A 72,089-nucleotide genomic window follows, 5' to 3' on the forward strand; every position below is an offset into this window, starting at 1 on the left:
ACAGCCTTAACACAATAAAGTGACCAGATTTATTATATGGCTATGAACAACTTTTAGATTCGATTGAAATACATGTCTCCTATGTATGACTATTCATAAAAATGTATTTTAATATCTCAACAGAATCATGGTACCTTAATAGCTAGATAATGAATGCTTACTTAAAACAAACTCTTCGTCTTATTATCAAAATGCACTTTCATTACAAATAAGTTAAATGAAATTAAACATGAAAATATACTTGTTTTTTAAGGTACCATATTCTCAAAATTGTTAGCGATCTCCCACTTGCCCTAAAGCAAGTATAACATATTCTTCATTCCAAGACCTTCAAAGTGATCATCAAAACTCTTTTGTGTTAGAGTCTTTATGTGATACCCCGTACCCCCGTATAGTAGTCAACATAACCGTATTGATAAGACGAAAGGCTAATTGACTTGGATTTAAGTGTCAAAGAACGATGGCGGGTGAAAGGAATATTCTAGTGTAAAATATTTCGCACAAGAGAAAATAATAATTAAATAATAATTTTTTTATTGAAGATGAATTAGCAAGATAAAAAGTGATTCGGAAGTTAATTAGGGCGTAATAAGACATTTTGGTTCCAACGAGATAAATGGAAAATCTTAGAACAAAATAATATTTTATTTGATATCAAAATTAGTCATGAAGGAGGAGTATATGGTCAATCTAAGTGGGGGAGAAGAAATAAGGAAGAATTTCGAAGAAAAATGATGATAGTTGTGCCCGGTGTCTTTATTAAATAAAGCTAGCATGGGTAAGTACATATTTAAATATTATGGTGATACCGTATTGAAGTGAAAACTTTAAGTTTGTTTACAAACATGTAAAGGAAGTAAAATAGAACGAAATTGGAGTTAAAAGATTGTTGGGAGGGCTAAATTTAAAAAGGGAGAAACTTGGAGAGCAAAATGTTAATTTTTCCATGAGCTTGGTCAAAGCTTCCAAAGGAAGCTTTGACTCTTTTCTTCCTTATCCATGGCTGATCCTTATCTTCTCCAAAAGGCATTTTCTTCTCCATCTTCTTCCTCCCAAACCATTTTCCTTTCTTCACCATAAAAATCAAGTTTTTTCTTCTCATTTCTCTTCTTTTCTTACTTTTCCATTTTCTTACCCCTTTATTCACCCAACACAACTCTCAACCTCATTTTTCATCCCAACTAAACCTTAGGAGAGAGAAAAAAAAAGAAGAAAGGAAAAAAAAAAGAAAAAAGGAAGAGAAAAGCTCAGAGGAGGCTCGACCTTAGAAGAGAAAAGAGAAAACTAAGAGGTTTTCCTTGCCACCTGCACACACCATTGTTGAGGTTTGAAAAGATTTTAGTGGTTTGCCTTGTGGATTTCAAGGTAAGGAAGGTAGAAATTGATGTTTTGTTTGAAAGCATGTAGTTTGAACCAATTATGATGTGAGGTTTTGTTTATGGTAGCAAGGATCAATAAAGATCCAAGGAACCTGAGGCATGCATGTGGAAGAATCTTGAAGTGCGTGGGGATTTTAAGCTAGATTAAGTGGTAGGTAAGCGTTCTAACCTCTAAATCATAAGTAGAAAGAAAAAATGAGATATGTATTGATTGTTTGTGCTTGTGGCAGCATGTAAAAGTAAATTGTGGTGCATGTGAACTTAAAAAATGCCTGATGGAAGTAAATTTATAGTTGCTTCCATATGCTAGGTTATTCATATGGAAATGATGGTTGAACTTGATAAAAATTCTTAGAAAAGATTAATATATGTGCTAGAGTCATAAATAAGTTGTTGGTATTTATAATCTTAAGAATTAAGCAAGAAAAGGATAAAGGCAATGTCACAACCTAATTTCCAAGCCATGACCGACACAAGGGCCCAATGGGCACACCCAACTAAGCCCAAGCAAGCCTATTTATGAAATTATATTTCATCATTCCCACCATCATTTCTAACCACAAATCTTTATTCTCAACTATACGTATTTCGATAATAAACAAGGCAACCAAATATTTATATTTATACTAATCCAAAATACTATCATTCATTGCCATCTCATAATGGCATCATCATATCACATATACATCTATTGTTTGTAGCCTAAATCTTAGCAATTTACATCGAGTGTATATCCACATGCAAAATTCTTGATGACCAGAGGAGTGACTTGGGTGAGTGCACAACTACCGAATGCCATATACTTACCAAGGGTGAATACGAGTGGTCTCCTTAATCTCGGTCCCAACTAGCTATGGATTTGAAAACATACAGTTTAAAAGAGTGAGTTTAAACTCAGTGAGTGAACATAAGAAGGGAACAAGCAACGATAAGGAATGTTTTAGAAAATATGATGCACTTACGATAAAACCATGCAATTTAGTCTAAGTTTTGGTTAAAACCCCTCATTCCAAACTTTGAATGTTTAATCCATTAATGTTAGAAGATCCATGATAAAACTTGAAGTTGAATAGTATGAAAATTTCAGCAATGACCAAGCAAGAGAAACAAACAGAGGGTTTTCTCGCTACAGCAAAAAGGCATTCTTAGTTTGCATATGCTTCAATTTTCCAAGCATATCTCCCACTGCAGAAGTCTAATTGACATGATTTTTAAGTCATTAAAAAGCTAAGAGGCTGGGCTACAACTGTGACGTTTACCACTTTTGCCTAGTTATAATCAGAAGGTGGTCAAAATCTTTGTCAAAGTGAAAGCACTACACTAGAATTTTGGAACCACCCGAGAGTTTATGGCTGCAACGAGATTCATTTTCGCTGTAGCAAGAATCCATTCTCGCTGCAACAAAATTCAGAGCATGGATTAAGGATGCCTACCCGAGAGTTTCTCACTGCAACAAAAATGAATCTCACTGTAGTGAGAAACATAGTAATTTAGTTGAAGGGGTCTTGTTACATTGAAAAGCCATTTTCTTGCTGAAATGGAAAACAATTGATGAGCAATTAACAATGCCAACATACAACACAATCACAAATATTTTCATAAACTTTCTATAACATATATACATGTATAGACACACACATCATCATGCATACCATCCTGCCACACTCAGCTCATGTGCGCTCCCAACACGCACAATGCAATATCATCATCATGTGCACTCCCTACTCACGCATAGACAGGTCATCATCAGCTCATGTGCACTCCTTACTAGCAAATAGTCGGGTCATCATCAACTCATGCGCACTCCCATACCGCACATAGCTGGGTCATCATTATTACAGAAAAAGATCATCCAAAGCATAATATACACATCAATGTAATGTGATAATGCATGAACTATTCATGTTGCACATTTCACAAGATAAAAACATTTCACCAAGGGCTTGTTCCCCCAGTATAATTTCAAAGCAAAAACAAATGAAACTTTCAAATGATTTATTTAAACATGTAGGCACTTCCTAAAACATTTTGAAATGGAAGTTCACTCACCGGTATTTGTTAAATCTTTACCCAGTTCTAACTTCCTCTAATGGTCCAAATGGGGCAGTGGGGCTTCGTTGGAACCTATCATCACAATAACATCACAATTAACTCAATTCACATAAATATAAATTCTAAAAGTTATCTCCTAACTAGCTTCCAATTGCCATTAAGTGGCTATCTATTTTCACTATCCTAATCACTCTAAAATAAATAAACAACCTCAACTACAAAACACTCACAAGTCTAATCACTAGCCATTCTCAACACTTAAAAACCAACTCTACTTCATTACTCACCTTGGTAGCTTTGCAAGTAAATTCCTTTCCAAGAATTTTTAAGCTATGACAGAAGCTCTCTCCCTCTCTCTCTAGAACACCTAGTGTCATGACTCGGTACTCTCTACGAGCCCGTGACAACCATCGCGATGTCCCGATAGACATATCTTATCCGGATGTAACCGAAATCTCGTAAGGCTTTAGCATCAGTTCTCTACCTTCCCTATGAGTAGCAGTTACTAAATATCATATTTTAAAGGATTATAGATTATTTTCAAATCAAAGACAATCAAAAAGTAATTTCTATCACATAGGGGTATTTTGGTCATTTTACCAAAAAATTTCGAAACCTGCTAAAAATGTAATAAATAATTGAAAAATATACATTTCATATCTAAAAATAAATTTAAGTATCTAAATCATCCATTTAAAGCGAAATTTTAGCTAATCAAACTAAATAAAAATAGTAAATAAAATATTCCATTTTCAGATAAAATAATATTTATAAATTTCTCCGTAAATAGTTAATGAAAAGTAATAACAAAATAAATTCGTATATAATAGCACATTGCGCCAAGGTATACAAAAATATTCTACAATGACATGTGAGCCCAAAAATAACAAAAATAAACACGACTGTAAACCCACGATTTCTAAGGGTGCGAATCCAAAAGCAAACCCTCAACAAAATCGGTGGTCTACAGACTGCCCTAAGCCTGAAATGGGTGAAAGAAGAGTGGTGAGTTTTCATAAACCCAGTGAGTAAGCAAAGATCATCTATAACATCTAAAGCCGAGTAAATGGAGACAATTAAAACATGTCATCATAATATGATTCATAACATTAAAACTCATTTCAACCCATATAAAACAGTTACATTTCATAAAAAAAAAATCAACAAGGCTTATGACTCTCTTAAAAACTTGGCTCGTGCCAAAACTTGTACTTGGTGACACCTTGCGCAAGGCATCCAACTGAGTCTACCAAGGCTGTTAAAATAACATATACACATAAAACATGTTTTTACATTTAAAAACATAGTCGTTCCTTGGCGTTGGTTGAGTTTCACCCTCACGTGGTGGTTCGACATGAAGTGAACTCTAAACTACTTTAGGAGATACCCTCCACGCCTCTAATACTAAGGCAAAATATGACGGGGTTTACCGTGCCCCTCTAATAGGCCAGTCCACGGAAACCCGCCCACTATTGTAAGTTAATCAATTACCCCACCAAATTAATAAAAATTTCGGTAGTATGACGTGGCTAATATGATATTACCCTGCCTGTCAAGGTAAAACAAAACAGTTCATATATTCCACACAAACACAAATATAGCCATTCATGCCATCACATTGTCATAAGCCATCAATTCAAACCATATGTCAATTACAAATCCTGTTATGCCGATACATTTATTACAAAGCAAGGTCGGCATAACTAACAATAGTCAAAACATATATATAACACAAGTATATAGTCTCCACTTACTCAATTTCCAAAACCAAGATTCAATTTCAAACCGAACTATGAATTTCATTTCATTTAACCAACACTTCAGTTATAAAACATAGTAGTTTACAATTTAAGTTAATTTTTCTTTGAAATCATAAAAATGAGTATAAATTACTTTAGATAGTTCAGATGATACTTTGATTACTCACAATAATGGGAGTACTCCTACTCCTGGTCCTTAAATACAATATCCTTGCCCTTACCAGAAGGCTCACCACCTATACCTAATACACAACAAGTAATTCAATACATTTGTGCCAAACTGTTATAAAACTATTCCAGGCTCTATATGAATGCATGAAATTGAATGAGAAATGTTCAAATAATCACTTAAAGATGGTGTTCTACGTAGGTTCAATTGTTATTGGACTGAAATGGTATTCGAACTAACTCGCACTATACACTGTTTAATTAGCCAAAACATCTGATTCAACTCCAAATAGATTCATTGCACTTTCGGTACTCTAAATACACCTAAAGTACCTCAATAAACTTGATTGTCACTTAAATTATCACATCCGAAACTCATTTCGATTCTGAACTAACGTGCTAATTAGTGTCAACACTGTCCAATAAGTCCATATATATCAATAGAAATCAAATCCAAGTCCATTTACCATGATTTTCTCATTGTCGGTCAAGTCGTTTACTAAAGGAACTATACTTTTCGATAACCATTATCGATATCCGACACCATAAATCATCAAATGCGAGCTAAATAATATGAAATATAACAAAATTTATCATCAATATTTCCCTTATTAAATTCGGCCAATGAGGGTTTAGTGAAGAGCATGTGGTTTTCTTGCTTGTTTTTCATATCGAATATCACAAAACAACTTAAAACACCTAGATAGCTTGAAATCTAACAAAACCCATCATCAAAACTCCCCCCCCCCCCCCTTAATTCGGCCAACATGACTTCCTTCATGAAATTTTGGGTTTCAACCATAGAAAATGAAAAAAAAAGCATGGGAGAGGTGAATCTTAAGCTAAAATCACGAAATCTTACCTTAGATCGCTTCGTTTTTCGATAATCGATGAATTTCTTTTGAGTTTTGTTCCTCAAGGATTGTTTCTATTCTTTCCCCCCATTTCTTTGGCTTGCACGGCAATGAAAGAAGAATTGGGAGAGGTTTATGTTAGTTTATAAAGAAAATTATAAAAGAATTAAAGCTTGACACGTGTCAACGTGTGAATGGTCCATGGTTAAACTTAACTATTAATCATTTTCTTACCACAACATATAATACCTTAATTATCCAAAGTATAAAAATGATAATAGGTGAAACTCATGGGCTTGACAAGTGTCACGATGGTGTAAAATTTTCAAAATTCCAATTACATCCTCATGGGCACAAGGAATGACCAGTTTGCCCTTATGCTCGAAAAAATGTCGAAATTGAAAATTTTCACTTCTCAAATTCAAATTATGCTCCAATTAGTCAAACTTGATCAAAAATCTCGTCCAACATTCCAATTTTTGCTCTCGAGTGGCAAAATGACCATTTTTCCCCTATGTTATAAAAATTTTCGATTGGATTTCAAATTAATCCTCGAACTCCGAATCACCATTTTAAGATATTCTAAGGTTCAATAAATCTCAAATAGATCCTAAAGTCTCTATTTGGACTAGTTCGAGGTTGTAATCGACTTAATTGTACCATTAGATATGATACCGACTTTTAACGATTTTTCAAGGCATCCAAGTATGCAGACATGCTATCAAGTACATGAATGATATGGCAAGTATATAATAGAGCTGGGCTTGACACCTAGCTGTGAGAGAAAGTATGGGAGTAAGACTTTTTAAGGGTTTTAAGGTGAAAGAGTGATAGAGCATGAAAAACACTATAACAAGGTGTGTAAAAGCATGAAATTTAAGGTTAGTTTCAGAGAGTGATGGAAGCTTTGAGAGAAGCTTTCATGGAGGATGAAAGAAACGTGAGATGGGAGGAAGAAGAAGAAGAAGCTAATAGAAAAATGAAGAAGCTTATGGAGAAATGAGATATTTACGCTTAAAGTTTATCCAAGTTTCATGCAATTTACCAAAATGCCTTCAACAAGGTGACTTTGTCTTCCTTCTATCCTTTATGCAATCTTTTTACTTCTTTGACATTAAGACAAAGTCTATAATAGTCTAGAAATACTCAGGTTCACGAAAACATAAAATTTTTTACCTGAAATGTAAAATGACCATTTTACCCCTATTGTAAAAATTATATGTATTTCTATTTTCTTCATTTATTTATCATGATATACGTCATCATTTATTCCTTAGGCTTACTTAGGCCTTAATAATATTAGGAAATCTAGTTTTAGGAGCTCACCAAGAAAATGATGAAATTACCCCTGGTCTGTGTTATCGCATCTATTTCTAGTTACGGGTCTATGGAGGTCAAGGTTTCACAATACGAGGCTACTGAGTGTCATAGTCTCCCTCACTTCAATAGAATTCATCCTCAAATTCCTATCGATGTCTAGTTATTAATCTCACTCTATGATCTTATTTCGTTCTTTCCTTTATAAGGAGTTTTGATTTATGCACTTCGTTACCTTTCGTTTGACTAAAACATTTTACAAGATCAAGGCACGTAACTTATATACATTATCATCTTCCAATCAGAACCACGGTATTTTCAACTAATGTTCTCTTTTTTATCATTAAGCGGTTGAGCATGCCTTTGTCTTCCATCATTAACCCCGAATCATAACTCCAGCTCAATCATAGCGATTTCAATCATATATTATACTTGCTTATTTATACCTAATCATCATCTTATTACCTCATTCCCTATCAACTCCCCAACATTCATTCCTTATTTTATCCCCATACACTATTGCATAACTTATGACATTATAAACATGTCTTACTCATTCCTATACATATTTTCAACATCAGAAGGAATTGACTCTTTCAACCATTCCCTCACTCTTCATGTTTATTTCGTATTTATGCAACTTAAATCTTCTTAATCATATTAGTCCTTCTTGCATGTCTTAAGCATGCTATAGATTACATTCCCTTGATATCCTTTCTTTGACTGTTTCTCCAAATTTCTTATATCAACATAGCTTAACTTCTGATGACATCTCTTTTTTGTTGTACTATCCATCCAACTCATCAAATATATCATGCTCAAATTTTGAATCACTAAGAATAATTTGTTACTTTAGTTGGTTACATCATCAATTCCACACATACGTATGTACACGCACTTCTAAATGTCAACATTCCTCATTATGTGTGGGGATCCTTGTGTTCAAGCACCTTTGAGCTAAATTTCACTTCTATTCATTCCTATCCATAACCAAAATTCAATATAACAAGTCTCATAGTACATGTCAACATTCTCATATTTGATCTACGAACATTGGGGGATAATCAATTTTTGATTGCCCTTTTTAGGTATTTAAATTACCATTCAACTTGCGTCTTACCATAAGTTATCTCTTACGTAATCCATACGAATTCTCATCATGCCTACACATAACTTCACATCATTTGCATGCTTATACTCCCTTCTTATCATTTCCAATTATATACTTAATTTTGATTGTACTATATATATCCTTGCACCACAATCTCAGTAGTCACATTTCACTTACTAAATATCATTTTCATTATCTTGCAATCTAGTATGCATATATGCTTTATAACCTCATTGATCTTTCAAAGGTTCATCTTTTCTTGATCATTGCATCTTATGCAATACCACAATCCCTAAAAGTCATCCTTATATATCCCTTTTGCAATTCAATATTAACCAGTCACTTAAGACTTAAACTCATTCGAATCATGCGTGCCTCATGCATTTTCGAATTCCAATTTCCATAATACGTTAGAAGGTTTCCATAATCCAACTTCATTATCAAGGTTACCTTCAATCATTATTTACATTATTCTTTTATACCAATATAACATCAGTCTCCCTTAGCCAATTTACAATTTGTACTTGAAATTACAAGATTGAGAACAAGGTTCTTCTTAAGTACCCTTCCATGTCAATGTGAGTATCACTCTCGACTTATAGCTTCCCTTTTTTGTAACAACCCAACTTAATGCTTGTTTTCACAAGATTCATAGCAGGATTCCTCTTGACTATTTCTTTGTAAATACTCACCTTAAACTTATATCTCATCGCAGATAATTATTTAGCCCGTGGTCTAGCCGTTAGGCTCTTTAGCAAGTTTCCAATTTCCAGATGTTATACTTGCCACGTATGATTGGTAATTCCTTCTCAAGGATGTTCGTGCATTCTTGAAACACTTAATCACTTATTGGCTCCTTAACTTCCGAGCATATCATTCCAAAAAGGCATGCACTTATTCACCAAGATATTTAAATGCCTGCTCATCTATTCATACTTCAATTTATCTTCGTGGGTTTCTAGCATACCATGTAATTGGCCTTGTGTTGTTACTAACCCTCTTCATTCAACTAAGTCAAGATGAGATTTGTGAATCTTCATAGCAATACTGTATATTAACTCATTTGCTATGCTACCCTTGTAATCCTTGATTCACAATTTCATCACCTAGTATTGACATCCCTTGTCGATGTCCCATGCCTTCATATAACCTTTCACTCATTTTTTTTCTTAGCCCTTAACAAGGCTTAACCTCTTATTTTCTTTATTTTTTAGGATTTGACTTTAGTCAACATGTTATTCGTTTTAATACTTCACGTGGTAGTTTATCCCAATGTAGTTGTCTCAAGAACTCTTTAACTTCTCTTTCTTTTACTTACATGCCCATATATAAGGCATTAAAGAAACCTTTCAATTCATTCATATAAACACTCTTCCAATGTGCTTAAAACTCTAAATAACAAAGCTCAACATCAATACCAATAACCATAATTCAACTTGTGAGTTTCGTCTTTATGCCACTCACAGTTTGCTCGTGCTTTTTAGCCATAACGGGTTTTTAAAGCGGCAGCATTGGGTAGTCAGTGCTGTGACATTGCAGCTACTGAAATTTACTTTATCGAAGCAATTCTTTTTTTTTAAGGCTACTACACTAATCATTCTCAATCTCATGGCTTTCCTTTAAGCCTATACCATAATTTCCATAAGTGTGTGTATCTTCTCTTTGCTTATCATATGCATTAGACCAAATTAATACTTTTAACTCATATCATCTTTTGACTTTTATCATCAATCATGAAATCCCACATTAAGGCATCTTTTCCATATGGTGTAATGAATTCACAATACATATATCACCCTACACATAATTACTCACTAATTATGGCATTCCACAAATTTGTTATAATCCATAACTAATTATCTTTCTTGTTTCATAACTCAAATAGTTTATTGACATTTCAGTACAAACAACCATAAAAATAGTTCATCTTTCTCCACATTCTACATTCACCATTTTTCATTAAATCAAGAATTCATCTTTCCCAAGTTCCATAATTTACCTCCAATGGGCTATATTTGTGTTAGATTATCATTTTATAATGTTAGGGCACCATATGCCTCCATTCTTACTGCCAATCGTACTTTATAAGAAACAATTAAAAGACTTCATACCTTTTTCTTCTTTTGTGCATTGCACATCTCTTTAGGACCTACCTACACACTACAGCCACTTGACCAACGAATCATCCTTTTTGACCCTTTTTCCTGTTTATCCAGCATATGTCCCTTAACATTCTCATCCACAAGAATATCGGGTCACAATTCCCTTAACACTTAAGTTTACAATTCTCGACTTAATCACAGTATCCATTCAAAGTGTTATCTATAGTCTCATTAACTTCTCTCATATTCGTCCAAATTGTAATTGCAATTGAGATTTCAAATTTTCACAATTCCACCATTAATTGGTAGTCGTTGGTCAAGTTTTGTAGTTTCTTGTACCACTAATGACTTTGTACGTCGACCTTTAATAATTATCTAAGGTGACCAGCCACACCACTAAGGTTAATATCTTTCCTCAATAATTATATTGCTAGTCCACCTCTATCATACCAAAAGATTCCCCTATACACCAAGTCATTTAGACAGCTACTTCATAATCCGTTCGAGTCACACGAAATTAAAAGCCAAACTCTTAAGTCCTTTGTACAGATAATTATTACTACTCCATTTACATCACATCTTCCAAGACTTAAAGTAATATAAAATTCAACAAAAATATTAAGCGTCACTAGGATCATCGTCGCCTTGATCCAAGCACATCGACGAATCCTTCTCCGGGTCCTCTTTAGGATCCTCTTGTTTCCTATTCTTCCAAGCTTACTGTTGCCTCTCAAATTCCTCCTTACTCATAGATGCAGCACCTATTGCACATCCAGGAGGAAATTGTCGGACAAAGGATACCTTCCTAGGATGAATATCTCCCTTTACAATTGCCTCTTCTATCTTTTTCTTATACCATTCCTCTAGTAATTTGTTCATGCATTTTCGAATACCAGTGATGTCCTTATTTGCAAGGCTTTCAATACTTTCGAGACTTTTCCCTTTACGAAACATTATTTTCACTCCCGGTGGAATCCATTCATTAGGAAGTCAGAGTGAATTACTAGCCATGCTTTCAACCTTTAGCGCATAACGACTCCGAGTAATGGAGTCCATCGATCCTTCTTCAGCATTAGGAGACCTTTCCTGTTTCTTCCCGTTGCTACTCATGTTATGTCACAAGGGCACCTTAAACTTGTACACAAACATGCATAAATTCTTAACCTTTTAGTACTAAGACAAAGGTAGGCTTCTAGATGAAAAAGAGTTCATGTACCCTCCTTTCCTTGATTCGTGTTGCGCACCCACAAACCAAGAACAAGACTCTACACTAACTCTAACAACTCTGCTGACAGAGATAGGAAATCCTAAGACTCAACTAAACCTAGGGCTCTGATACTACCTTTGTCACATCCCAATTTCCAAGCCATGACAAGCGCAAGAGCCCTATGGGCACAGCCCACTAAGCCCAAGCAAGCCTATTTATGAAATTCTATTTCATCATTCCCACCATCACTTTTAACCATAAATCTTTATTCTCAACTATACGTATTTCGATAATAAACAAGGCAACCAAATATTTAAATTTGTACTAATCCAAAATACTGTCATTCATTGCCATCTCATAATGGCATCATCATATCACATAGACATCTATTGTTTGTAGCCTAAATCTTAGCGATTTACATCGAGTGTAAATCCACATGCAAAATTCTTGATGACCAATAGAGTGACTTGGGTGAGGGCACAACTACCAAATGCCATATACCTACCAAGGGGTGAATACAAGTGGTCTCCTTAATCTCAATCCCAACTAGCTACGGATCTAAAACATGCAGTTTAAAAGAGTGACTATAAACTCGGTGAGTGAACAAAAAAAGGGAACAAGCAACGATAAGGAATGTTTTAGAAAATATGATGCACTTACGATAAAACCATGCAATTTAGTCTAAGTTTTGGTTAAAACCCCTCATTCCAAACTTTGAATGTTTAATCCCTTAATGTTAGAAGATCCATGATAAACCATGAAGTTGAGTAGAATGAAAATTTCAGCAATGACCAAGCAAGACAAACAAACAAGGGGGTTTCTCGCTCAGTAGAAAGGCATTCTTGGTTTGCATATCCTTTGGTTTTCCAAGTATATCTCCCACTACAAATATCCAATTGAATGATTTTTCAATCATTAGAAAGATAAGAGGTTAGGCTACAACTTTGATGTTTACCACTTTCCTCAATTTTGATCAGAAGGTGATCAAAATCTTTGTCAAAATGAAAGCACTACATTAGAATTTTGGAACCACCCGAGAGTTTCTCGCTGCAGCGAGATTCATTGTCACTGCAGCAAAAATCCATTCTCGTTGCAGCAAAATTCAGAGCATGGATTAAGACTACCTACTTGAGAGTTTTCTACTGCAGCGAAAATGAATCTCACTACAACGAAAAATAGAGCAATTTAGTTGAAGGGGTCTTGTTACATCAAAACCCCATTTTTCTGGCTGAAATGAAAAATAATTTGGGAGCAATTAACAATGCCAACATACAACACAATCAAAAATATTTTCATAAACTTTCTATAACATATATATATATATATACACACATGCATCATCATGCATACCATCCTGCCACACTCAGCTCATATGCACTTCCTACATGCACAATGCAATATTATCGTTATGTACACTCCCTACTCGCACATAGTCGGGTCATTATCAGCTCATGTGCACTCCCTACTCGCAAATAGCTGAGTCATCATCAGCTCATGTGCGCTTCCACGTCACACATAGCTGGGTCATTATCAGCTCATGTGCACTCCCACACCGCACATAGTTGGGTCATCATTATCACACAAAATGAGCATCCAAAGCATAATATACATATCAATATAATGTGGTAACGCATGAACTATTCATATTGCACATTTCACAACATAGAAACATTTCATCAAGGGCTTGTTCCCCAAGTATATTTTCAAAGCAAAAACAAATGAAACTTTCAAATGATTTATTTAAACATATAGGCACTTCCCAAAACATTTTGAAATGCAAGTTCACTCACCGGCATTTGTTAAATCTTTACCCAACTCCAACTTCCTCTAATGGTCCAAATGGGGCGATGGGGCTTCGTTGGAACCTATCATCACATTAGCATCACAATTAACTCAATTCACATAACTATAAATTCTAAAAGCTATCTCCTAACTAGCTTCCAATTGCCATTAAGTGGCTATCTATTTTCACTATCCTAATCACTCTAAAATGAATAAACAACTTCAACTACAAAACACTCACAAGTCTAATCACTAGCCATTCTCAACACTTTTTCTCTCTCTAGAACACCTAACTAGTGAGAGAAAGTATGGTAGTAAGACTTTTTAAGGGTTTTAAGGTGAGAGAGTGAAAGAGCGTGAAAAACCCTATTACAAGGTGTGTAAAAGCATTAAATTTAAGGTTAGTTTGAGACGGTGATGGAAACATTAAAAGAAGCTTTCATGGAGGATGAAGGAAACGTGAGATGGGAGGAGGAAGAAGAAGAAGCTGCTGGAGAAATGAGATATTTATGCTTAAAGTTTATCGAAGTTTCATGTAATTTACCAAAATGCCCTCAACAAGGTGACTTTGTCTTCCTCCAATCCTTTGTGCAATCTTTTTACTGCTTTAACATTAAGACAAAGTCCATAATAGTCTAGAAATACTCGAGTTCACGAAAACGTAAAATTTTTTATCCGAGCTGCAAACTGACCATTTTACCTCTATTATGAAAATTATCAATATTTCTATTATCTTCGTTTATTTATCATGATATACATCATTCATTTATTTCTTAGGCCTACTTAGGCTTTAATAATATTAGGAAATCTACTTTTAGGAGCTCACCAAGAAAATGACAAAATTACCCCTGGTCGTTTTATCGCATCTATTTCTAGTTATGGGGCTATGGAGGTCGAGGTTTCACAATATGAGGGTACTGGGTGTCATAGGCAACTTTGATAAAAATGTGTTAAGATTTAAGTTAGTTGAATAAGGATTCACGATTGAATGAAAAAGAATATAGAAATGATATACTCTAAAGATATTGAATTTGGATTGGTACTAGGAAGTGCAAAAGTAAAGATAATGTACTGTGGTGGCGTGCCAAAGAAAATAATGAGCAACCAAAAAGTAGAAATAACTAGATACGCCTCCGAACTAATAGGATGTAGTATCCCACTATCGCAAGGTGAGTGAACTTGCATTTAAAAGGTTTTGAACAAATGCATATGTGTTAAATGAAATGCTATAATGTCCTTGGTTGACCCTTTTAAATTTATGCATGGGAACAAGCTTTTCATAAGTGATACTTCTACATTTTTAGACATATAATGTGATAAATTATGTATTTGAAATATTATGTTGAATTACCAATTGATTTGTGGCATGTGATGTATTGTTATGCAAAGATTCTTGTTACATGTTGTTATGCGTGCCATGCATTGAAATGAAATATTGAATGATAATTAAAATCGTGCGTGTGCGATGTGGGAGTGCACATGACAGTGCTAGTAGTGTGCGAAGTGGGAAAGCACACGCCGATATGCCATGTGCGGTGTGGGAGAGTACATGATGATGATATATGCCATGTGCGGTGTGGGAGTGCACATGAGGATATTAGCTATGTGCGGTGCGGGAGTGCACACGTGCTTAGTTGAGGTTGGCATGTGTATGTGCGGAGCCGTTGTGACTAGTGTGGGGATGACCTTGGTGTATGTTTGAATTGACTATATATTTATATATACATAATGTATACATGGATTTTTACACGCATGTGCACTTGTTCTGTAAAGTAGAGATTTTTGGAAAATCTAATGTGATTGAATTGCATATTAAAAGTTGATATTCTTAAATGTTTTCAAAATGAGTAGAAAAACAACATGGCATCGAGTTTTTTTTATGATATACAAATTGCATGATTTCATTTTAGGAATTTCTTTTAAAGTAGGAAATAATTTCTATTTTTTATGAATCACCCAAAATTAAAATAAATGGCATTTAAGTGCTCTTAAAACTCCATAAATCATGAGTCAAACTCATGAAAAAGGCTGTTAAAAATTTTCAGTAAGTGTGTTTAGCAATTAAACACAAAATTCATAGAGTATTAAGCAACCAAAACCAATCATGGTTGCCTAAAAATTTGTGCTTTATATCTTTGTTGTTTTAGAACTCGAAAACATGATTTTTTTTATGAACTTTTTTCATAATAAATCAAGTCTAGTCGAAACATGCAATAATGTTGTCATGACCTGATTTTTTAGCCATGACCGACACATGGACTCAATGGACATAGTCCACTAAGCCAAAGCAAGCCTATTTACATAATCCTGCTCATCATCCCATCAATTATTCTTAAAGTTACATCTCACAATTCCAACCCTTAAGTACTTTAATAATAATTATAGCAATCAAAAACTACATTTATATTAACCCAAAATAATACTAACCATTGCCAATCATGGTGGCTTACCAATCAAAATATACATATATGGTCTAAGGCATGCATCTTAATACTTTACATCACATGTACGTATATTACAAACAAAAATGACTTTGGGCTTCCAATGAAGTGACCAAGGTGAAGGAGCGGCTATTGAATGCCAAGATACCTACCAACAAGATGAAACTACAAAGATACCTCAACATAGGTTCCAACTGCCTCCTGATCTGAAAACATGAAGTTGAAAACAGTGAGTACAAACTCAGTGAGTGAACATAAGAAGGGAACAAGCAACAATAAGGAAAGTTGATAATCATGATGCACTTATTTGAAAACAATGCATCTAAGTTCAAGTTCTCATTAAAATCCCTCCATTTAACCCTTGGTTGTAAAATCATTTAATGATGAAGGAACCATGTTCGGCATGAAATTGGAAAGAGGAAATTTCCAAAAACCATCTAAGCAAGGTAGCATAAACAGCATGTTTCTTGCTGCAAAAAAATCAATTTGCAAGTCAATGGGAAATTTTTAAGATTCATCATACCAAACAATCACATATTATAATAATGATCTTTTTATTGCATATACATATACTTAAGCATATACCAATTCGTATACCACCCCATCTCACCCAGCTCATGTGTATCCCCCCACATCGTGCACATAACCGGACACCCCATCTTCACCAGCTCATGTGCATCCCCCCACATCGTGCACATAGTCGGACACCTCGTTTCACCCAGCTCAAATGTTTTATATTTATAGATCATGAGAGGTATCTAGCAACACATCATAACCACTCAAATGTTAAAAAGTCAATTAAAGAATTTAACAAAGCCCTTTAGTGATAAGCCTCTAAGTGCAATATAGTCATTTCATCAAATATCTCGAATATGTCATAAATCATGGCTCGATGTCTACTTATGACATTTCATATTAGTTCTCATAATTTATGACTAACCTTATGAATTTAGGAAACTAACTTTCCTCAAATTCAACATGCTTTGGCAAAAGACTTTATACAAGTTAATCAAGAATTGAGAACAAGTGAGATACATCCCTTCATATCACTTGGGGTGATGAGTCCTCTATTGACCACTCATCCACCTTCGCATGCTTCATGGCATACCCAAAAACACCCTGTTTAGGCATCTGGTCATTTCTAAACCCATGGAGGCGAAATCAAAGTATGTTATTCCCTATTTAAGATGACCTTGTGTTTTAAGTCCGAGGACTAGTTGCGTGACTATTACATGAAAACATATTTCATAGACACTTGAGTGAAATACCAAATGGAGTTCTCATAACGTATCATGTTCAGTGAACTTGTTCTCCAAGAAACACCCACTTGCCATCCTTAAGTATTCCATATACTTCAATCTATGAGATTGATTGCTTATTTCTCAAGTAAAGAGGCTTAACATGTACTAGTCTTTGAGCATTGTCAATGCCCTATCTTAACAATACAATGACCGAGAACTATTTTAGGATCATGACTTTGATGCATAGAGATCTCATAATTGTAACAACTTTGCAATTCTCTTGCAACGACTTCATCTAATTAATACTTAATAACTCCTTATTATTGTACTAACATGATGGAAAACCTATATCACATAACGTTACATGATTAAGTATACATTAAATGACAATATATCCCTTGATTAGTCCTAGTAACTCCAAGGCATATATCGACACAAAACCCTTAAAATCCTTAGCTCAAAAACGAAATAAGTGAGCTAAAATTTGTGAAATCCTAGAGTTAGGCCACAACCTAGATGTTTAAGCTCAAAATGCCAAATCTTACCTTAAAATCGAGTTTGGTAGCTTAAATATTTGTCCAATGGGGTTTGCAGAGATTAGGAAAGGGTTTGGATGGTGTTAAAGACTAGTTAGAGGATAGAAAAATGAAAAATGAAATCTAAGGCTCAAGCTAGGTTTTATATTTTTTCCATGCGAGAGCCTTGGGTTTGACATCTAGACTCATAACTATTAATCCTTAGGCTTATTTCTCTACCTACGTATGGCTAAGATCGACCCTTAGTCTTTGTCAGTTAAATTTCTATCTACACAAGTATACATATCGAAAAGATAGTATATAAGCAAGTAGAATATTGATCCCATAAAGAATTGATCTAAAATTTTACTAAGTACTAAAATTATAACAATTTAGTCTTATCCAAACAATTATAATTAATTAATCAACTAAAACTAATTAACCCAAATTTAAACAAAAAGGAAAAATCAAAGTAATAATAACTTGAGTAAAGATCAAATCAAACAAGCCTAGGATTACAATATCCCTCACACTTCATCTAAATCTTAACTCTCTTCCTTAACTTATTTCAATGGGTTGAATTCCTAACCTAGAGTCTTCAATTATTTATAAGGGTCTCCCGACTCATCTTATAAAAATATTTTTTTTAACCAAAACACTATGTCCCTATGTGAATTGAAATTAAAATAGACTCATTAAATTCAGGCTCTAATCTGGCTACATATGGCCTATAGGTATATCCCTATCCTATAGCAAATCAATTAATATGATCATATGTTATCCCAATTTTAATCTACACTAAACTTCCTTTCCCAAGTTTTTTTTTAGCCTTGAAGTTTTCGTAGGGCCCACCTACCTTGTACAAATTTTATTAATAATAATAATAAAGGTAAAATACAATAGGGAGGGGGACTAAAATCGAACCTTTAGAATTACATGAGCAAGATGAGATAGAATTCCTAATACAGGAATTACCATCTTTGCAATTTTCTCTATTGCAAAGGATAAGTAATTTACTTGTGTACAAGGATCTAATTGCATTACATAAAACATAAAAAATTGGAGTACTACTCCTTTACAATTATTTGAACCTAACATAAGGTACACATGATTTGTCTAATTTTAAAACACCAATTAACTTACCTTGTGCCTCATCAAAGACCTAAAGGTCATGATACTAGTATCCAGCTTTTGTTAATATGTCCGTAGCCTAGTTGCATTCCCTATGTATATGAGATAGTCCATAAAAGAAGTTGGATAAGCATTTCCTTATTAAGGCAAGTACATACCTGTTGTCATGTGATCCTCTATACCCTTATTTTAGCATTTGAATCACTACCAAAGAATCCATCTCCATCTAGAGCCTCGCAATATTATACTCAATACATAAAAAGTAGCTTTCTGTGTAAGGCTAATAGTTCTGCTTCAACTGAATTTTTGGCACTTAAGTTTTTTGAAAGGTCAAATATTAACGTACTCGTATGATCTTGGACTAAGCCTCCACCTGCAGCATTATGGAAATGATTTTTAACGCTACTGTCCACATACAATTTAAACTCACCTATAGATGGTTTATGCGAAGATATTATTCGTGGTGGTGATGGAATTTCTTTCTAGAATATCAGTCCCCAAACCTGAGCTATCCGAACATCACCCCTCCATTGCCACTTTTGAAATTGCTTCCCATCATACAAATGATGTAAAAGTTTCAGAATCCCCCACACAACTCGATTAGAATACATACCTAGGCTCTTATGCTTTACATCGTTACGTTCCACCCATAAGAACCAAAAGATGAATAAAGGCATTAGTATATGAATGTGTCCCTGTTTAGTATAATCATCAGAATGTGCCTATGCCCATATAATCTGAATAACATTTTATGGGTTAATAACATAGATTTGAAAGAATTTTGCAAAATAATTCCAAACCTATTTAGCCACTGGGCTTTCCCAGATGACATGTAGCAGAGACTCCTCTGAGTTGCAACAATGACATTTTAAAGCAATTTGGAATCCTATTGTTTTCAATCGCATCTCCAAAGGAATCCAATCATGCAATAAACACCATAAAAAGAATGAGGTTGTGAGAGGAATACTTTTGTGTGAAATTAACTTGAATGCAGAATTGACCAATTTCCATTGCCGAATTAAATCTCAAGCGCTCTTAGTGGAAAACTATCCATCAGAAGTAGGTACCCAATATGCAAAATCCTCACTATATGTGTCAATCGAAATTTGCACAATATCAACAATAATCTCACTAGGTAGTACAACTTGTAATTTATCCATGTCCCAATCCCCAATATTAAAGAAATAACAAACTTGGGTCGTGGATGACAGAAACAAAGGAAAACGATTTACCAAGTGTTCACCACCCATCCAATAGTCATGCCAAAAAAATAACTTGCCCCATCCAATCTGCCATCTGATATGCTGCTCAGTAACCTAGCAACAAGCAAGCATATGTTTCCAAGTCTGTGAGTCATGGAGTTTAGGATGTACATATCTGGGGATCTGACCAGAACAATAGTTGGCCCTCATAAACTATGTCCATAAGTTATTACAAGTGTGTAGTCTCCACCAAATTTTAATACTAAAAGCCTCAAATAGATCTCTTAGCCCCTTGATATCTATACCACATTCAGAAGATGGGAAGGTGATCTTGTGCCACGATGTGCAGTGAATTCTGCTTGCAGTTGTCTAGTCTCCTCATAAAAAACTGTTAAGAAGTCTTTCAATTTTTTCAATGACTCAAATAGGAGGTTTGAGAGATTAAAGTAAATAAATAGGCAAGGAAGAAAGTATGCTCCTTAATAGTGTTATCCAACCACTAGGGGAAAGAATTTTATTTTTCCAACCTGTGATCCATTCTAAGATTTTTGCCACCAGTTCATCAAATAAAAATACCTTTTTGGGGCCTATATATAGAGGGGCCCCCAAGTATGTGATTGGAAGACACCGATAGGTGAAACCTGTAGTCCATGCGATTATCTGTCTTTTAAAATTTGCTATATTTCTGTGCGTGAGAAAGCAACTCTTTTGAGGGTTAATACGGTGCCTAGAAATATGTTCATATTCTTGCAAAAAAGATAACATTTTCTGCAAGGCCGATTTAGCACCATTAGTGAATATTAGAACATCATCTGCAAATGCCAAGTGACTAACAAACATTGGGCAACCAATTAAATAATGGAGAAAAGGATATTGCACATGAAGAACATTTAAGTAGCGAGAAAGGTATTTAGCTGCCAGAATAAAGAGTTGTGGAGAGATAGAATCCCCCTGATGTAATCCTCGTTCTGATTTGAAATAACCTACTACCTCGCCATTAATCAAAAGTGAGAACCAACAATTACAGATGAAATGATTAATCATGTCGATCCATTAGGGATATAAGCCAAAACACTTAAGCACTCTAAAAAGAAAATCTCAGTCTAAACGGTCATAGGCCTTCATCATGTCCAACTTAAGAGCTACATTGCCACCTCTAGCTTTTTATCAATTTTCCCAATCAATTCCTATGCAAGTAGTATATTGTCACTAATCAATCTCCCTCCAAGAAATCCATTATGATTTTCTGAAATAATAGCAGGTAAAAGCTTTGCCAATCGGTTAGTTGGAATCTTTTTAATAATTTTATTCAAGACATTACAAAGCCTAATTGGTCTGAAATCACCCCAATTAACTACATTATTCATCCTAGGCAGAAGAACTAGTGAAGTAGAAGTAACCCCCCTTGGCAATGCTGCACCTTGAAAGAAATTCACCACTACATCATAAAGATCATTATTGTGATCTCTTAACATTGTTGATAGAAATATGAAAAGAAACCATCAGGGCCAGCTACATTATCTTTTGTCAATATTAAAAACTACTACTTTTATCTCTAGCAATGAAGGCACTGCACATAAGGTAGTATTGTCAGAATCAAAGTCAATGGAGGGAAGAAAAGAGTCATTAAACCTGGCCAAATTGCATGGTTCCTTTATCATGAAGGATGAAAAAAATTCCATTGCAGAGGTTTTAATTAATTTCGGGTCTTCAATCCACTCACCCTCTAGGTTTTGTCCTTTAAACATATGCTTTTTTATTATCTTTTTCTGCATCCTCGTATGAAAATATTTGGTGTTCCTCTCACCCTCGACTAACCATTTAATCCTGAACTTTTGCTACCAAAAAGCCTCCTTGATACTGAGATGATCGTTCAAATGAGCATAAAACTTGCTTAGTGTCACGACCTGATATCCAAGATGTGACCGGCGCATGGACTCAATGGACGTAGTCCACTAAGCCCAAGCAAGCCCATTTACGTAATCCTGCTCATCATTCCATCAATTATTCTTAAAGTCACCTTTCATACTTCCAATCTATAAGTATCTAATTAATATGTTGTAGCAATCAAAAACTGCATTTCACATTACCTAAATAATGTTAACCATTGCCAACTAATGGTGGCATTATCGTCACAGTATACGTACATTGTCTAAGACACATATCTTAATACTTTACATCACATGAACATATTCGCAAACAAAATGATTCTTGACTTCCAGTGGAATGACCAAGGTGAAGGGACGACTACTGAATGCCAACATACCTACCAACAAAGATGAAACTATGTGGACACCTCGACCTAGGTTCCAACTGCCTTCTGATCTGAAAATATGAAGTTGAAAACAGAGAGTACAAACTTAGTGAGTGAACATAAGAAGGGAATAAGCAACAACAAGGAAAGTTGATAATCATGATGCACTTATTCAAAAACAATTTAACTTAGTTCAAGTTCTTATTAAAATCCCTCCATTTAAACCCTTGGTTATTAAATCATTTAATGATGAAGGAACCGTATTCAGCATGAAATTGGAAAGAAAGGAAATTTCCAACAATTATCCAAGTAAGGCAATATAAATAGAGTGTTTCTCATTGCAATAAAATTAATTTACAAATAAATGGCAAATTTTTAAGATTCATCATGTACATCTCACCCAACTCATGTGCATCCCACCACATCGTGCACATAGCCGAACATCCCATCTCGCCCAGCTCATGTGCATCCCACCACATCGTGCATATAGCCGAATAGTATCAACATCCATCTCCCTCACCACCATCATCACCGACAAGTGCACACTCACCCCGCACATGCACGGGTGCATATGACACATAATGCTACCATTTATGACATAGTATACATATATATATATATATATATATATATATCTCAACATCATACAAAACATGTGGATTCATCCTTTTACACATTTCACATTACAAAACATCAAACATTTTATCAAGGGCTTGTTCCCAAGCAATCTTAAAGCAAAAACCGATAAGATTCTCAAATGATTCTTTGAAACATGTTAACATTTTCCCAAAATATTTTGAAATGCAAGTTCACTCACCAGTATTTGTTAAATCCTTACTCAATTCCACTTCCTCTGATGGTCCAAATGGGACGGTGGAGCTTCGTTGGAACCTATCATCATAATAGCATCACAATTAACTCAATTCACATAAATATGGCTCTAGAAGCTATCTCCTAAATCATGTTCTGCTAGTTATTCCTAACTAGTTTCCAACTACCATCAAGTTGCTATCTACTTTCACTACTCTAATCGCACTAAAACGAATAAATCCTTAACTACAAAACACTCACAGATCTAACCACCAGCCATCCTTAACAACTAAAAATATCAACTCAATTTCAATACTTACCTTGCTAGCTTGGTAATTGAATTCCCTTTCAAAAGCTTTCAATTTCTTATGAAAAACTCTCTCTCTCTCTCTCTCTCTCTCTCTCTCTCTCTCTCTCTCGTTCTCTCTCTCTCTCTCTAGAATGTCTAACTAGTGAGAGAAAGTATTAAGGAAAGGCTTTTGAGGGTTTTATGGTGAAAAAGTAAAAGAGCACAAAGAACTTTGTGAAAGGGTGCACAGAAACATGAAAATCGAGGTTAACTCGAGAAAATCTATGGAAGTTTCAAAGCAAGCTTCTATGGAAGGTGAGAAAACATGAGAAAGGAAGAAAAAGAAGAATAAGAAGAAGCACTGGAAATTGTAAGAAGCTGCTGGAAGAATGGGATTTTTATAGTTAAAGCTTATCTAAATCTTCATGCAATTACAATAATGCCCTTAACAAGGCCACTTGTCTTTCTCATTTTCTTGTGCAATCTTTTACTTTTTTGACACTGGAAAAGATCCAAAATCCTCTAAAAGAGGTCCCTTAAGTAGCTCCCAAGAGTCCTACCTTCAAAAATCCCTAAACTTATTATTTTTGGAAATTACGATGAGGGCCGCGACTCTTAATTTCCAGTGCTGCGGCTCTCAAATGTTCTGTCCGATTTTGTTCTCCTAGCACAGTACTTCCACTTCGATGAAGATTTTGACCACCTTCCTATCAAAATTGGGCAAAGTGGTAAACAGTAAAGTTTTAGCCCTGACTCTTAACTTTCTAATGGTATAAATATCATGTCGTTTAGAATTCTGTAGTGGGTGATATATTTGAAAAACCAAAACATGTGCAAATAGAGCAACAGCCCACTATGCACCTTTCTTCACCAATTGAAATCATTTTTTAATCCAACTCTAGTAAAATAATTATAAGTAAAATATAACTAGCATCATTAGCTCAAATTAAACCTTTAATATAAGTTCTACCTCTAGTTACTCGTCTATGAAGGTCGAGGTTTCACATTCTCTCCCATTAAAAGAAATTTGGTCCCCGAATTTAAATTGAACTATAAGGCAGCGTACCTCTACATATTAAAGAGGTGTGGATACTTTGTTCGCATCTCTTCCTCAGCTTCCCACGTTACCTCTTCATTGGTGTGGTTTCGCCATAACAATTTAACTGAGGTTACATCTTTTAAACGGAGCCTTTTGACTTGTCGATCAAGGATAGCTACCGGTTGCTCCTCATAGGTCAAATCATCTTTTAGCCAGATGGTTTCATACCGTATTACGTGAGATGGATGTGGGTTATACTTCCTAAGCATTGACACATGAAACATGGGGTGAATATTTGAAAGGTCTGGCGGTAATGCCAAGCGATGTGCCACTGCTCCAACCCTTTCCAAAATCTTGAAGGGTCCTATATATCGAGGGCTTAATTTTCCCTTCTTGCCAAACCTCATTACCCCTTTTGTTAGTGAAACCTTCAAAAATACATGATCCCCCACTTGAAACTCTAAGTTCCTCCGTCTGTTATCAACATATGACTTTTGCTTAATTTGTACTGAGAACATCTTTTGACGAATCATATGTATTTTCTTGGTGGTGTCTTGTACCAACTCAAGCCCTAAGAGTTTCCTTTCTCCTACCTCTAGCCATCCAATGGCTGACCTACACCTCCATCCATATAATGCTTTAAATGTTGCCATTTGGATGCTAGCTTGGAAACTGTTGTTGTAGGCAAACTCCACTAAGGGCAGATATCGATCCCACCTGACCCCAAGGTCTATTACACAGGCCCTCAACATATCTTCCAATATCTATATTGTCCGTTCAGACTGTCCATCAGTCTAAGGGTGGAAAGCCATGCTAAAATCCAACTTAGAGCCCAATGCTTCTTGTAACTTTTCCCAGAACCTACTAGTGAATTGTGCCCCCCTGTCAGATACTATAGAAACAAGAATGCCATGCAGCCGTATTTCCTCGTGTACATAAAGTTGGGCATACTGGGCAGCCTCGTATGTAGTTTTAACCAAAAAAAAATGAGCTAATTTCATTAACCGGTCTACTATGACCCAAATCGAGTCATAGCCCCCACTAGCTTGAGGTAAACCCGTTACAAAATCCATTGCAATATGCTCTCACTTTCATTCGGGCACTAGCAATGGCTGTAGTAGCCTTGCAGGCCTTTGATGCTCTGTTTTAACCTGTTGATAAACGAAGCACTTGGAGATGAACTCAGCTACAACTTTCGTAAGTCCTTCCCACCAATATACCACTTTCAACTCTTGATACATCTTTGTAGTCCTTGGATGTACCACATAGGCTACCATGTGTGCTTCCTCAAATATTTCTTTTCTCAATCCATCACTATCGGGCACATAAAGTCTGGTTCCATACCTCAATACTCTATCTGTGCCTCTAGTAAACATCTTTCCTTTCCTTCCTTGAGGGTCCTCTAAGGCCTTAGTTACTAACTTATCTTTACTTTGTGCTTCCTTAATCTGGTCTATTAAAATAGGCCTCACTCTAAAATGTGCTAGCAATGCATTTGCCTCCGAAACTTCCAAATGCACACCCATGTCTCCCAAGCTATGCATCTCCCTAATCAAGGATCTCATATTAGTGGAGATATGTGCCAAGCTCCCCATCGATTTCTGACTTAAGGCATCCACTACTACATTTGCCTTACCAGGATGATAAAGAATAGTACAATCATAATCCTTTAGTAGCTCCATCCACCTACGTTGTCGCAAGTTAAGATCCCTCTGCTGAAATATATACTTTAAGCTTTTGTGATCCGTATATATCTCACAAGTCTCACCATACAAGTAATGTCTCCAAATCTTCAAGGCAAACACGATTGCTACCATCTCCAAATTGTGTGTGGGGTAATTCTGTTCATGCCTTTTAAGTTGCCTTGATACATACGCAATCACCTTCCCATGCTGCATTAATACACATCCTAAACTAACCCACGATGCATCACAGAATACTGTGTAACCCCTTGTGCCTTGTAGTAGGCTTAATACTAGAGCTGTGGTGAGACATGCCTTAAGCTTCTCAAAGTTATCCTCACAAGCGTCAAACCACTCAAATTTTGTATCTTTACGTGTTAGCTTAGTCAAAGGGGTGACTATTTTCGAAAAGTCCTTCACAAAATGATGATAATAGCTAGCCAAACCCCAAAAGCTTCTAATCTCTATAACTAATGTTGGCCTTGGCCACTTTTCCACTGCCTCAACTTTCTTTGGATCAACTTGTACCCCCTCCTTGGAAACCACATGTCCTAAGAATGCAACACTTTCAAGCCAGAACTCACACTTGGAGAACTTGGCATACAATCGATGTTCTCTCAAAGTTTGGAGCACTATCTTAAGATGCTGCTCGTGCTCTTCCCTACTCCTCAAGTAGATCAAGATGTCATCAATAAACACCACCACGAACTTGTCCAAATAGGGATTGAACACTCAGTTCATCAAATCCATAAAGGTCGTAGGGGCATTCGTGAGCTCGAATGACATCACCAAGAACTCATAGTGCCCATATCTTGTTTGAAATGCAGTTTGGGTATATCTTCATTCCAGATCCTCAATTGATGGTACCCAGATCGCAGATCTATCTTAGAGAAAAATTGTGCTCCTTGTTGTTGATCAAATAAATCATCTATTCTTGGAAGAGGATACTTATTCTTCACTGTCACCTTATTAAGCTATAGGTAGTCAATGCACAATCTAAGTGACCCATCTTTCTTTTTTACAAATAGCATTGGTGCTCCCCATGGTGAGACACTAGGACGGATGAAGCCTTTATCCAATAAATCTTCTAACTGATCCTTAAGCTCTTTAAGCTCCACAGGTGCCATTCTATATGGGAGTATGGATATAGGTCTAGTGTCGAGAATCAAATCTATGCAAAACTCAATCTCTCGTTCGAGAAGCAAACCTAGTAGTTCTTCAAGAAATAAATCCATGAACTCATTCACCACCGACATTTGGCTTATATCTCTAACCTTTGCCTGAGTATCCCTTACAACAGCCAAGTAATCTAAACAACCCTGTTGTAATAATTTTTAGGTAGACATGACCAATATCAAATTGGTTGGAGCATTGGTTCTATCCCTCTGAATACTAATGGTGGCTCAACCGAGAAATCAAATTTAACCAATTTATGGTAACAGTCCACACTGGCATGGTAGGGTGATAGCCAATCCATCCCCAAAATCATGTCAAAATCTAAGGTGTTTAACACCACTAAACTCATCAAAGTATCCTTGTCCTTGACTCAAACTATACAAGACTCATATTCCCATTCGGTCACAAATACCTCCTTCAAAGGAGTAGACACCACTAATTATTCTTCTCTCCTAACACGGTCTTTACCCAAACGAGATGCAAAGCATGGAGAAATAAAAGAGTGGGTAGCACCAGGATCAAATAATACTCGAGCATTCATATTACAAATTGAGAGAATACCTGATACCACTGCATTGGATGTTTAGGCCTCCTGCAATGTTAAAGCAAACACCCTTGCTTGACCCCTACCAGCAGAACTTTGACGTCCAGACCCAGAAGGCCTGCCTTGAGAGAAAGTAACAACACCTCTACCTTTTGATCCATTGGCCTCCCGATCAGATGAGGTAGCTACTGAAGGAGCAAACAAAGCTAGTTAGGTGGAGCCACGAGCAGAACCTTGTGATTAATGAGCTATCAGGCAATCCTTCTTAATATGTCCAACTTGACCACACCCATTACAAACTCTCATAGTAGGTAAGCATCATCCACAATGTCGTCTCCCACAAGTATCACAAGTGTGGATAACTTGACTAACCTATCTCGAATCTTGCTGCCTCCTAACACTGAAGGTTTTCTGTCCTGCCCCAACACTAGCACTAGGTGAATCACTCCCTGGTTAGGGTAATCATGAGTCCCTTTGTGGACCTTGACGACTAGAAGATGAGATACCACTGCTGAAATCTCTGCAACCTTGATAACCCTCTGTCTTAGCTCTTTTTGCTTTATCCCTCGCAACCTTACTCTCACTGGTCCTTATCTCACTCCACTGCTGCAAAGTATGTATTGAAATCTCGGGATGCCACAGCCCTAAACAATGGCTCCACTAGCCCATCCACAAACCTTTGTATTTTTATCTCCTTTGTAGAAACTAAATAAGGCGCATACCGAGACAACTGTGTGAATTTTATGTCGTAATCAAACACTATCATACTTGACGTCTGTACCAAAGCCTCAAACTCCTTAGCTCTAGCATTACGTACACTGAGTGGTAAAAATTTACCTAAGAAGGTTGTACTGAACTCACTCCAAGTTAACGGTGCTGCATCCGTTGGTTTGCCTCTACATAAAGAACTATACCACTCTTGCACCACATCCTCTAATCGAAAGGTGGCTAGCTCAACTGATCAGACACTAGAACATCTCAAGGCTTTACAAATTTTCTCCATTTTATCTAAGAAAATCTGGGGCTTCTCCGATGCATCAGACCCTGAAAATGACAGAGGCTTAAGCTTGAGAAAATCAAGAAGAGAAATCTCTAAATGACCCCTATCGGCCTCATGATGTTAGCATTGGGCCTGCCCTTAGGAACTAAGGGATTCTTGTACTGTAGGTCTCCCCTCCACTATCCTCTACTATCGTCCATACGGGCTGCCATCATCTCTACAACTCGATTAACTCCCTACAGGCCTGCCGCCAAGTCCTCAATGGTGATGCCCCCTGTTGGTTGTCTATCTGCATCACCCGAAGACTGTCCTTCCTCTCATTTACTCACAGACGAATCCGCCCTCATAAGCCTAATGGCCCCGCCATGTCTACCTCGCCCCTTAAAGGTGGATGCTTGTGGCCTATCTGTCATCTCATTATAAGCATCTTGCTCTCCCATCCATCTTGAGGCGGCCCGTGTCTTAGGCGGCATTCTTACCTAGATAAGAGCAAACATCTATTATTAAACACATTTTACAATTATAATCACATCGAAGGAAGAAAACGGTTTCTAGGATAGGAAATCTATACGGTCCCTTGGTTGTAAAATATGCCGCGGTTTACACTTCACAACCGAAGTTTTCACATAAAGACCCGACACTCCGCTGGATCAACAAAAGGAAGTCCTAGGACCTAAACAACCTAGGGCTCTTATACCAAGTCTGTCACGACTCGATTTCCAAGACATGACTAGCGCATGGACTCAATGGACGTAGTCCACTAAGCCTAAGCAAGCCTATTTACATAATCTTGCTCATCATTCCATCAATTATTCTTAAAGTCACCTTTCATACTTCCAATCTATAAGTACCTAATTAATATGCTGTAACAATCAAAAACTACATTTCACGTTACCCAAATAATGTTAACCATTGGCAACTAGTGGTGGCATTACCGTCACAGTATACGTACATTGTCTAAGACACATATCTTAATACTTTACATCACATGAATGTATTCACAAACAAAATGATTCTTGACTTCCAGCGGAATGACCAAGGTGAAGGGATGGCCACTGAATGCCAACATACATACCGACAAAGACGAAATAATGTTGACACCTCTATCTAGGTTCCCACTGCCTCCTGATCTGAAAACATGAAGTTGAAAACAGTGAGTACAAACTCAGTGAGTGAACATAAGAAGGGAACAAGCAACAACAAGGAAAGTTCATAATCATGATGCACTTATTCGAAAACAATGCAACTTAGTTCAAGTTCTTATTAAAATCCCTCTATTTAAACTCTTGGTTATTAAATCATTTAATGATGAAAGAACTGTATTCAGCATGAAATTGGAAAGAAGGGAAATTTCCAACAATTATCCAAGTAAGGTAGTATATACAGAGTGTTTTTTGTTGCAATAAAATCAATTTGCAAATCAATGATAAATTTTTAAGATTCATCATGTGCATCTCACCTAGCTCATGTGCATCCCACCACATCATGCACATAGCCGGACATCCCATCTCACCTAGCTCATGTGCATCCCACCATATCATGCACATAGCCAAACATCCCATTTCACCTAGCCCATGTACATTCCACCATATCGTGCACATAACCAGACAGTATCACCATCCATCTCCCTCACCACCGCCATCATCGACAAATGCACACTCACCCCGTAGATGCACCGTTACATTTGTCACACAATGGTACCATTTATGACATAGTATACATATATCTATATATATATATCAACATCATACAAAACCATGTGGATTCATCTTTTTACACATTTCACATTTCACAACAATAAACATTGTATCAAGGGCTTGTTCCCAAGCAATCTTAAAGCAAAAACCGATAAGACTCCCAAATGATTCTTTGAAACATGTAAACATTTTCCCAAAATATTTTGAAATGGAAGTTCACTCACCAGTATTTGTTAAATCCTTACTCAATTTCACTTCCTCTAATGGTCCAAATGGGGCGGTGGAGCTTCGTTGGAACCTATCATCATAATAACATCAAAATTAACTCAATTCACATAAATATGGTTCTAGAAGCTATCTCCTAAATCATGTTCTGCTAGTTATTCCTAACTAGTTTCAAACTACCATCAAGTGGCTATCTATTTTCACTACTCTAATCGCATTAAAACGAATAAATCCTTAACTACAAAACACTCACAAATCTAACCACTAGCCATCCTCAACAACTAAAAATATCAACTCAATTTCAATACTCACCTTGCTAGCTTGGTAATTGAATTCCCTTTCAAAAGCTTTCAATTTCTTATGAAAAATCTCCCTCTGTCTCTCTATCTAGAATGTCCAACTAGTGAGAGAAAGTATTAAAGAAAGGCTTTTGAGGGTTTTATGGTGAAATAGTAAAAGAGCACAAAGAACTTTGTGAAAAGGTGCACGAAAACATGAAAATCGAGGTTAACTCAAGAAAATCTATGGAAGTTTCAAGGGAAGCTTCCATGGAAGGTGAGAAAACATGAGAAAGGAAGAAGAAGAAGTGCTAGAAATTTTACAAAGCTGTTGGAAGAATGGGATTTTTATAGTTAAAGCTTATCTAAATCTTCATGCAATTACAATAATGCCCTTAACAAGGCCATTTGTCTTCCTCCTTTTCTTGTGCAATCTTTTACTCTTTTAACATTGGAAAAGGTCCAAAATCCTCTGAAAGAGATCCCTTAAGTATCCCCCAAGAGTCTTAGCTTCAAAAATCCCCTAAACTTATTATTTGTGGAAATTACGGTGAGGGTAGCGACTCTCAATTTCCAGCACCGCGGCGCTCAAACGTTATGTCTGAATCTGTTCTCTAAGTGCAGTACTTCCACTTCGATGAAGATTTTGACCACTTTTCCATCAGAGCTGTGCAAAGTGGTAAACATCAAAGTTGTAGCCCTACCTCTGATCTTTCTAATGGTCTAAATATCATGTCATTTAGACTTCTGTAGTGGGAGATGTGCTTGAGAAACCGAAACATGTGCAAATAGATCTTTCTAATAGAACCTTTCTTCACCAATTGAAATCATTTTTTAATCTTACTCTTCTAATGACATAAAATAATTATAAGTAACATATAACTAGCATCATTAGCTCAAATTAAACCTTTAACATAAGTTCTACCTCTAGTTACCCATCCATGAAGGTCGAGGTTTCACATTTAGATTCACCCTATTCTCCAAAGACTGCTTTTGTTGGAAAATTAGTTCACTGGTTTCAACTTGCTTCTCTACTGCCCTTAAGGGTTGGAAAATATCCCCAAAAACTATTTTATTCCACCACTTAAGGTTCTATTTTTATATGAGTTGTTTACCCCAAAAAGCCTTCATGCCCTACCCTATATGGGAAGTTTTCAATTTGTTTCCATAAACTTATGAAAGTCATGGTGGTGTACCCAAGCATGTAGAAAGCGAAAAGAAGAGGGAACTTTTTGGACTAAGTTTGAGCATGAGATTAATAAGGGATAGTGATCTGAACCATCCCCATTCAAGTGCTACACCCTTGCAATAGCAAGGTAGTTTACCTAGGGTGGTTGTAGGCAACCCTATCCATATGCTGAAACATGATAACATTTGTCCACATGAAAGGATTTCCTTCAAAGCCACCATCCACCAGACCATAGTCTAATAATGTTGCAGCAAAATCTTCCATTGAGCCTCTATGAGGCTCAGCTCCAAGCAATTGTTCCTCCCTTTTTAGAATAATGTTAAAGTCTCCTTCCACAATCCATAGTGCATTATTGTCTATAGCCAAATTTCTTAAACATTCCCAAAGTAGTATTCTCTCTGATCTAGTGCATTTAGCATAAACAAAAGATGCAAAGAAAGGAGAATCCAACCATGGTAGGTATAACTGGACATGCAAGCACTAAATATGATCAAATAAAATCTCACAAGATATATCATAAGAATAAAAAAGCCATATATTCTTAAAACAATTAACAATGACCTTTTCAAAGCCTAGTCTTCTTCTAAAAAATTTTGCTTTATGAGCTTTCACCATAGGTTATAAGATAACCAAAATTTTTGTTTTATGCAAAAGCTGTAATTTTTTTATTCTTCTTTAAACTACCTTACCTAAGATGCCCTTCACATTCCATATCAATGTGTTTATCATGGAAAAGTTTAAGCCGTAAAGCATGGAGAGACAGAATCCATTTTCTACATTCCATCTTTCTCCTCACCATTAGTAGAATCATCAGAGGTTGATTCATTGTTGGTCCCAGTTGAAAGTGCACTATCAGATTTCCTCTTACGCATAGCCACTAGGTGGACTTCAAATTCTACATGGTTTGTGTCTACATGGGAAAAGAAAATGAACACATTACCTTTCCCAAGTTTGTTTAGGTTCCTAAATCAATTTAATTGGCAATCAGGCAATCAAAAGCATTAAGAACAAATTGGAATAAACAATTCAAATCCCATTAAAGATAAGCAAGAAAGAGATTAAAAATTTAGATTACATGTGAGTTTAATTACAATCCTAGAAAAAGAAAATTAGCTGCTCATAATTGCAAAGACAAATAACATTATACAAATTTCAACCATTGAGAATAACAAGATAAATAAAAGCTAAGGAAGAAAACAAAACAAATATTTACAGCCTTGCTCTTCAAGTTTCAGCCTCAACTTTTAGCTTTTAAAATCTCCAAAAGTTGTCTCTTTACTTTCTCTTACCATATCATATTTATACTAACAATCTTAACCTACAAGTCCCTAACTTAACCTACAAATTCTAACTATTGGGCTTAATAGTGTAATGAGGCCGAAACATCAATTGTCAATCTTAAAATTGCCAATCCCACAATAGGACACCCAGCCATTTTCCAATGCAACTTTCTCTATCTTCAAGTCAAAACTGGTCAAAGTGACCTGCATGAAATTATAGCTTTGTCTCTTATCTTTCCAATGGTTTAAGAATCGTATCATTTGAAGTTCTGTAACGAGAGTTATGGTCAAAATACTGAAGCATATGCAAGCAAACTTTCGAATCTTTTAATACCTTACTTTTCAAAATTAAGCTCAATTCCCTTAGTTCTTACATAAATATTAAAACTAATAAACAATAACCAAATTAAAAGAAATAAACATAAAATTAAAATAACTTACTTAAAATAAACTAATTATAAAAATAACCAAAAATAACTAAATTATAATTGAAAATTAAGGACTCAACTAGTATTTAATAACAAGATTGGAATAAAATAATTCTATAAAATAGAATTATTAGTCCTTGGGGTGTCAATCATACCAATTCCAATAGCTATTTGTTTTTAATCTCTTAATGTTGGTATCAATCCTTTGGCCATTATAGGTCAATCCTTCAGTTTCCAGAAGCTATTATAACTGTTCCATCTTGTGAGGAATGACCCTTGCTTAAGGTCAATCCTTGACACTTCCAATAGCCATTTAAGGATCTTGTACTCAGTTGGATCGACCCTTCTTGCCAATGGATCGACCCTTCAAGCTCAGACTTGGAAAAATTCATTCATTTGGTTTCCTTGTTCAACCATTCTTTTAGTCATCATTCATCCATGAATGTAACACCATAATATGGAGAGATTTACATTAAATGACAAATTTCTCATTGATAATCATCACCAAAATATAATTCATAAAAGTTTAATTTTTTATCAATTTTCACAATATGAAAAATTAGGGTTTCACATCATCCCACTTTGCACATGCAAGCATTTGAGTCAACATTCCCCTTCAATGCTAGCATTATGAACCTTTAGTATGTCTTTGTGAAGCTCGATTTTTAGCTTGCTTCAATTTCCCTAATAGATGATGCCACAGAAAGGTGTTATTTTCCTATTTTTACTTTATTTGGAGTTAGAGTAGACTTTTTCAGTACGTCCATGTTGATTACATGTCTTGCATTTTGCATTGAGAGTGAACCAATAGTTTTATTCTAAATGATTCTTTTTCTTATAGTAAAAGCAAGTTTGAAATTTAGCTTTCCTGTTGGAAGGCTTTATAGAATGACCAAGCTTTTTATCTATCTCCTTCGACTCACTTGAAGTTTTCCTTGAGGTTTTACTGTCAATGCTAGCTTTGCCCTTAACCTTTGCAAACAAAGCATTTTTAATGGCACCATCCATTAGGTGCTTGAAGGGTGTTCACTACTTCAATAAGTACAACTTTGGAGAAATCCTTAAATTCTTCCAAAAATGAGATTTTAGACTCGGATCTTTCAAGCATACTGATTGAGACCTTTTCCATGACCCTTTTCTCTGCTATATCCTCACCTAAAGGCCTCACTTGATTTGTTATATGCATGAGCTTATTTTTGCAGTCCTTCATAGCTTCATTGTCTTTCATCTTTATGACCTCAAACTCCTTTCATGGTGGTGTTTGGCGGGATAAGGTATTGCTACTTGCCATGCTCAAAGGGTAGACTATTGTTTGTTGGTTTTTATGGTGATATTTAGGGTTTTGGTCCCTTAAAAATGCAAAACAACTCTAATATCATGTTGGATTTGAGACAAAGTTGGTATATGGCTACTGTAATACAACCTCAAGGAAGAATAGAGGCTTGTGGTGGCTATGGTGACAATCACACTGTTCCCTTCATACTAATTGAATTTATACATTAGACACAAGAACAACATTTTAGGATTAAAAAACTTATTCAAAAAGCTAACACAAGTGTAAAGCTAGATTACATCATAAGCGTTGCACCATGTTGAGCTTTTTCAAATCTGCTTAAACATGCACCAAGATGCATGGTATCCAAGTGGATAGAAATGTGGCATTCATCCCAGTTGGCATACACAAGCATTAGAGTCAACACTGTTTTGATGATTTTAGTTTGGGTGTAATAGGTTAAGCTTTTAAAAAGTGGAGAAAAACTTTCATATTCTCTTTTCTTTTTCAAAGTGAATCCCTACCATCATATCTTTTGGTTTTTATTCCAACAATAATAAATTAATAACAACTCAAAAGTTTCTATAATCCTAAAGTATTAAATCAAGCACAATAACTTCATAAATTTAATAATTGCGCAAGTAAAATCGTATAGTAAATCAGTCTTGAAACTTAATTACAAGGATAAATGTCAAATTTACTAACCCAATAAACTTCTTTGGCCTTGTTAAACTTGAGTCTCATCCATTTATCTTACAACTCATATTATATAAGCCCAAAAAAAAAAAATCTTACTCTCCATACTCATAGTTCCAACAATATCTATTACAAACTTAAGTCAATTGACCAAACCATGTAAATCTTTCATTTGTTCTTCTTTTATTTTATTATTGACTTTTAGTCTTGTCATAAAATTGCTCCATTCAAGTTGTCCACATAGTTGCATATTTACATCTTTCCTTTGGCACATCTTTGTAACCATTAATCTACATTATATATAAAGAGCTTTAGATTAAATTTGTTTTTAGATTTCATTTTTTTCACATGTATCCATTTTTTTCTACATAATTTATTTTCTTCTGTCATCTTTTTTTTCTCAACCTTTTCTCCTATTTTTTTCCACCTCCACATAAAGGGTGTACCAAAATCTAGTTGTCTAAGTCGTGAAATGTGGTAAGAAGGACATATGCTATTCGGTTAACGTATAATATATAAATCAATAAGTACATATATGAATTGTAAATTCTTACTTATTAAGGACATATGTACATGTAAATCACTAAGCTGATTGAAATTTGTAAATCAATTAGTTGGAAGTATTGTACACATGAATTGGCTATGGTAGCATATAGGTACTTTTATAATTTTCCTTTTTTTTTTAATTTATGAAATTACTATACAAGCAAATATTAGAATTATAAGAAATGGCATTCAACATACATCTTGCAAAATAATTTACTTAACAAAAAGTAATTCAAAAAGTTGAATTCAAATCATCTTTCATTGTATTAAAAATTTCACATATAACTGACATAAACCTAAGAACAAAATTGGAGGATCTCTTCCTTATAGTTAAAAGTGGGAAAATTGGAGGAGATAGACTTTCCAACGAGCTTCTTGTACAAAACATAAAAGGTTTCTCTAAAATTGTCTCATTTGTGCCTTGATTATACGGAGGAATCTTCCCATGATGTCCTCCAGGATTTGACAATTTTTTCCGTGGGCTGTGGCGGTCTGGAATTCTTGGGGGTTCTCTCAGCCCGGACGTTATGCCATGATTTCAATCTCCAATTGGCTTCAAGTCAAATTTTGCTAGCAATTTCTCTCTCTCTCTCTCTCTCTCTTTGTTATTAATATTCCTTGTAATGTACAATTTGCATCTTATCAGATAGAAAAAAGAGAATATTGATGTTGTTTTTTTATAAAAAAAAAAAATTCATTACAAAGCTACCAAAGCAAGATGCAAAGAAAGCAAGAACAGTCCGAACCGAAAAAAACAAAGAAAGTCCCGCCCATCTGATAAAACAAAAGAGACCAAACCACCCAACAGGAGAACAGCAAATGGATTATGAAGGAAGCTAGAGAACCTAATTCTCATCTTCTAAGGATTTAATATTCCTTGTTATGTCTTAGGTAACTCTATCTTTGAACCGTCGTTGTAAGGGAACGGTTTATTCTGATAGAGGGTGAAGAAATGTTGCGATTGAGTGTCTAGTAATATTGGAGTTCCACCTTGGAATAATGAATGCAAATTTTTGATACATTAATAGTGTATAATTTCTATTTATTGTTTGATTATGATAAATATTAATAGAGTGTAATTTCTATTTATTGTTTAATTATGATGAACTATCATTTTGTTATAAGCAGAGTTTAAATGTTTTAGGGAATTAATTTTGAAATAAGGTGACGTGTGTATTTAATTTTGATCGTGCAAGATGCAAGATATGCTGAATGACTAGGTCAATTGATTAATTTGTAATGGACAAAAATGAGAATATAGTGACAGTCGCAATATACCCCCCTTCCATGAGTTGAAGATTCTCAGTTCTTGCATCCAGTTAACCTACCTTTAATGTCTTTTATCATATACCTTCTTTTGTAGCAATTTGGAAAATCATGACCTTAGGACTGAATCCTAATAGGTTCCAGTACTCGGTCTATATATATCTTGGGCATCCAAGGATTGAGTACCGCAATCCACACAGCATTGAAAAGGGGAAAGAAAAGAGTTACAAGCCATGGCGCTGCTATTGCTACTTGTCAAGATCACTGGCACAAGTGTGTTGATGGCATTCATTGGCATGCTCATACACCTGTTTGATTCGATGATTTTGAATCCTGCAAGGCTTCGTGCCAAACTGCGAAAGCAAGGAATCCGGGGTCCCCCTCCAACACTGTTGCTGGGAAATACCCTTGACATAAAGAAGACACAATCTAAGTTGTCGATGTTGCCGCAAGAAGGAGAACAAGTGATAACCCACAATAGTTCTTCCACTGTGTTTCCTTACTTCGAACAATGGAGAGAACAGCATGGTATATGAATTTATAATTTATATCTTAGAATCTAATTCCAATCATACTGCTTAAAAAACCATGAAGTGTGAGTATGAAAGAACCTTTTCCTTGATAATTTGTGACCCCTTTTTGCAGGCCCAACGTTTTTGTTTTCACTAGGCAACATACAGATTTTACACGTAACTGATCCTGATTTGGTGAAGGAAATAATTACATGCACCTCAATGGATTTGGGAAATCCTACGTACCAACAAAAGGAGCGAGGTCCTCTGCTTGGCAAAGGCATTCTAACTTCAAATGGTGCATTATGGGCACATCAAAGGAAAATCATTGCTCCTGAATTATACATGGACAAGGTCAAGGTATAATGGATATTTAACCTTGTACTCCGCAAATATAGATTGTTATCGTCAACATGCTGAAGAGTGCTGATATGCATACTAGCACTTATTTAAGATTATCCTATTCCTAGAATTGTAGGGCCAGTAAGTTTGTAGTTTCTTGAAACCCATCATCATGCAAATGGTTCTTAGAGTATCTTATCTATTCTGCCAATGTGTAGGGTATGACGACCTTAATGGCAGACTGTTCTGTTATGGTGGTGAACCAGTGGAAAAGCAAGATTGACGGTGAGGGTGGAATTGCAGACATAAAGGTTGACGATTATTTGAGAAGGTTTACCAGAGATGTTATCTCAAGGGCATGTTTTGGAAGCAATTATTCCCAAGGGGAAGAGATCTTCTTCAAGATTAGAGCTCTGCAAGAAGCCATGTCTAAAAAAGTTTTATCTAATGGGTTCCCTGGAATGAGGTTCAACTTTTCTTTAGTTCTTCAATTGGATAATTCAATTAAGAAACCGACAAAAATTGCATAGTAGAACTGATATAAATAATTGAATTTTGAACTTTCAGATATCTTCCTACAAAAAGCAACAGGGAAATATGGAGGTTGGAGAAAGAAGTTCGGGCGTTAATCTTGAAGGCTGTGTATAAAACCAAGGAAGAAAAATCAAAGGAGGACCTATTACAAATGATCCTAAAAGGCGCTAAGAACAGTGATTTAGGCCCTGATGCAACAGATAACTTCATTGTTGACAACTGCAAGAATATATATTTTGCTGGGTATGAAACTACTGCTATTACAGCAGCTTGGACCTTGTTGCTGCTAGCCTTGAACCCAGATTGGCAAGACAAAGTTCGTGCAGAGGTTCTTGAAATTTGTGGGGGCAAATTACCAGATGCCGACATGATCCGTAAGATGAAAGCAGTAAGTATAATTATCATTGCCTTTAGTCCAACAAAATAAGCCCTGACGAGCAAGAATTTGCTTCAAATTATCAGGACTTTGTGCAAAGAATAAAAAATGAAATCTTTAGTAGAAACTAACCTACTTGACATCTTTTGTCCAAGTTACTCCGAGTATACCAGAATTAGACACATATGGTGAGAGGCAATCTCACGTCTTGAAAATGTTTTTGAATGGATGCCAGCTAACGATGGTGATCAGTGAGACACTACGGCTATACCCTCCAGGCGCTATTATATCGAGGGAGGCCCTGGAAGATATGAAATTTGGAGATATTCATGTGCCTAAAGGAGTTAATATATGGTTACTGCCAGCGACACTTCACCAAGATCCTGAAATATGGGGACCTGATGCTGACAAATTCAATCCTGAAAGGTTTTCCAATGGAGTCAGTGGAGCCTGCAAGTTTCCTCATGTTTATTTGCCTTTCGGATTCGGACCCCATACATGTTTGGGACAGCATTTCGCCTTGGCAGAACTTAAGCTACTTCTTGCTCTTGCCCTGTCAAACTTCACATTCTCTCCCTCACCAAAATATAGGCATTGTCCATCTCTGAGTTTGATTATAGAGCCTAAACACGGAGTGAATCTCATAGTTAGGAGGCTGTGAGCTATCCATGAGAAGTATTCTTTAATGTTCTTTGATTTATATTTTCAAGTTGATTTCCTACTATCCGAGGGTAACAAGATATGAAATAAAAGAAAAATCTACTTGTATTTGGAGGGAACCAAAGATAAGCAGCATCCGAGCTAGATTGAGTTCTCTGTTAAAATGCATATGTTCAGAATATATAGCAGTGGAACTTTGGTTACGAACTGGGGGAATTAACCAGTCCATTAAAGCTAGCTAGTTAATTAGCTGCATTTTCTAGGATACTCCCCATTTGTAATGCTTGTAACTGTTAGTTTCTTTGTCTCCCATAAATACGAATTTTTTTTTATAATTCAATAACAACAATTGTTATATAATATACAAACCAGGATCTACCATAAGAAAATTATAGATTAAGATATACATATCTTAAAAACAATTCAAGAACCTTGCCTCGAAAAGGGATTAAAATATAGAACAAAGATACAGGTTCCTCAAAAGTGATTCAATTGTCTTGCCTCCAAAGAAATTCAAGCTTTTTCTTTTTCTAAGGTTCTTTGTTTTCTAAAAGCTGTTACTAATTAATTTTGATGACCAACTAAGTTGCAACCCTTACGTTTATAGATATACTAATGGACTTGAATCTATTAGATCTAATCATAGTCTGACAAGACTTTTATATTAAACCCAAAAGAAGAATATGCATAGAATCCTTAAAGATCTCTCTACGGCTATGGGCCCAAGTCCATGTCATCTCATGACTCATATTTTACTTGAAATTTTATTTAATCTAATGTTATCATTTAGTTTCTTAAATTAATTAAGAAACGTTATTTACCCATTAATTGCAATAATATTCATCAACACATTGCAACTGACCTCTACAAAGAAAAGAATATCAATAAGGTCTATTTCATTACAATCTTTACTGATCAGTCTTTTCACCATACTATTTCCTCATGAGCTTTACAGATAAATAATTTCCATGTTGCATCCAACCTTATACTTGATGTGTACATCAAATACATATATTTAATAGGAGATTAAATGCCTAATTAGGCTAAATTAGACTAGATATAGGATAGGATTTACGTGTTTAGTTATTTTATTAGTTTAGTTTAATTAATGTTTAAATGTTTATTTTAAGTTACAAATGTTAGTTTTATGTTATTTATGTTTATTTTTATGTTTTTGTAGGAGTAGCATCGAAAATAACTTCAATTGGTAAAGAAAGGTGTATTATAGATCGGTGCTTTGTCTGCACATGTTTTAGTTTTTAGAGCATATCTTCCACTACAGAAGCCCAAATGATAAGATTTTTGGATTGCTTGAAAGCTGAGAGAAAGGGATACAACCTTGGTGTTTACCACTTCACCCAATTCTAATTACAAAATGATCGAAATCCTTGTTGAAGTGGAAGTATTAGACCAGCAGAGCAAACAGAACCCTTAAGAGTCGTGGCTCTGGGAAATGAGAGCCACGACACTCGATGAATTTTCCAAAAATAAAAATCCTACAAGATTTTGGAAGTTAGGGCTTTTGGAAGTTATTTGCAAGGCCTTTTTCAGAGGAATAAGGGAAGAAGCGGCAAGCAATTTCTCTGGAGAAAAAGAGTAAAAAACAAAGCATGAAACCAAGAGAGCTTTGAGGGAGAACCAAGATCACAAAGCTTCAACTATTAGTTTTCTGTCTCTACTTCTGTGTTTTTCTTATTTTCTTGACTTGGATTAATGGTTAGTTTTCTTTGGATGAAGTTGTTAGTAGATATTATGACCTAACTAGTTTTCTAGGATTGTGGTGGATTTCAATATGTAGCTCGAATATTTGTTTCACTTTTATTTACTATGAATGGGTATAGTTTTACTTATTCAAATATGCTCTTAATGTTTTTAATTTTGTTTTATAATTAGGGGAAGGGGATTTGAACCTTGCTCTTTATATAGGGGGATCATGCACCAACCAATGAGCCAATTGCTCGGGTGCGTTTTTAATTATCTAATCAATAATTAACTGATTTATGAATCTAATTGAAACTGATTTGTGAATCTAATTGAAACTCAACAAAGAGATTTTATATTGGACTAAAATTTGAATAATGTATGTTCACATCAATTAGGTCATCTGATTCGCAATTAGGGTAGACATACGTCAATTGCTATACATAACCAAATTAGAACATTAGCTTAATGAACCCTATTTAATTGATTATTATAGATATATAGTGACCCAATTAAGTTATGTATTTATACAAGCATCTCGACGAAGACTTATGCATAGTTTGGATTCTAGGTTAGCAAAACCATCTATGAATGTAAATAATAAAAGAAGTTAGTTTAGATAAAGTGTTGAATGAACCCATAATCCTAAGTTTTAGTCTATTGCCTTTCTCAAGTAAATTTTAAGTTTTGTTGATTAATTTAGTGTTTGCTTTAATTTAGTTTTAATTAATTATCTATATAATTTAGTTACTTGAATAAGATTAGTTTCTCATAATTTTAGTATTTAGAGAAGATTTAGGAACAAATCTCTATGGGATACAATTCTGGACTTACTATCTATATTACTTGCTCGATACATATGCTTGTATGTGCAAAATCGATAACAAGTTTTTGACGTCATTGCCGGTATTTGTTTTTCTACTTATTTTTGCTAAAATTCATATTCACAAAGTAATCTTAATTCGAGTTTTTCTTTCTTCATTTTTCAAGTACTTTTGGTTGAGGTAAAGAATTATTATAATTACCAATGGTCATATGAACAATTTGTGCCTAAAAAGGTTACCAGTGATTATGAATTGGCTATCAATGTTTTGACCACCCAAGTAGATGTTTTGTCTCAGAAAATTGATACTTAGGGTGTCAATATTTTTCAGAGTCCTTTTATGACATGCGAACTTTGTGGAAATGAGCATTTAAGTGATTATTGTTGTGAGACCCTGTCAAGCTCGATTAAAAGACGGTATTGTATCGAGTGGTACAACTAAGTTAAATCGAGCCTTGAACTAGTTCAAATAGAAATTGTAAGAGGAATTTGAAAATTTTAAAACCAACAGAATGACTTAGAATAGTGATTTGGAGTTCAAGGTCCAGTTTGGAGTCCATCAGAAAATTGACCAATTAGGGACAAAACGGTAATTTTACCATTTGATGAGTAAATAGAGATTTTTAGCCAAGATTTGATCACATTTGACCAAGAATAATTATATGAAATATAATTATGATTATTGGAGTATAAAATGATGTTTAGTAGTGAAAAATTGTGATTCCCGGTATTTATGGAGCAGAAGGGCAAAATGGTAATTTTGCCACTAGTGGACTAAACGAAAATTTTTTAAACAATTTTTGCCCCATTTGGTTAATATTGATCAATATTAGTGTTATTTTAGGTTGAAAAGTAGAAATAATGAGATTCCGGTACATTTCGGAGTATAAGGGCAAAATCGTAATTTTTTTGTCTCGGGGGCAAATCAGTAAAATTTTCGGCCCAGCACTTGTTAAGACCAAGGGATTTTAATTGTGGTAGGATTGGATAAATACCAGAATATTTGTGGTGGAAAATTAAGAAGAAAAAGTCAAAAAGTTAAAAATTTGGCCAATAAGCATGTGACACATGGCATGCTTGATTATTTTATTATTTTCTATAGAAATCAGCCCATTAAATCCCCAATTCCCTCACCATATTCGGCCTAGACATCCAGCATCCAGAAAAAAGGAAGAACAAAAGGAAAAACAAGAAAACCTAGGTGGAAATTCAAAGAAAAAGTGAAGAAATCAAGGAAACAAGCTAGGTAAGTTAAAACTTCTTTAATTCTCCTTGATACCTAGCTTACCCATGCTTTTGTTCTTGATTTCCATGGTTGAATATTGAGTTATCATGACGAATTCAATTCTGAAAAATGGGTATGGAAGAGGAATTGTTGTTGGAATAATTTGATTTTAGACTATGTTAGTGTTTAGGGATAGTTAAGCATGGTTATGAACAAAAACACAAAAGAAATATTTAATTTCTCTAGGGTTCCTTGTTGGCTGAACCATGAGGGCTGAATATCAATGGGGGATTGTTTTTATTTCAAGGAAAATGGCATGGAAAATGATGAAGTAAGGTGAAACGGTTATGTAGAAAAAATTCGATGCTAGTACACCAAATGACCAAATTTTTTTTCTATAAGGAATTGTGAGGGTTCTAATGCTGAATTTGGCTTTATTTAAATGTATGTGGTAAATTAAGGTATTAGAGGAGAAATGAATTAATTTGGAGGTGATTTGGACACAATCGTCGATTAATCGGGTGATCGGTCGAATTTAATCGATACCGTGATTAAGCGGTAATCGGGTATATTTGTGCATTTACATATCAAGCATTAGTAGTTTAAATTAATTTATATCAATTTAGGGACAATATAGTAAATTTCTCAACTTTGTTATTTGTCAAGGTGGTGAGACATCCGGAAAAGGCAAAGGAATTGCGCCTGAGGACTATTAGTCAGAGTTCACCCGAAATCCGGATTTTTCGATACCTGTGAGTGGACTGCCTATCAAAATTGTTTTGGGAATATGACTGTTTTGAACAAAGTGTTTGAATGATTTTATGCAATTTTTCATGAAAATGAATGCCTTGGGAACAAGCTTTTGAGAAAAGGTTTATGCTATGAAATGTGGTTATTATGGATTTCTATGTGGCTGCATTATGTTGATATACATATATGCTTGAATATAATGTTGTGTAATTATGTTGACTCGGCTATGTGCGAGTAGGGAGTGTGCATAAGCCGAGGATGACCCGGTTATGTGCGAGTAGGGAGTGCGCATAACCCGGTGATGACCCGATTATGTGCGAGTAGGGAGTGCGCATAACCCGGTGATGACCCGATTATGTGCGAGTAGGGAGTGCGCATAATCCGGTGATGACCCAGCCATGTGCGAGTAGGGAGTGCGCATGAGCTGGTGATGATGATGATGGGTTGGTGAGATGATGACGATGGGTATATACGTGTATATATATATATATATATATATATACATATGTAAATGTGTGTGATATAGCAAATTGATGGACAATGATTTATGGTTGTAATGTACGTAAAATTTGACACATTATACTTTGAGAATTTTCATGAATGTTAGGTTGATTTTATTAGTTTAGCAGGATGGCTTTTGTTGAGTGAGGAAAAAATGTTTCTCTTGTTGCTTTGTTTTCACTACATCGAAATTCATACTCGCTGTAGCGAAAAACTCTGGGGTTTGGAGGGGTTTTAAATAGGAATGAACTAAATTGCATTGTTTGAAACAAGTGCATCATGATTTTAAATTTTTCCTAGTTGTTGCTTGTTCCCTTCCTTGTTCACTCACTGGGTTTATACTCACCATTTTCAAATTCATGTTTTCAGATCACGAGGTAGCCGATAATTAGGACGAGGTGTCCTTGTAGATCTGTGTACATCTTCTGGTAGGTGTCTCGGCATTCGGTAGCTGTATATCCATCCGAGTCACTCCGCTGGAGGTCGAGTATTATTTTGTTATGTATAGATGAACTTAAATGTAAATTTTAAAAGAGTAATGCCAGTACGAGTTGGCAATGTATATTACTATTTTGACTCAAAGTCATGAAATAGGACTTAGTGATAATAAATAGAATCATAAGTAAAATAAATAATAGGCTTGCTTGGGTTTAGTGGATTACGTCCATTGAACCCATGCGCCGGTCATGACCCGGAATTTGGGTCGTGACAGTATTGGTATCAGAGCCCTAGGTTTGTCTAGGTCCTAGAACTTCCTTTTTGTTAGTCCAGCGGAGAGTCGGGTCTTTATGTGGGAACTTCAGTTGTAAAGTGTGAACCGCGGCACATTTTACAACCAAATGACCGCATAGATTCCCTATCTTAGAAACCACCTGTTGCTTTAAGTATGATTATAATATGTGTTTAATAACAGGCGTTTGCTTTTGTCTAGGTAAGAATGCCGCCTAAGACACGAGCCGCCTCAAGACGGGCAGGGGAGCAAGATGTTCCCATTGAGATGGCAGATAGACCACGGGCATCCACCCAGAGAGGCCAAGGTAGACGTGGCAGGGTTACTAGGCCGGTGGGGTTGGATACGCCTGTGAGTAGGCAAGAAGAGGGACAGTCCTCAGGTGATGTAGATAGACACCCAGCTAGGGGTATTACTATTGAGGATTTGGCGGCAGGCCTACAGGGAGTTAACCGGGTTGTAGAGATGATGGCGACCCGCATGGAAGATATACAAAGGGTGGTAGAGGGGAGACCTACAGTACAAGAATCCCCTAGCTCCCAAGGACAGGCCGATCACCAACATCATGAGGAGGAGAGGGGACATCTAGATATTTCTCTTCCTGACTTTCTCAAGCTTAAGCCTCCAACATTTTCAGGGTCTGATGCATCGGAGAAACCCCAGGTTTTCTTGGATAAGATGGAGAAAATTTGTAAAGCATTGGGATGTTCTAGTGTTCGGTCAGTTGAGCTAGCCGCCTTCCAATTAGAGGATGTGGCGCAGGAATGGTATAGCTCTTTATGTAGAGGCAGACCGACTAATGCAACACCGTTGGCCTGGAGTGAGTTCAGTGTAGCCTTCTTAGATCGATTCTTACCACTCAGTGTGCGTAATGCTAGAGCTAGAGAGTTTGAGACTTTGGTACAGACTTCAACCATGACGGTGTGTGAGTATGACATCAAGTTCACGCAGCTAGCTCGTTATGCGCCCTATCTCGTTTCTACTGAGGAGATGAAGATTCAGAGGTTTGTGGATGGGTTAGTGGAGCCATTATTTAGGGCTGTGGCATCCCGAGATTTCACTACCTATTCTGCAGCAGTGGATCGTGCTCAACGCATCGAGATGAGGACCAGTGAGAGTAGGGCTGCGAGAGATAGAGCAAAAAGGGGCAAGACAGAGGGTTATCAAGGCCGTAGAGATTTCAGCAGTGGTGGTTCATCTTCTAGCCGTCAGGGTCCACAGAGGGACTCACGGTTACCTCAGCAGGGGAGTGACGCACCTGGTGCTAATATTAGGGTGGGACAGAGAACCTTCAGTTCTAGGAGGCAGCAAGATTCTAGACAAAGTAGTCAAGTCATTCGCTCTTGTGATACTTGTGGGAGACGACATAGTGGACGGTGCTTCCTTACTACAAAAACTTGTTACGGGTGCGGTCAACCTGGGCATATTAGGAGGGATTTTCCGATGGCACATCAATCACCAGATTCTGCTCGTGGTTCCACCCAGCCATCTTCATCTGCTCCGTCAATTGCCGTCTCATCTGGCCGGGAGGTTAGTGGATCGAGAGGTAGAGGTGCGGGTACTTCCTCTCAAGACAGACCATCTGGGTCCGGACATCAAAGTTCTATTGGTAGAGGCCAAGCGAGGGTGTTTGCTTTAACACAGCAGGAGGCTCAAACATCCAATGCCGTGGTCTCAGGTATTCTCTCCGTTTGTAATATGAATGCTCGAGTACTATTTGATCCTGGTGCTACCCATTCTTTTATCTCTCCATGTTTTGCATCTCGGTTGGGTAGAGGTCGTGTTAGGAGAGAGGAACAATTAGTGGTGTCTACTCCTTTAAAGGAGATATTTGTGGCCGAGTGGGAATATGAGTCTTGTGTAGTGCGAGTCAAGGACAAAGACACTTCGGTGAATCTAGTGGTGCTAGACACCTTAGACTTTGATGTAATCTTGGGGATGAATTGGTTATCACCCTGTCATGCTAGTGTGGACTGCTATCATAAATTGGTTAGATTTGATTTCCCCGGTGAACCATCATTTAGTATTCAGGGGGATAGGAGTAATGCTCCAACCAATTTGATATCGGTCATATCTGCCAGAAGATTATTACGACAGGGTTGTATAGGTTACTTGGCTGTTGTAAAGGATAGTCAGGCAAAGATTAGAGATGTAACTCAAGTGTCGGTGGTGAAGGAGTTCGTGGATGTATTTCCTGAGGAGCTACCAGGTTTGCCTCCTGAACGGGAGGTTGAGTTTTGCATAGATTTGATTCCCGACACTAGACCTATATCCATACCCCCATATAGAATGGCACCTGCAGAGCTTAAAGAGCTTAAGGATCAGTTGGAGGATTTGTTGGATAAAGGTTTCATACGACCTAGTGTATCCCCATGGGGAGCACCAGTGTTATTTGTGAAGAAAAAAGATGGGTCACTTAGGCTGTGCATTGATTATCGACAGCTTAATAAAGTGACGGTGAAGAATAAATATCCTCTCCCAAGGATAGATGATTTATTTGATCAACTACAAGGAGCACAATGTTTTTCTAAGATAGATCTGCGATCTGGGTACCATCAGTTGAGAATCCGGAACGAAGATATACCCAAGACCGCATTTCGAACAAGATATGGGCACTATGAGTTCTTAGTGATGTCATTTGGGCTCACGAATGCTCCTGCAGCCTTTATGGATTTGATGAACCGAGTGTTCAAATCTTATTTGGATAAGTTTGTAGTGGTGTTTATTGATGATATTTTGATATATTCAAAGAGTCGAGAGGAGCATGAGCAGCATCTTAAAATAGTGCTCCAAATTTTGAGAGAACATCGATTGTATGCTAAGTTCTCCAAGTGTGAGTTTTGGCTCGAAAGTGTTGCATTCTTGGGGCATGTGGTATCTAAGGAGGGGATACGAGTTGATACAAAGAAAATTGAAGCAGTGGAAAAATGGCCAAGGCCAACATCAGTTACGGAGATTAGAAGCTTTGTGGGTTTAGCTGGCTATTATCGTCGCTTTGTGAAAGACTTCTCCAAAATAGTTGCCCCTTTGACTAAGCTGACACGTAAAGATACAAAATTTGAGTGGTCTGATGCTTGTGAGAATAGTTTTTGAGAAGCTTAAGGCATGTCTCACCACAGCTCCAGTGTTAAGCCTGCCGCAAGGCACAGGGGGTTACACGGTGTTTTGTGATGCATCGGGGGTTGGTTTAGGATGTGTATTGATGCAACATGGGAAGGTGATTGCATATGCATCTAGGCAACTTAAAAGGCATGAGCAGAATTACCCCATACACGATTTGGAAATGGCAGCAATCGTGTTTGCCTTAAAGATTTGGAGACATTACTTGTATGGTGAGACTTGCGAGATATACACGGACCACAAAAGTCTAAAGTATATATTTCAGCAGAGGGATCTTAACTTACGGCAACGTAGATGGATGGAGTTGCTAAAGGATTATGATTGTACTATTCTTTATCATCCCGGTAAGGCCAATGTAGTGGCAGATGCCTTGAGTCGAAAATCAATGGGAAGCTTGGCACATATTTCCATTGGTAGGTCAAATAGAAATTGTAAGAGGAATTTGAAAATTTTAAAACCAACAGAATGACTTAGAATAGTGATTTGGAGTTCAAGGTCCAGTTTGGAGTCCATCAGAAAATTGACCAATTAGGGACAAAACGGTAATTTTACCATTTGATGAGTAAATGGAGATTTTTAGCCAAGATTTGATCACATTTGACCAAGAATAATTATATGAAATATAATTATGATTATTGGAGTATAAAATGATGTTTAGTAGTGAAAAATTGTGATTCCCGGTATTTATGGAGCAGAAGGGCAAAATGGTAATTTTGCCACTAGTGGACTAAACGAAAATTTTTTAAACAATTTTTGCCCCATTTGGTTAATATTGATCAATATTAGTGTTATTTTAGGTTGAAAAGTAGAAATAATGAGATTCCGGTACATTTCGGAGTATAAGGGCAAAATCGTAATTTTTTTGTCTCGGGGGCAAATCAGTAAAATTTTCGGCCCAGCACTTGTTAAGACCAAGGGATTTTAATTGTGGTAGGATTGGATAAATACCAGAATATTTGTGGTGGAAAATTAAGAAGAAAAAGTCAAAAAGTTAAAAATTTGGCCAATAAGCATGTGACACATGGCATGCTTGATTATTTTATTATTTTCTATAGAAATCAGCCCATTAAATCCCCAATTCCCTCACCATATTCGGCCTAGACATCCAGCAACCAGAAAAAAGGAAGAACAAAAGGAAAAACAAGAAAACCTAGGTGGAAATTCAAAGAAAAAGTGAAGAAATCAAGGAAACAAGCTAGGTAAGTTAAAACTTCTTTAATTCTCCTTGATACCTAGCTTACCCATGCTTTTGTTCTTGATTTCCATGGTTGAATATTGAGTTATCATGACGAATTCAATTCTGAAAAATGGGTATGGAAGAGGAATTGTTGTTGGAATAATTTGATTTTAGACTATGTTAGTGTTTAGGGATAGTTAAGCATGGTTATGAACAAAAACACAAAAGAAATATTTAATTTCTCTAGGGTTCCTTGTTGGCTGAACCATGAGGGCTGAATATCAATGGGGGATTGTTTTTATTTCAAGGAAAATGGCATGGAAAATGATGAAGTAAGGTGAAACGGTTATGTAGAAAAAATTCGATGCTAGTACACCAAATGACCAAATTTTTTTTCTATAAGGAATTGTGAGGGTTCTAATGCTGAATTTGGCTTTATTTAAATGTATGTGGTAAATTAAGGTATTAGAGGAGAAATGAATTAATTTGGAGGTGATTTGGACACAATCGCCGATTAATCGGGTGATCGGTCGAATTTAATCGATACCGTGATTAAGCGGTAATCGTGTATATTTGTGCATTTACATATCAAGCATTAGTAGTTTAAATTAATTTATATCAATTTAGGGACAATATAGTAAATTCCTCAACTTTGTTATTTGTCAAGGTGGTGAGACATCCGGAAAAGGCAAAGGAATTGCGCCTGAGGACTATTAGTCAGAGTTCACCCGAAATCCGGATTTTTCGATACCTGTGAGTGGACTGCCTATCAAAATTGTTTTGGGAATATGACTGTTTTGAACAAAGTGTTTGAATGATTTTATGCAATTTTTCATGAAAATGAATGCCTTGGGAACAAGCTTTTGAGAAAAGGTTTATGCTATGAAATGTGGTTATTATGGATTTCTATGTGGCTGCATTATGTTGATATACATATATGCTTGAATATAATGTTGTGTAATTATGTTGACTCGGCTATGTGTGAGTAGGGAGTGTGCATAAGCCGAGGATGACCCGGTTATGTGCGAGTAGGGAGTGCGCATAACCCGGTGATGACCCGATTATGTGCGAGTAGGGAGTGCGCATAATCCGGTGATGACCCAGCCATGTGCGAGTAGGGAGTGCGCATGAGCTGGTGATGATGATGATGGGTTGGTGAGATGATGACGATGGGTATATACGTGTATATATATATATATATATATATATATATATATATACATATGTAAATGTGTGTGATATAGCAAATTGATGGACAATGATTTATGGTTGTAATGTACGTAAAATTTGACACATTATACTTTGAGAATTTTCATGAATGTTAGGTTGATTTTATTAGTTTAGCAGGATGGCTTTTGTTGAGTGAGGAAAAAATGTTTCTCTTGTTGCTTTGTTTTCACTGTATCGAAATTCATGCTCGCTGTAACGAAAAACTCTGGGGTTTGGAGGGGTTTTAAATAGGAATGAACTAAATTGCATTGTTTGAAACAAGTGCATCATGATTTTAAATTTTTCCTAATTGTTGCTTGTTCCCTTCCTTGTTCACTCACTGGGTTTATACTCACCATTTTCAAATTCATGTTTTCAGATCACGAGGTAGCCGATAATTAGGACGAGGTGTGCTTGTAGATCTGTGTACATCTTCTGGTAGGTGTCTCGGCATTCGGTAGCTGTATATCCATCCGAGTCACTCCGCTGGAGGTCGAGTATTATTTTGTTATGTATAGATGAACTTAAATGTAAATTTTAAAAGAGTAATGCCAGTACGAGTTGGCAATGTATATTACTATTTTGACTCAAAGTCATGAAATAGGACTTAGTGATAATAAATAGAATCATAAGTAAAATAAATAATAGGCTTGCTTGGGTTTAGTGGATTACGTCCATTGGACCCATGCGCCGGTCATGACCCGGAATTTGGGTCGTGACAATTGTCTAGCCTATTATGAATCAAATCAATTTTATGGAAACTTCAATGGGCAGAAAGACAATTCATACTCCAACAGTTACAACTCAGGGTGGAATTACCCAAATTTTTCATGGAGTAATGATCAAAGTCCTACATATTCATCACAACTTGTTTTCCATCATGATTTTTAGTCACAAGTTAAAGCCCTTATACTTGAGAAGAAGCCAACTTTAGAAGAGATATTAATGCAAGACATGGCAAATATGGATGTAGTTATTCAAAGTCAAGAAGCTTCACTGAGAAATATTGAAACACATGTGAGTCAATTTACTAATGGCATTAACAATAAACCTCAATAAAGTTTACCAAATGACATTGAGCCTAATCCTAGAAAAGAAGAATTTGGTAAGCATCTTGATGAGGTAAATGGCAAAAATGTGGTAGATAATGGAGTTAAAGTAGATCAACAGAATACTTATAGCAAGCAAGTTCAACATGAAGAAGTTAAGCAAGAGGAAGAGGTATCTACACCACCACAAGTCAAGCCATATATGCCTCACATTCCTTTTTTGGATACAATTAATGAATTGCCTAAGGAGCCTGTCAATATGGAGAATCCAAAGAAAATCCTTGAAGCTTATTTGGTTCAAAATGCAACAATAAATGACATGAATGAAGAACTCATAAATGTTACACATGTTTGGAAGGCTACACCGAAAATGCATTATTCAAGAAGAACTTAATTTAAGAAATTGGGTAAAAGTCAACCTATTCTACCACCTTGGGTTAAGCAAGCACCAAATCTTGAGTTAAAACCACTATAATCTCATCTTCGGAGGAGGCTACTTTCACACCTCAAGCTTTTTCCATGTAAACTCAAACCTCTTTAAAGAAAGAATAAAGACCTCAACCAAAGTCAAGTTATTGACTATAAAGAAGCACTTTTTGGGAGACAACCCATGCTATATCCTTTTAGATTTAGTTGTTATTTTAGTTAATTCTTGTTTTTCTGTTTAAATAAGTAGTTATAGCCTCTTTTTAAGTTGTTTTGTTAAGTATGCATGTTTGAAAAGCATGAAGATGAAGAGAAAGAAAATTACAACTTTTAATGCACTACCACTATTGATAGGCGAGTTTTTTTTTCTTATTCTTTTTAGCTTTTCACATTGAGGATAATATGCAATTTAGCTTGGGGAAGGGTTTTATTGTTACTAGCTTTTGTCATATTTTTAGGTTATTTTATTTTTGTTTATTTATTTTCTTGAATTTATTTTAAGAATGCTTGAGATGATAATTGCCTATGCCATGATAGTACCAATCCTAGGATGATATTTGGATTATTTTGCTATTTTGATTCTTGGTTTGATATAAACATGAATTGAGTGATTGTGATATTCTTTTGTTACTTTCATTGTAGAATGCGATTTCCATAAATTGTGGAATAAAAATCTTTTTGCTTAAAAATTGTTATATGATTTAGAGAAAGATTACGTTAGTGTTAATTTTTGGTGAAGTCAAGAATTTTAGAATTTATTTGATTCTCTCCCAAGGTAAAATTCTAGATAACACTTAATGGGACATGATTTAGGCCATCTTTGAATTGTTCGAGCCTTTCAAACTAATCTTGTTAAACTTTTATGCCTAGTACACCCTTTGAGCTTAATTTTCCTTTTCTTTGTTTAACCACATAATAATAAGCCTAGCCCTAAAATAAAATTTCAATTTTGCAACCCTCACTCTTAGCATGTATATTGCTTTAGAAAATATAGATTGAGCTAAATGTTAAAAAAGGTAGAAAGGTGGAGTCGCTAAAAAAAATTCAAAAATTTTTAGAATTCACCCAACTACCTACAATAAAAAGAAATAAGTTTGAGGGTGTGAAATTGTGTTAAATAAAAAGAGAGCGAAAATGAATAAGTGTTGAAAAAAAATTGATGAAAAGAGTGTACTTGGTGAAGGAAAATAAAGCTCTATAAAACCTAGAATAATTATGTACTTAAGGTGATATTGAGCCAAATTATATACTTTATTATACCTAGACCCTAGCCTTACATTACAAGCTTAATAAAGACCTATTGATATTTGAACAAGTGTTAGTCTACATTAGTGGAGAAAGAGATAAAAAGTAAACTTATAAAATTCTAGCACTTAGTTAAATTTTTCATTAGCATAATCTCATTCGAGTTTTATGATATTCTTTGTAAAAAGATCATTCACACACATATAAATATTGTGAAATCCATTTGAAAATGAACTTACACTTGAATTGAGCATGAATTTAATAATTATCCATGTCTCACCTTAAGTTAAAACTGTGAGATAATTTTTAAGGGAAAAATTGGGCATTTGTAAAATCCTAGAGTTAGGTCACAACCTAGATGTTTAAGCTCAAAATGCCAATTCTTACCCTAAAATCAAGTTTGGTAGGTTGAATCTTTGTCCAATGGAGTTTGGAGAGATTGGGAGATGGTTTGGATGGTCCTAAAAATGAGTTAGAGGCTGGAAAAGTGAAAGATGAAATCTAGGGCTTGAGCTAGCTTTTATATTTTGGGCACACAATAGCCTTAGGTTCGACATCTGGACTTATAAGTGTCGATCCTTAGGCTTATTTCTCTACCTAAGATTGGCTAGGATCAACCCTTAGTCGTTGGGGTGTCGATCCTTCAGTTTCTAGAAGCTGTTCATGTGTTCCATCTTGTAAAGAATCATCCTTCCTTACTTGGGGTAGATCTTGGACACTTCCAATAGCCATTTAAGGATCCTGTACTCATTTGGATCAACCCTTCAAGCTCAAACTTGGAAAAAATCATTCATTTGGTTTCCTTATTCAACCATTCTTTCAACCATCATTCATCCACAAATGTAACACCATAATATGTAGAGATTTACATCAAATGAAATAAAGTTCTCAATGATAATCATCAACAAAATGTAACTCATAAAAGTTTAAAATTTTACCAATTTCCACAGTATGAAAAATTAGGGTTTCACATCATCCCACTTGGCACATGCAAGCATTGCAATCAACATTTCCTCTTAATGCTTGCATTATGAACCTTTAATATGTCTCTATGAAGTTCGATCTTTGGCTCGCTTCTATTTCCTTGCTACATGATGCCACAGGGAGGTGTTCTTCTACTACTTTAGCTTTATCTGGAGCGTGAGTAGACTTTTTCAGTGTGCTCATGTTGATTACATGTCTTGCATTTTGCATTGGGCGTGAACCAACAATTTGATTCTACATGATTTATTTTTTCTTACAATAAAAGCAAGCTTGAAATTTAGCTTTCTTGTTGGAAGGTTTTGTAGGATGACCAAGCTTTTTATCTCTCTCCTTAGACTTACTTAAAGTTTTCCTTGAGGTTTTACTGTCAACGCTAGCTTTGCCCTTAACCTTTCCAAGCAAAGCAGGTACCATCCATTCAAATGGCCCTTTGTATGGCCTTTTTACACTCAAGTGCACCATCAATTCAAATGGCACTTCTACACTCAAGTGCTTGAAGGGTGTTCATTACTTCAATAAGTATAAGTTTGGAGAAATCTTTGGATTCTTCCAAATATGAGATTTTAGACTTAAATCATTCAGGCACACTGGTTGAGACCTCTTCCATGACCTTTTTCTTTGATATATCCTCACCAAAAAGCCTCACTTGATTTGCTATATGCATAAGCTTACTTTTGCAGTCCTTCATAGCTTCGTTGTCTTTCATCTTTAGGACCTCAAACTCCCTTAATGGTGGTGTTTGGTGAAAGAAGATATTGCTAGTTGCTATGCTCAAAGGCTAGATTATTGTTTATAGGTTTTTATGTTGATATTTAGGGTTTTGGTCCCTTAAAAACACAAACCAACTCTAATATCATGTTGGATTTGAGAAAAAGTTGGTATATGGCTACTGTAATGCAACCTCAGGGAAGAATAAAGGCTTGTGGTGGCTATGTTGACAATCACACTATTCCATAAATACAAATTGAATTTATACATTAAACACAAAAGCAACATTTTAGGCTTAAAAAACTTGTTCAAAAAGCTAATACAAAGTGTAAAACTTGATTACATCATAAACACGTTGTGCACCATGTTGAGCTTTTTCAAATTTGCTTAAACATGCACCAAGATGTATGGTATCCAAGTGGATAGATATGTGGCATTCATCCCAGTTGGCACACACAAGCATTAAAGTCAACACTATTTTGATGATTTTAGTTTGGGTGCAATAGGCTAAGCTTTTTAAAAAGTGGAGAACAACTATCATATTCTCCTTTCTTTTTCAAAGTGAATCTCTACCATCATATCTTTTGGTTTTTATTCCAACAATAATAAATTAATAACAACTCAAGAGTTTATATAATCATAAAGTATTAAATCAAGCACAATACCTTCATACATTTAATAATTGTGCAAGTAAAATCATATAATAAATCGGTCTGGGATCTTAATTACAAGGATAAATGTCATATTTACTATCCCAATAAACTTTTTTTGGCCTTGTCCATTTATCTTACAACTCATATTATATAAGCCAAAAAAAAATTTTTATTCAACATACTCATAGTTCCAACAATATCTATTATGAACTTGGGTCAATTGGCCAAACCATGTAAATCTTTCATTTGTTCTTCTGTTATTTTATTATTGACTTTTAGTTATGCCATAAAATTGCTCCATTCAAGTTGTCCACATAGTTGCATATTTACATCTTTCCTTTGACACATCATTGTAACCATTAATCTACATTATATATGTTAGAATAAGCCCTACAAGCCAATCTGTGGTGGTATGGAAATTGCAATTTTGAGATATTCATGTATGCCATTTTGTTATTCATAATAACACTGAGGTAGTTGATTATCCATTAGTTTATGATTTAATTACTTTTGGTACTTATGTAGATAAAGCCCATGGAACTATATAAGCTTTGCAAAGAAATTGTATTGGGATACAATTATGTGATCCTTATGCATCAAAGCATTGTTCCTAAAAGTTCATGATCATTGTATTATTGAGACAGGGCGTCAATAAAGCTCAAAGATGGGCACATGTTATGTTCCTTACTTGTGAAGTAAGAAATCGTTCTCATAGGTTGAAGTATATAAATACTTGGAACTAGCATGTGAGTGCTTGCCATCGGAGAGTGAGTTCACTAAACGTAACTCGTCATGAGAAGTGCATTTGGTACCTCACTTAAGTGTCTATGCAATACTTCTCATGTGTAAGCTATGTAACTATTCCATAGACTTGAGACTACAGGTTATCATGTATGTGGAGTACTATGCTTTGATTTCATCCCTACAGGTGCCTAACCAAGGATGCCAAAATAGGATGTTTTTGGTTATAGTATGAAGCACATGAAGGCAAACGAGTTGTCAAGATAAGAATCATCGCCCTAAGTGATTCAAGGGGAAATATCTCATTTCTTTTTGGTTGACATTAGCTTAATCAAATCCTTGGCCAAGTTGATTAAGAGAATATGGAATGAGTTTCATGAGTCTCTATAAAGCTAATTGTGAGACCCTGTCAAGCTCGATTAAAAGACGGTATTGTACCGAGTGGTACAACTAAGTTAAATCGAGCCTTAAACTAGTTCAAATAGAAATTCTAAGAGGAATTTGAAAATTTTAAAACCCACAGAATGGCTTAGAATAGTGATTCGGAGTTCAAGGTCCAGTTTGGAGTCCATCAGGAAAATTGACCGATTAGGGACAAAACGATCATTTTACTATTTGAAGATAAAATGGAGATTTTTAGCCAAGATTTGATCACATTTGACCAAGAATAATTATATGAAATATAATTATGATTATTGGAGTATAAAATGATGTTTAGCAGTGAAAAATTGTGATTCTCAATATTTTTGGAGCACAAGGGCAAAATGGTAATTTTGTCACTATAGAACTAAACGAGAATTTTTATAAAATAATTTTTGCCCCATTTGGTTAATATTGATCAATATTAGTGTTATTTGAGGTTGAAAAGTAGAAATAATGTGATTCCGATACATTTCAAAGTATAGGGGCAAAGTCGTAATTTTTTCGCCTCGGGGGCAAATCGGTAAATTTTTCACCACAGCACTTGTCAAGACCAAGGGATTTTAATTGTGGTAGGATTGGATAAACACCAGAATATTTGTGGTTTAAAATTAAGAAGAAAAAGTTAAAAAGTTAAAAAATTGGGCCAATAAGCATGTGACACGTGGCATGCTTGATTATTTTATTATTTCCTATAGAAATCAGCCCATTAAATCCCCAATTCTCTCACCATATTCGGCCTAGGCAACCAGCAACAAGAACAAAGTAAGAACAAAGGGAAAAACAAGAAAACCTAGGTGGAAATTCAAAAAAAAAGTGAAGAAATCAAGGAAACAAGCTAGGTAAGTTAGAATTTATTTAATTCTCCTTGATACCTAGCTTACCTATGCTTTTGTTCTTGATTTCCATGGTTGAATATTGAGTTATCATGATGAATTCAATTCTGCAAAATGGGTATGGAAGAGGAATTGTTGTTGGAATAATTTGATTTTAGACTATGTTAGTGTTTAGGGATAGTTAAGCATGGTTATGAACAAAAACACAAAAGAAATATTCAATTTCTCTAGGGTTCCTTGTTGGTCGAACCATGAGGGCTGAATATCAATTGGGGATTGTTTTTATTTCAAAGAAAATGGCTTGGAAAATGATGAATTAAGGTGAAACGGTTATGTAGAAAAAAAATTCGGTGCTAGTGCACCAAATGACCGAATTTTTCTATAAGGAACTGTGAGGGTTCTAATGCTGAATTTGGCTTTATCTAAATGGTATGTGGTAAATTAAGGTATTATAGGAGAAATGTATTAATTTGGAGGTGATTTGGACACAATTGCCAATTAATCGGGTGATCGGTCAAATTTAATCGATACCACGATTAAGCGGTAATCGGACGTATTTTTACATTTACATATCAAGCATTAGTAATTTAAATTAGTTTATATCAATTTAGGGAGAATATAGTAAATTCCTCAACTTTGTTATTTGTCAAGGTAGTGAGACATCCGGAAAAGGCAAAGGAATTACGCTTGAGGACTATTAATCCGAGTGAACCCGGAATCCGGATTTTTGGCACCTATGAGTGGACTGCCATCAAAACTTGTTTTGGGAAATAAAATGTAATTGCCACCCATTTGAATGAATTCTCAAGTTTTTCATGAAAACAAGTGCCTTGGGAACAAGCTTTTGAAAAATGGTTTTATGTTGTAATATGTGATTGTTATGGATTCATGCACTATTGTATTATGATGATATATATATATATATATATGTGTGTGTGTGTGTGTGTGTGTGTTGTGCATGATGAATGATATTGTATATAATGACTGTAACCGTGTGTGTGCACGAGGTGGAGAATGCACATGTCGGTGATGGTGGCAGCGTGAGAGATAGATAATGATAGTGCCCGTGTGCACGATGTGGGGGGATGTACACGATAGCACTGATTGTGCACGATGTGGGGGGATGTACATGAGCCGGGAGTGATTATGATGATATTGATGTTTGTCTATGTAATTATGCATATCTAGATTTATGAAATGAAAGCTCATGAATGTGATATATGGTTAACATATATGTGAAATTTGACACATTGTACTTTGAGAATTTTCATGAGTTTTATGCTGATTTTGTTAGTTTAGCAGGATGGCTTTTTGTTGAGTGAGGGAAAATTTTCGTTTGTTGCTCTATTTTCCCTACAGCGAAAGTCATGCTTGCTGCAGCGAGAAAGTCTCGGGTTTGAGGACCTTTCACCAGAACTGATTCTCGCTGCAGCGAAAAAACTTTCTGTTTCTGGGTAACAATTTCGCTGCAGCGAATTTCATTCTCGCTGCAGCAAAAAACTTTCTGTTTCGTCTCCTATCTTGTCCAATTACTACCCTATTTTTCACTTCTTTGCTACCATATCTGAGCATGGACTTCCAACATTTAGGACAAAATGAGTTAAGTTTAAAATGAAGGGTTTTTAATATGAATGGAACTAAATTGCATTGTTTTGAAACAAGTGTATCATGATTTTAAATTCTCCCTTGTTGTTCTTGCTTGTTCCTTTCCTTGTTCACTCACTGAGTTCATACTCACCATTTTCAAATTCATGTTTTCAGATCACCAAGAGTCGATAAATAGGATGAGGTGTCCTTGTAGACCTGTGTCCATCTTTTGGTAGGTGTCTCGGCATTCGGTAGCTATATATTCATCCGAGTCACTCCGCTGGAAGTCGAGTGTTATTTTGTTTTGTATAAACGAACTTAATGTAAATTCTTAGAATACATGTTGTAGACATTGTATGTAAATTTTTAAGGAGTAATGCCAGTACGAGTTGGCAATGTATATCACTATTTTGATTCAAAGTTATGATATATGACTTAATGATATTAGATGGAATTATAAGTAAGATAAATAATAGGCTTGCTTGGGTTTAGTATATTACGTCCATTGGACTTTTGTGCCGGTTATAGCCCAAAATTTGGGTCGTGACACTAATGATCTAATTGCAAGAACAAATATAGAGGTTAATAAGAGTAGGCATTACACCAAACTCTTATCACTCCAAAATATATGATGATGGAATGAATTACACTGAAAAACTATACACTGAAAGGTTGTCAAAGAAACCTTTGCCTCATCTAACAATTAGGTAGCCGTGATGCATTATTAAATGCCAATCATGGTCTATGGAATTAAAGTAGTTAATTTAAAATTGAATATGATTTAATTAATTAAGAATATTATAATTCAATTCCATTGCCAACATGTTAGGAACCTAATGGGTCACACACAAAGGTTGCAATTTGGATTAAATTGAAAGTGTGATGATTTAAGTTAGACTTAAATCAAATTCTAAGTTTAACTACTAAGGACCTAATTAAAAACGTTTAATTAGGTATTGGTTAAATATTATAATTGTTATAATATTAAGGACTTGTTTTGCAAATTTTAATAACTTAAATCTAGATATAAATATCACATTATAGCATCTCTTTTCTATAAAGAGAGAAAAAAAAAGAAAAAAAAGGTTTTTCTCTTGAGTGCCACTGTCATAGCCCAATTTTTGGGCCATGACCGGTGCAAGGGACCAATGGGCTCAGCCCACCAAGCCCAAGCAAGCCTACTTACATGATCTTATACGCTAATCCATATTCCTTTAGAATCCGAAATTCATAATGCTCAATTACAATTCCTTTGAAAACAACTCATAAAACTCAGTCATGTATTCACAATGGCATTATCAACCATTATATACATACATATAATTTGCCAAGTAAATCTCAGCATTTAACAACAAGTAGTCAAATACACGTAATTAGAACTTGACCATCAACGGAGTGACTCTGGGCACGGTTGCTAACATTTAATGTCACGATAAACCTACCGAGCAATGGATAGGGAGGAGCACCTCGTCCTAGGGTCCAATCACCTTTGACTCAGAAAAACCTAAAACATGAATTTTAAAAACGTGAGTACAAACTCAATGAGTGAACATAGGCAGAGAACAAGCAACGTTAACGAAGGTTTAGAAAGCATGATGCACTTAAGTTCAAAACAATGCAATTTAATTTATTTCTATTTAAAAACCCCTCATTCAAACCCTTGGTCGTTTAGTTACTTGCTGAAAAAAGACTCATGAACAACAATGAAGTTGAGAAATGAAAACTTTAGTAGATTTCAAGCAAGTCAAGCATAATAGATTGACTCTCACCATAGCGAAAAGGCATTTTCGTTGCAACGAAATTCTGGCCAGATAAAAATCCAAGGGCTTTTACTGCCACCTGAAAAATCCACTCATGCCACATTGCACATTAAATTGAACACATTAACAATACTCAAGTTTTCAACAGTCAATGCAATCACATTTTAAATGCAAACATCTTTATATAGTAAATATGTATATATATAAGCACTTACACCACCATCACCTCACCTGGCTGATGTGCATCATTATCAGCATGTGCACTATCCACTCCGCACATGCACGGTTATAAATATCACAACAGCATCATTACCGGCATGTGCACTGCCCACTCCACACATGCACGGTTGGGCTCCACTCATGGGGGACGACCCTCGCTACAAGCAGCCCTTTCCTCCTTCAATGGTGGCTCCACTCATAGGGGATGACCCTCGCTACAAGCAACCCTTTCCTCTTTCAGCGATGGCAATAAACAGTACCTATCAGAGCACTCGTAGGGGACAACCTTCTCTACAAGCCCCTGGGCGGAGAGTCACACTTCGCCACTGTTCACATGCGAGAGTTCCCAAAAATCGGGTTAAACCTTTTGCTTTGATACCAACATTGTCACTCAACCGGCATGTGCACTGCCCACTCCACACATGCACGGTTACATCAATTATACAAAATTACTTAACAATATATATATCATATATCTTTATATACATATCAGCGTCATATAAAAGTACATAGATTCATCATAATCATGTTCCACATCACAAAAACATTTCACTAAAGGCTTGTTCCCATGCATTTTGAAGAAAAGATAATTTAAACAATTCAAGTGGTTCGCTCAAACGTATGTACACCTACCCAAAACATTTTAGTGCAGGTTCACTCACCGATATTTGTTGAATCTTTACTCAACTCCAACCTCCACTAATGGTCCAAATGGAACTATAGGGCCTCATTGGGACCTATCATCACAACAACATCACAACCAAACTGATTTGCATAATTATAGTTCTAAAAGCTATCTACTAAATCATGTTCTGCTAGTTATTTTTAACTAGCTTCCATCTACCATTAAGTGACTATATATTTTCACTATTCTAGTCACACTACACTGAATAACCCACCTCAACTACAAAACACTCACCGATCTAGCCACTAGCCATTCTCAACAACTAAAAAGAAATCAACTCTATTTCAATACTCACCTTGGTAGCTTTACAATTGAATTTCTTTTCCAAAAGCTTTCAAACTATCATGAAAATCTTACTTTCTCTCTCTAAAACATCCAACTAGTGAGAGAGTGTAATAAGGAAAGGTTTTTGAGGGTTTTATGGTGAAAAAAAAAAGAGCACAAAGAACTCTGTAAAAGGGTATAAAAAAACATGAAAAATCAGGGTTAATTCAAGGAAATATATGGAAATTCAAGGCAAGCTTCCATGGGGGGGTAAGAGAATGTGGGATAGGAAGGAGAAGAAGAAGAAGTGCTGAAAATTTGAAGAACATCCTAGAAACTTAGATTTTTATGGCTTAAGTTTATCCGTTTCTAGCAAAATTACCAAAATGCCCTTAACTATGTCATTTTGTTTTTCCATTGCCTTTATACAATCTTTTTACTTCTTTGACACTGAGACAAGGTCCATAAGCGTCTAGAAATGCTCGGGTTCATGAAAACTTAAAAATTTTAACTCGAGATGCAAAATGACCATTTTACCCTTTTTGTTCCCTTTCATTTTAATTTAGTCCTCCCAACATTCATTTAACTCCAATTTCCTTCTATTACCTTCTTTTACACATGTACAAACAAAGTATGAAGTTTGTACTCCAACACAGTGTCTTCATAATATTTGAAATATTTATTTACCCACGCTATCTTTATTTAAAAAAGATACGCAGCCCCATTAACGTCATTTTTTTTCAAAATTCTCTCATTCTTTTTCTCCCCCACTTAGATTGACCATATACTCCTTCATGAAAAATTTTGACACTTAATAAAATATTAATATTTTAATATTATTTTATTAATAAAATATTTTTTTATTCTAAAAATTTCCTCTTGCCTCCTCTTGTCCCCTTGGTACCCAAAATATCTTATTAGGCCTCAATTGACTTTTGAATCACTTTTTATCTCACAAATTCTTCTCCGACAAAAATATCATTATTTTATTATTATTTCCTCGTGTGCGGAATATTTTAACCCAAACTATTCCTTTCATCTTTCATCATTTCTAAACATCATAATTAACCTCAATTGGCATCCAGTAAGTTTTTATTAGTCATCATATCAAAGTACGGGGTATTATAGCCGTCACTCTTGATAAGTTTTTTTTCTTTTTTTGGAAAACTTCTCCTTTGATTCTTTTCTAGAAATTAAAGAAGAAAAGAGGATAAATCATTGTCCACTTGCTAGCACAAGCCCGTGGCATAAAGCTCTCTCGTTGAGAAGGATTCATTACAATCGTGTGTGCAACATTAGAGGCCAAGCGATTGAGTGGCTGGGATTCTTTCACACAAAAGGTGTTCACATTATGTCACCAAAAGGAATCCATTTGATTACGATATCACTTGGAAAGGTAAAACTTTTTCTAATTTTATGTGGTGCTTAACTTTACGTTAAACAACCAAGGTGATCCAAAGTTAAGAGTTATGGTTTTTATTTTAGTTCAATTTTTTTTATTCTGCTACGTTGATGCTTTAATCATATTGTTTCTAGCAGTGGTATCAGAGCCTCCCTTGGTTTGTTTTAATGAAAAGGTATGTCGTGCTATTATTTAATTTCAATTCTGATTAGATGTGAGGTATTTGGAAGAGAGCAAGTAAGTGTTAAATTTCTATTATGTTTTAAAGTAGTTTATCACATATTCGAGTTTTGATTTTTAATACTTATTTGTTTCAGCAACTGAACTTGTTTAAGTGTCTCAATTTTGTAGAACAATATGTGCATGAGATGCACAAAAGAGTTTGGCAAAATAAGGATTCGAATTCATGGGAAACAAGATGCGGTTTGGTGACAGAATTTGATTTTGTCCAAATTTGCATATGATTCAATTTTCAGCTTTTAACAGGGGTCTACAAGCCTCTAAACACTGTAAAAAATTTGGAAGTAATCTACACTGAAATTGTTTCAATAGGATTAATTACTAGCTAAAAAAAGTGCAGGAAAGGCCGTAAAATCGTGGCTGAAACCATTGTTGCTAGCAATAGTTTCAATTCACGATTTTGCTGGGAAAGTCATCTTCAAAGAGTCCTAAACTTGTGTAATTGTTGTACCTTTTTGGATAAATTTTGAAGTTTGAATATGTTCAAAAGATGCCTAGAAAGATTACTAAAATTAAGGGATTTAATCCCTTGATTTATGCTACCATAATACCACATATGCAACCCAAAAACTACAGCTATGTACAGGATACATAGGCTACGTTTTTTTGGGGTTTTGACCAGCTGCATCAAGTCCAAAAATTATGAAATTTTGATATGGAAAGGTTCCATATGTTAACTAACCATGGTTAAAATTTGGGAATTAAATTCCCTGATTTGGTGCTGTATGAAGCCACAAAACCATGACTGGTACAGTGCTGCCAGAATTTTGTAAAGTCATGGTTCTTGGGATTTTAGTGTCCATATTTGCAACGTAAATTGGTGCAATTAAAAACACTAATTCACTAAATAATATCTTATGGAAAAGTGACAGGAAGATAAATTTTGATATATTTAAATGAGGGAATTTGATTCCTTAAAATAAGGATATCAAAATTTAATTAATCACATCCATAAATTTAGGAATTTGATTTCTACAAATATGGGAGTGTGATAAATATGGACAAAATAAATATCATGAATTAATTTCCTTCTTTTAAGAAGTGACATTTGAATAGGACACTTAAATATAATTAAAGATAATGTTGTCTTAAATATTATATTTAAATTATCTAATGAGATTAGATAATTGAAGACACATAATCTTTAATTTAAAATGATTAGTAAAAGTTACTTAAAATGTTTAAAGATTACAAATTAAAAATGTTTTAATTTATAATAATATTTTAGTTCTAATCCTAATGAGATTAGAAATGGATAATATTACTAATACTGATTAGTAAAGACTTTCCATATATGGAAAACTGTTTCCATACATGGAATTAAAAAATGAACTTGAAATTAGTTGCACACTAATTTCAAATGCCTCATATAATTAACAATTAGAACAAGACATAGTTTTAATTTTATGTTCATGTGGATGGATTAGTGTGGATGTTTATGGACTAGGCCCAATATGACTGTGGATGTATGGTTAAATTGTATCATGGCATTTATTTATTAAATAGGGTCTACGCACTTTGCCTTTCTCTTGATTTTTAAGGATCATAAAATTCTTTCCTCACCTAACTCCCCTCGGATTTACCACGAGGTTTCTTTACTAAAATGCAATTAGTTACATATAAGTGTAGAATTAGGATTAGTTTAGGAGTTATTTTACAATTCAAAGATGAAGACCTAAAGGCGCCATGAAGATACAAAGAGGAAGATTACAATATGCTGTATGTTATCCCCTAGGTTTGACCAAGCTAATTTTTATTGAAGGCTCAAGGAAATTAGTATAGATGAAGTCCATGATCATCCAAAGTAGTATGCATGAGATAGATTTTATTTATGCAATTAATAAATACTATGCATGCAAAGATGAGACCTTAACTAACTCAAAAACTAAGAAAATACCTAGATAACTAAGTCAAAAATTAAGAAAATACCTCGATAAATATTGAGTCACATGCCACGCATGATTAAGTTACCTTCTACCATATAGCAAGATAACTTGGCTACTAGTTTAATTGAAGACTTGTTGAGGACACTCCGGGTCATGTTGGTCCCAAATAAATGTGCTAGAGGGGGGTGAATAGCACTTTTTGGCTCTTGGCAAAATGAAGAACTAATTTGAAAAGTAATGAAAATAAAAACAAAGTAGATAATGCGTAGATATTTAGAGTGGTTTAGTCCAAGACCTACATCCACTACCTTGATTATTCAACCAAGGATTTTCCAAATCAATCCACTATAAAAGGTGAAATTCACAAGCTTTAACCAAGCTTTACAATGGATTTTTTAAGGTTCAGCCAAAACCTTTCACAATAGTTTTTATCGGGATCAACTAAAACCCAACACCTAACTTTTCAAGGCTAAGCTAGAACCTATACTCAATCAAGCAATCCTAGCTTGAATCAATCCCTTAGAGTGACTCCCTCACTTTAAGAATACAAAAAGAGAAGTAAAAAGAGTGTACCTATGATCACAAGGTTGATCTAAGTGGTACAAATGAAGAGCATATCACAATTATAAAGATGGGAGTTGAGTGCAGTAAATGAGCAGAGAGTATTTGCAGGTTTTTCAGCTTTTTTTATGTTCTTGGAAGCCTTCATTACATTTCTAGCCATTGGAACACTCCTTTATACTTGGAAAATCAGCTTTGATGTGAGCTAGATAGTTTTTGATTGTTGGAAATAGTTTGGTAGCAATTTTGGCCGTTAGTCTATCTTCTAGTGCACAATTCAAAATTTCTAGCAAAATGCTCTTAGTTGACTAACTGATATCTTAGTCAAATAAGTTGTCTCTGTCTTTTGATCCTAATTTCTAGCAGTGTGCACTTAGTCGACTAACTCATTCCTTGGTCGACTAAGTTGGTTCTGTTTCTCAATACTCAGCTTGTCAACTTTTGATTTAAATCTTAGCTGACTAACGCTTCATTAATCAACTAAGGGGCTTCTGTCTTGTTGATCAATTGTGACTTCCTTATTCCTATGCTCTTTGATATGTGCATTTGAATGATTGATTAGTTATTGCACACAATATTTGTCTTGCACACTCAAGTGGAGATATTAGACACAAATGAAGGGGAATGTTTAATTATCATAAAAAACTAATGGAGCCAACAGATCACACTGTTACATGAGTATGTTTGAGCTATTGATGGGTCTTTCTTAACTAGTTTCATAAAATTTGAATGCTTGGAAACTGGATTATTATGGAAACTAGAGGCAATGGCTAGGCAAAACATATATGATATGTTTAGGCAATGTGTTGTCACCTAGCTGATCTAAGAGTTTTATAGAGATATAATTGGTAAGCTCAAGTACCTACTTAATGCACCTATCATGGTTTGTTGAGCACACTCAAGGTCATGATTAGAATGGATAAGGATCTTAGCCTACTAAGAGAATCCTTGTAGAGATCTCTCGAGGTGATATGGAGGGTTATCATCTTGAAGAAAATAATGGGAGCAATCAATTTAAGATTTACTATCTCATCTTAATTGATTATAATACATGATTACTCATAAACATTCTTAAATGTCTAGGTTGTTAGAATGCAAATACACATTACTTTGCATAACATATTTGATGTCATCATGAAATTTAGGCCAAAATGTTTGGACTAGTATATGAAGTTGAGAAACGTTCTCAAATATCTATTAAGAATAGATGTCATTAAAGAATATATCCTAGCCTTCTTGACAAGGTCAAAGAATGGGAAACTTGTAGAAGTTTCACCTTTGACCATGTATATGATTGAAGTAATCTGTCCATTATCGATCTAAGATCATGGGTATTAAATACTAGATGTGGGTCACACTTATGTAATGACATAAAGGTGCTGAAAATGAGTAGAAGATCAACGAAGGGAGAAGTGGTCCTAAGAGTAGGAAATGGAGCAAAGGCTGCTGCATCGGCTGTGGGGATAGTTACCATACCTTTACCTTTTATGTTGATCTTGGAATTAAGAGACTATTACTATGTTCCTCCCATATCTCAAAATATCATATCTGTGTCATACTTGGCATTATATGATGATATTGAATTTTGCATTAAGGGCAATTATTGTTCTTTCTCGAAGGGAGAGATGCATTATGGTGCAGGGACACATTCGAACGGTCTTTATATTCTTGATTCTAAGAGACCCATACTCAATATAGAAGTCAAGAAAGTAAAGAAAGATGATCCAAAACTATCCTACATCTGGCACTATAGGCTTGGACACATCAATGAGACTCACTTAACCAAGTTATGCAAACATGGTTATATCGATCCATTTAATTATGAATCTTATGGAACATATGAGTGTTGTCTTCTTGGTAAGATGACCAAGTTGCCTTTCACCAAGAAGCGTGAACGAGCTGGGGCGTTACTAGGACTTGTACATTCAGATGTATGTGGTTTTAAAAATACTAGTGCTAGAGGAATATACTCCTACTTCATCACCTTCACAGATGACCATTCTCATTATGGTTATGTATATTTGATGAAATATAAATCTGAATCCTTTGACAAGTTCAAAGAATATAGAGCGGAGGTTGAGAAACAAATTGGGAAGAGTATTCTCACTTTTAGATCTAATAAAAGAAGAGAATATCTTAGCCCAAAGTTTCAGGATTATCTAAAAAAGAATGGGATTCTCGCACAATGGACTCCTCTAGGGACTCCACAGCATAATGGGGTGTCAAGAGAAGGTATCGAACATTATTGGACATGATTCGACCCATGATGAGTTGTGTAGATCTTCTTATATCTTTTTGAGGATTGCCCTAGAAACTTTTACTCGCATACTAAACCAAGTTCTTAACAAATCAATTGATAAGACACCATATAAGATATGGAGTAGGAAAAGGCCCAACTTGTCTTATGCTACGATTTGAAGATATACTGCTTATATGAAGCATGAAATGTCTAATAAGCTAGAAGCGAGATCAAACAAATGTGAATTTGTGGAATATCCTAAAGAAACACACGAATGTTATTTCTATAATCCCACTAAGCAAAAGGTGTTTGTCTCAAAGCATGCCACTTTCCTTGAGAAAGAGTTCTTAAATGAAAGGGCTAGTGGGAGTAAAGTTGTACTCGAAGAAATTCGAGACCCACAAATTGACATTCCATTGGTACTTGAGCCTAAGATTGTGACATCCAATGTACAACCACAATCTCAAAAGGCACAACCACTTAAAAGGTCTAGTAAAATCCGTCAAGCTCCAAAGAGATATGGATTTCTCTTGAAAAGGGATGCATTGCCCATAAATGATGAGCTTATAACCTATGAGAAGGTGATGTTGGACATCAATTTTGAGAAATGGCTAGAAGCCATGAAATCTAAAATGGATGCCATGGATACCAACCAAGTGTGGACTTTGGTGGATCCATTTGAAGGGCTAAAACCCATTGGGTGCAAGTGGGTTTTTGAGAGAAAAACCGATGTAGATGGCAACGTGCAAACCTTTAAAGCTAGGCTGGTAGCAAAAGGTTACAAACAAAGACAAGGTATTAACTTTGAAGAAACTTTTAACCAATTGCTTTGCTTAAATCCATTAGGATTTTGCTTGTAGTTGTTGCATACCATGATTATGAAATATGGCAAATGGATGTAAAAACATCATTCCTCAATGGAAACTTGCGAGAGGATGTGTACATGACACAACCTGAAGGTTTTACATCCAATGCTAACGCTAATAAGGTGTGCAAGCTTCAAAAATCCCTTTATGGACTTAAGCAAGCTTCTCGGAGTTGGAACATCCGTTTTGATGAAGTTGTAAAAAGGTTTGACTTCATAAAAAATGAGGATGAACCACATGTCTATAAAAAGATTAATGGGAATGCCATAATTTTCCTAGTGCTATATGTTGATGACATATTGCTTATAGGAAATGATATACCATTGCTATAATCTAAAAAGATTCAGTTGTCTAAACAATTCTCCATGAAGGATTTGGGAGAAGCAACTTACATTCTAGGAATAAAGATCTATAGAGATAGATCTAAAAGATTGCTAGGTCTTTCCCAATCCACATACATAGACAAGGTGCTAAAGAGGTTTAGCATGATGGAGTCCAAGAAGGGACACTTGCCTATGTCACAAGGCATCTATCTCTTTAAGGACATGTGTCTAAAGAATCAAGAAGAGAGAGATCACATGGATAAGATCCCATATGTTTCAGTGATAAGATCTATCATGTATGCAAGGCTTTGCACTAGACCAGATGTAACTTATGCTCTAAGTGTCACGAACGAAAACCAAGCTAATCTTGGTGAAGGTCACTAGATAGCTGTGAAAAACATCCTGAAGTACTTATGGAAAACTAAAGATGTATTTTTGGTTTATGAAGGAGGCGAACTCCAAGTTAAAGGTTATGTAGATGTAAGCTTTCAAACTGACAAAGATGATAGCAAGTTACAAAGTGGATATGTGTTCACACTCAATAGAGGTGTATTTAGTCTGAAGAGCTCTAAACAAGAAACAACTGCAGATTCTACAACTGAGGCCGAATACATCTCTATGTCTAAGGTAGTAAAAAAGGCAGTTTGGATTAAGAAGTTCATTGCTAACAATGGAGCCATTGCACAAGCAAAGGAACCAAGGTCTCATCATAAATCCAAACATATATTGCGACATTACCATGTGATTAGAGAGATCATTGGAAGAGAAGACATTCCTATAGAGTGTATACCCACTAAGGATAATATTACTGATCTTTTCACTAAAGCACTATCCCAACAAAAGCATAATCATCATGTTGAGAACATTGGATTTAGATACATAGGCGATTGGCTTTAGTGCTAGTGGGAGATTATTAGAATAAGCCCTACAAGCCAATATGTGGTGGTATAGGAATTGCAATTTTGAGATATTCATGTATGATATTTTGTTATTCATAATAACATTGAGGTAGTTCTTTATCCATAAGTTTGTGATTTAATTACTTTTTATACTTCTGTAGATAAAGCCTGTGGAACTACATATGCCTTGCAAAGAAATTATATTGGGATACAATTCTGAGATCCTTATGCATCAAAGCATTCTTCCTAAAAGTTCTTGATCATTGTATTATAAAGACAAGGTATCAATAATGCTCAAAGATTGGCACATGTTATGTTCCTGACTTGTGAAGTAAGCAATTGCTCCCATAGGTTGAAGTATAGAAATAATTAGAACTAGCATGTGGATGCTTGCCATGGGAGAGCGAGTTCACTGAACATGACCCACCTTGAGAAGTGCATTTGGTACCTCACTCAAGTGTCTATGCAATACTTCTTATGTGTCAGTTGTGTAACTACTCCC

General features: G+C 35.5%; 1 protein-coding gene across 2 annotated transcripts; it reads left to right on the top strand.

Annotated features, from left to right (window-relative positions):
* The first annotated feature begins 31,988 nt into the window (after nucleotides 1-31,988).
* On the top strand, nucleotides 31,989-40,359 carry LOC148760352 (cytochrome P450 714C2-like). Of its 2 annotated transcripts, XM_088802645.1 has the most exons (6): nucleotides 31,989-32,008; nucleotides 38,209-38,462; nucleotides 38,580-38,806; nucleotides 39,007-39,254; nucleotides 39,356-39,710; nucleotides 39,934-40,359. In XM_088802645.1, exons 1-6 carry the CDS (start codon nucleotides 31,989-31,991, stop codon nucleotides 40,357-40,359), a joined length of 1,530 nt encoding a protein of 509 aa, XP_088658771.1. The 2 variants fall into 2 exon arrangements, with proteins under 2 accessions (XP_088658771.1, XP_088658770.1); XM_088802644.1 differs by lacking the exon at nucleotides 31,989-32,008 and having other exon boundaries at nucleotides 38,168-38,462.
* The last annotated feature ends 31,730 nt before the right edge of the window (nucleotides 40,360-72,089 follow it).

This window comes from Theobroma cacao, chromosome 10 (assembly GCF_053813885.1).
Source record: "Theobroma cacao isolate CCN51 chromosome 10, ASM5381388v1, whole genome shotgun sequence".
NCBI classification, from domain to species: Eukaryota; Viridiplantae; Streptophyta; class Magnoliopsida; order Malvales; family Malvaceae; genus Theobroma; species Theobroma cacao.

What these genes read in the sequence shown, in the direction of transcription:
- LOC148760352 (XM_088802644.1), top strand. Translation starts at nt 38,168, where the DNA reads ATGGCGCTGCTATTGCTACTTGTCAAGATCACTGGCACAAGTGTGTTG. An exon ending in AATGGGTTCCCTGGAATGAG is followed by an intron (nt 39,255 to 39,355) that starts GTTCAACTTTTC and finishes TTGAACTTTCAG; the next exon opens with ATATCTTCCTACAAAAAGCA. An exon ending in TGATCCGTAAGATGAAAGCA is followed by an intron (nt 39,711 to 39,933) that starts GTAAGTATAATT and finishes AATGGATGCCAG; the next exon opens with CTAACGATGGTGATCAGTGA.